Source organism: Triticum urartu, chromosome 4 (genome assembly GCF_003073215.2).
Source record: "Triticum urartu cultivar G1812 chromosome 4, Tu2.1, whole genome shotgun sequence".
In the NCBI taxonomy this organism is placed as follows: Eukaryota; Viridiplantae; Streptophyta; class Magnoliopsida; order Poales; family Poaceae; genus Triticum; species Triticum urartu.
In genome coordinates this window covers 493,908,751-493,980,839 of record NC_053025.1, presented here as the reverse complement: position 1 = coordinate 493,980,839, position 72,089 = coordinate 493,908,751, and the positions used below count along the sequence as shown (strand labels likewise).

The window sequence follows — 72,089 nt, the reverse complement described above, 5'->3', positions numbered from 1 at the left end:
GGCAAGCCACACAAGTGTGGCTGAGAAATTGGATGCCAAACTTTGGCAAAAGTTGGCAGAAAAATTGTCTCTATGACAAGTGGGCCATAGGGGCAGTAAAGTGTGGCAAGCCAAAGTGTGGCCAACTAAACTGTGGCTGCCAAATTTTGGCTTGGCAAACTGTGGCTGGGAAGCAAACAGCCCCATACATTTTGCTACAACTAAATTTAGATCAGATAAAGGTTGGATTCACACCGATTAACAAAATACATGCTGATGTAAAAATATAGTGATATACAACAGGTACTTACAACAGCATCGGAGCACAGAGAATTCCCGCAAGATACTTTTCTCGAATATGATCCCAATGCAGAAAGTCTTCTGTCAGTTAACCTTATTTTCTAAAAGAGAGATGGGTAAGAAACATGTACAAAATATGATTAGAATGCTATAAAATTTTATGATGCAAGGATACGCACACGCTTCTTAGAATGGAGCTGACATATTTTTGCTGGACTAGAGAGGACTAGTTCTTTGGCCACTGGAATCTGCTTATTATCAGTAGGAGTTGGGTTTCTCTGTGCTGGAGCAGTATCTATGAAAAATGGAGTTGGTTTACTATCTCCCGGCGTTTGGATCTTTTGCAAAGACCTGGTTTGTAACCCTTCAGATTCTAACATAGCAGTCTTCCCCTTGCATGCCTTATATAGAAGAATGGTGCTTCAATTAAAAACATGCTACAGCAGAGATGGAATAGGTACTGAAGAATAGAAAGGTATGACATATTGACATGTATTCCCTCCATCCGGAAATAAATGGATGGGTCTGGCATATTTCAGTTCTAGATACATCCATTTTTATCCATTTCTGCGACATGTAATCCGGACGGAGGGAGTATGATGTAAGAGCTAGGGACACGACAGGACAGCAGTGTAAAAAACACTACTTGAATGTAAAATTTTATTCTAGCGGAATACATACAGAAAAACACTAAGCCAGCATATGCGTTTATGATTGGGAAACTAACATGGCATTGCAACACACCACTAGAACAACACTTCAATGTAAAAAAAGGAACATGGTATGGTAGACAGATGAAATACATATTGATGAATAACAATGCATAAGATATTCAAAAGCATGATGTCCAAACTAAGAAGATGGCATTGCGATAGAGTAGAATGATAGTACTTGAATTTAAAACATGTTATCATGAATGGAATAGGTACTAAAAATATGAAGGCATGACATATTTACATCCATGATCAGCAAGCTAAGCACAAGGCATTGTAGCAGAGTAGATGCACTCCAGGACATTATATGCATGTTGTACCCATATCACGGGCCAAGTTAGAGCAAGGACCTTGTGGGGGTGAATAGGATTCATCATCTTTCTGCAAGTCTTCTGAAGAACTGCATTTACATGTTCCATCATATTGGGTATCATTGACGTCAAGTTTGTTGGCCATTACATTGCTCCGTGAGGTTCTTGTGGATAAATCAGTGTGTGCAATTATATCTGACATGCATGGAAGACAACTAGTAGTTAGATTTATGTAATGAGTGCCTGTAGGAGACGACATAAATAGTAGGATTGGGGTTAACTAGCAGCAATTGGTCTCAAAAACTAAAGGGGGAACATGGATGAAAGCAACAGAATATGTATCGTTTGTACTTGAGATTAACTAGATGGCACACAAAAGTATTAAAGAACAACATAGGTAATACTAGAAGTGGTATAATACTATAATCACCAGCCTGTGGGATAGCATTGGCTGATGGATGATAACTATGGAACAATGCTACCTAAAGAACAAGTCTCTTAGCTGAACTATGGAACAACGTTAACTCTTGAACAAGACCCGTAAGAGATCAGCATGAATATACAGTGAAATGTGATAATCTATTTTCCATGCTTACATGAATAACAAAGCCATAAATGTTGCACACAAGTAAGATGAGGGTACAACCTATCTGGCCGCCATCCATAGGAGTGAGCATCATGTGCTGACTTGTCGATGGCCCTGCAGTTGTTGTGGCTGTCCATGTCGGGCACGCGCATTTGATGCAGGGAACTGTTGAGTGGGGACTATAGCTCCATTCTGGTGTATGCTTCCCTTGTTGGAGCAGCTGTAGTGAGTGGGAAGAAGGTGTGGCTCAAGATGCAGAAAACGCATAATGTTAAGAACGACACATATCTCTGATCTGAAGAAATACCCTAAGAGATCAACAGCAAGGTACGAGAGTGGTCACACGTCTGTTGACTGAATACTAAATTGGGGTCACACGATTTTATTTTATTTTGGTACTGTCCGACCTACGCCGGATGGCTTGATGGCCGTCTTGTTCCTCCCGGCTGACACTGTTCGGAATCGTCCCCGAAGAGCCAGTGACCATAGGTAGAGCAGCCCGCCTCCGTCATCCGTGGCCGCGAGAGCTCCGACCAAAACCTCTCTCCCAGCCCCACCGCACTGCCGTGGTTGCGCCGCCCCCGGCCAATCCAGAAAGACTTGCCGTCATCCAGATCCAGCGGCGGCAGTACCTTCAACCCACGCAGCTCTAAGATAGCCATCTAAGCCCTGCTTCCGTGGCGAACTTGCACCCCCGCACCCTTACGTTAGACACTAGCCAACCAGGAGCCCAGGAGCTCCGCCGCCTCGAGGGGTGCTGCTTCCCATTGGGAATCGATTGGCCCCGAATAAAAATTCAGACAACTGACGCCTAAATAAAGTGATTTGAGATGCGGGTACGACCTATCTTACGGCCGGATGAAGTAGGTAGCTCCAGCTGCCGAGTCGGTGAGGCCGGCGTGGTTGCGATGGCTACTAGCAGTGGGGAAGCAGAGATGCCGCGATGCTCGACGGCTACGGGGAAGCAGCGCCGAGGCCCTGGACGGATCCGAAGTTGGAGCCGCTCCGGCACCATGCACAATGAAATGTCTCCAACGTATCTATAATTTTTGATTGCTCCATGCTATTATATTATCTGTTTTGGATGTTAATGGGCTTTATTTTACACTTTTATATCATTTTGGGACTAACCTATTTACCGGAGGCCCATCCCAAATTGCTATTTTTTTGCCTATTTTAGTGTTTCGCAGAAAAGGAATATCAAACGAAGTCCAAACGGAATGAAACCTTCGGGAACGTGATTTTCTCAACAAATGTGATCCAGGAGACTTGGAGTGGGCGTCAAGAAACAATCGAGGAGGCCATGAGGCAGGGGACGTGCCTACCCCCCTAGGCGCGCCCTCCACCCTCGTGGGCCCCTCATTGATCCACCGACCTACTTCTTCCTCCTATATAAGTCCACGTGCCCCGCAAACATCCAGGAGCACCATGAAAACCTAATTCCACCGCCACAACCTTCTGTACCCAAGAGATCCCATCTTGGGGCCTTTTCCGGAGCTCCGCCGGAGGGGGCATTGATCACGGAGGGCCTCTACATCAACTCCATGGCCTCTCCGATGATGTGTGAGTAGTTTACTTCTGACCTTCGGGTCCATAGCTAGTAACTAGATGGCTTCTTCTCTCTCTTTGGATCTCAATACAAAGTTCTCCTCGATTCTCTTAGAGATCTATTCGATGTAATCTTCTTTTACGGTGTGTTTTTCGAGATCCGATGGATTGTGGGTTTATGATCCAGATTATCTATGAACAATATTCGATTCTTCTCTGAATTCTTTTATGTATGATTGGTTTACCTTTGGAAGTCTCTTCGAATTATCAGTTTGGTTTGGCCTACTAGATTAATCTTTCTTCCAATGGGAGAAGTGCTTAGCTTTGGGTTCAATCTTGCGGTGCTTGATCCCAGTGACAGTAGAGGAAATGACACGTATTGTAGCCATCGAGGATAAAAAGATGAGGTTTATATCAAATTGCATGAGTTTATCCCTCTACATCATGCCATCTTGCTTAAGGCGTTACTGCGTTCTTATGAACTTAATACTCTAGATGCATGCTGGATAGCGGTCGATGTGTGGAGTAATAGTAGTAGATGCAGGTAGGAGTCGGTCTACTTGTCGCGGACGTGATGCCTATATACATGATCATGCCTAGATATTCTCATAATTATTCGCTTTTCTATTAATTGCTCGACAGTAATTTGTACACCCACAGTAATACTTATGCTATCTTGAGAGAAGCCACTAGTGAAACCTATGGTCCCCGGGTCTATTTTCCATTATACAAGTTTCCAATCTATTTTATTTTGCAATCTTTACATTCAATCTATATCATAAAAATACAAAAAATATTTATCTTATTATTATTATCTCTATCCGATCTCACTCTTGCAAGTGGCCGTGAAGGAATTGACAACCCCATTATCGCGTTGGTTGCGAGGTTCTTATTTGTTTGTGTAGGTACGAGGTGACTCGCGCATGCTCTCCTACTGGATTGATACCTTGGTTCTCAAAAACTGAGGGAAATACTTACGCTGCTTTACTGCATCACCCTTTCCTCTTCAAGGGAAAACCAATGTAGTGCTCAAGAGGTAGCAAGAAGGATTTCTGGCGCCGTTGCCGGGGAGATCTACGCCAAGTCAAGACATACCAAGTACACATCACAACTCTTATCCTCCGCATTACATTATTTGCCATTTGCCTCTCGTTTTCCTCTCTCCCACTTCACCCTTGCTGTTTCATTCGCCCTCTTGTCCGTTCCCCTTCTCTTTTTCTATTTGCCTTTTTGCCTGTTTCTTGTTTGCTTGTGTGTTGGATTGCTTGTTTGTCATGATGGCTCAAGATAATACTAAATTATGTGACTTTGCCAATACCAACAATAATGATTTTATTAGCACTCCGATTGCTCCTCTTACCGATGCTGAATCTTGTGAAATTAATACTAATTTGCTGAATCTTGTCATGAAAGATCCGTTCTCTGGCCTTCCTAGTGAAGATGCCGCTACCCCATGGTCAAAAAAAAAGATGCCGCTACCCATCTAAACAACTTTGTTGATTTGTGTGATATGCAAAAGAAGAAATATGTGGATAATGATATTGTTAAACTTAAGTTATTTCCGTTTTCGCTTAGAGATCGTGCTAAAGCTTGGTTTTCGTCTTTGCCTAAAAATAGTATTGATTCATGGAATAAGTGCAAAGATGCTTTTATCTCTAAGTATTTTCCTCCCGCTAAGATCATCTTGATTAGAAATGGTATTATGAATTTTAAGCAACTTGATCATGAACATGTTGCACAATCATGGGAGAGGATGAAATTAATGATACGTAATTTCCCTACACATGGTTTGAATTTATGGATGATTATACAGAATTTTTATGCCGAATTGAATTTTGCTTCTAGAAATCTTTTAGATTCGGCCGCAGGAGGCACTTTTATGGAAATCACTTTAGGAGAAGCTACCAAACTCCTAGATAATATTATGGTTAATTATTCTCAATGGCACACTGAAAGATCTACTAGTAAAAAAGTGCATGCAATTGAAGAGATTAATGTTTTGAGTGGAAAGATGGATGAACTTATGCAATTGTTTGCTAATAAGAGTGCTCCTACTGATCCTAATGATATTCCTTTGTCTACTTTGATTGAGAATAATAATGAATCTATGGATGTGAATTTTGTTGGTAGGAACAATTTTGGTAATAACGCGTATAGAGGTAATTTTAATCCTAGGCCGTTTCCCAGTAATTCCTCTAATAATTATGGTAATTCCCACAAAAATTCTTATGGAAATTATAATAAGATGCCCTCTGATTTTGAATCTAGTATTAAAGAATTTATTACTTGACAAAAGAGTTTCAATGCTTTGATTGAAGAAAAATTGCTTAAGATTGATGAGTTGGCTAGGAACGTGGATAGATTTTCTCTTGATGTTGATTCTTTGAAACTTAGATCTATTCCACCTAAGCATGATATCAATGAGTCTCTCAAATCCATGAGAATTTCCATTGATGAGTGCAAAGAAAGAACCGCTAGGATGCGTGCTAAGAAAGATTGCTTTGTGAAAGCGTGTTCTTCTAGTTTTGATGATAATAAGGATGAAGATCTAAAAGTTATTGATGTGTCCCCTATTAAATCTTTGTTTTGCAATATGAATCTTGATAATGATGGGACTGCAGATGAGTCAACTTTAGTTAGAAGGCGTCCCAAAAATTTGGAGTTTTTAGATCTTGATGCAAAAATTGTTTAAAGTGGGATTGAAGAGGTTAAAACATTAAATAGCAATGAACCCACTATCTTGGATTTCAAGGAATTTAATTATGATAATTTATCTTTGATATATTGTATTTCCTTGTTGCAATCTGTGCTAAATTCTCCTCATGCTCATAGTCAAAATAAAGCTTTTACTAAACATATCATTGATGCTTTGATGCAATCTTATGAAGAAAAACTTGAGTTGGAAGTTTCTATCCCTAGAAAACTTTATGATGAGTGGGAACCTACAATAAAAATTAAAATTAAAGATCATGAGTGTTATGCTTTGTGTGATTTGGGTGCTAGTGTCTCCACGATTCCAAAAACTTTGTGTGATTTGCTAGGTTTTCGTGATTTTGATGATTGTTCTTTAACATCTTGCGGATTCCACTATTAAGAAACCTATGGGAAGGATTAATGATGTTCTTATTGTTGCAAATAGGAGTTATGTGCCCGTATATTTCATTGTTCTTGATATAGATTGCAATCCTTCATGTCCTATTTTTCTTGGTAGACCTTTCCTTAGAACGATTGGTGCAATTATTGATATGAAGGAAGGGAATATTAAATTCCAATTTCCATTAAGGAAAGGCATGTAACACTTCCCTAGAAAGAAATTTAAATTACCATATGAATCTATTATGAGAGCCACTTATGGATTGCCTACCAAAGATGGCAATACCTAGATCTATCTTCGCTTTTATGCCTAGCTAGGGGCGTTAAATGATAGCGCTTGTTGGGAGGCAACCCAATTTTATTTTTATTCCTTGCTTTTTGCTCCTGTTTAGTAATAAATAATTTATCTAGACTCTGTTTTGGTTGTTATTTTTGTGTTTAATTAGTGTGTGTGCCAAGTAGAACATTGGGAAGACTTGGGGAAAGTCTTTTTGATCTTGCTGTAAAAAACAGAAACTTTAGCGCTCACGAGAATTGCTGCCATTTTTATTTGGAAGGTGCTATTAAGTTAATTAGTTTTGAAGATGATTAATAGATAAATTCCTCACGTCCAGCAATTTATTTTAGAATTTTTGGGGTTCCAGAAGTTTGTGTTAGCTACAGATTACTACAGACTGTTCTGTTTTTGACAGATTCTGTTTTTCTTGTGCTGTTTGCTTATTTTGATGAATCTATGGCTAGTAAAAGAGTTTATAAACCATAGAGAAGTTGGAATACAGTAGTTTTAACACCAATATAAATCAAGAATGAGTTCATTACAGTACCTTGAAGTGGTGTTTTGTTTTGTTTCGCTAACGGAGCTCACGAGATTTTCTATTTTGAGTTTTGTGTTGTGAAGTTTTCAAGTTTTGGGTAAAAATTTGATGGATTATGGAACAAGGAGTGGAAAGAGCCTAAGCTTGGGGATGCCCATGGCACCCCAAGGTAAAATTCAAGGACAGCCCATGGCACCCCAAGGTAAAATTCAAGGACACCAAAAAGCCTAAGCTTGGGGATGCCCCGGAAGGCATCCCCTCTTTTGTCTTCGTCTATCGGTAACTTTACTTGGAGCTATAATTTTATTCACCACATGATATGTGTTTTGCTTGGAGCGTCTTGTATGATTTGAGTCTTTGATTTTTAGTTTACCACAGTCATCCTTGCTGTACCCACCTTTTGAGAGAGACTCACATGATTTGAAATTTATTAGAATACTCTATGTGCTTCACTTATATCTTTTGAGCCATATAGTTTTTGCTCTAGTGCTTCACTTATATCTTTTAGAGCACGGCGGTGGTTTTATTTTATAGAAATAATTGATCTCTCATGCTTCACTTATATTATTTTGAGAGTCCTTTAGAACAACATGGAAATTTGCTTTTAGGAATAATATAAAAACTTTCATAGAAGTGCATTGAATACTATGAGAAGTTTGATACTTGATAATTGTTTTGAGATATGGAGATGGTGATATTAGAGTCAAGCTAGTTGAGTAGTTGTGAATTTGAGAAATACTTGTGTTGAAGTTTGTGATTCCCGTAGCATGCACGTATGGTGAACCGTTATGTGATGAAGTCGAAGCATGATTTATTTATTGATTGTCTTTCTTATGAGTGGCGGTCGGGGACGAGCAATGGTCTTTTCCTACCAGTCTGTCCCCCAAGGAGCATGCGCGTAATACTTTGTTTTGATAACTAATAGATTTTTGCAATAAGTATGTGAGTTCTTTATGACTAATGTTGAGTCAATGGATTATACGCACTCTCACCCTTCCACCATTGCTAGCCTCTCTAGTATCGCGCAACTTTCGCCGGTACCATAAACCCACCATACACCTTCCTCAAAATAGCCACCATACCTACCTATTATGGCATTTCCATAGCCATTCCATGATATATTGCCATGCAACTTTCCACCGTTCCGTTATTATGACATGCTTCATCATTGTCATATTGCTTGCATGATCATGTAGTTGACATCGTATTTGTGGCAAAGCCACCATTCATAATTTCATACATGTCACTCGTGCATCATTGCACATCCCGGTACACCGCCGGAGGTATTCACATAGAGTCATATTTTGTTCTAAGTATTGAGTTGTAATTCTTGAGTTGTAAGTAAATTAAAGTGTGATGATCATCATTATTAGAGCATTGTCCCAGTGAAGAAAGGATCATGGAGACTATGATTCCCCCACAAGTCGGGATGAGACTCCGGACGAAAAAATAAAAAAAGGAAAAAAAAGAAAAGAGGCCAAAAAGAAAAAAAGAGAGAGAAAGAAGGCCCAAATAAAAAAATAAAAAATAAAAATGAGAGAAAAAGAGAGAAGGAACAATGTTACTATCCTTTTTCCACACTTGTGCTTCAAAGTAGCACCATGATCTTCATGATAGAGAGTCTCCTATGTTATCACATTTATATACTAGTGGGAATTTTACATTATAGAACTTGTATTGTATATTCCAATGGTGGGATTCCTAAAAATTGCCCTAGGTCTTCATGAGCAAGCAAGTTGGATGCACACCCACTTAGTTCTTTTGTTGAGCTTTCATACACTTATAGCTCTAGTGCATCCGTTGCATGACAATTCCTACTCACTCACATTGATATCTATTGATGGGCGTCTCCATAGCCCGTCCATGCGCCTAGTTGATGTGAGACTATCTTCTCCTTTTTGTCTTCTCCACAACTACCATTCCATTCCACATATAGTGCTATATCCACGGCTCACGCTCATATATTGCGTGAAGATTGAAAAAATTTGAGAACATCAAAAGTATGAAACAATTGCTTGGCTTGTCATCGGGGTTGTGCATGATTTAAATATTTTGTGTGGTGAAGATAGAGCATAGCCAGACTATATGATTTTGTAGGGATAACTTTCTTTGGCCATGTTATTTTGAGAAGACATGACTGCTTAGTTAGTATACTTGAAGTATTATTATTTTTATGTCAATATTAAACCTTTATCTTGAATCTTTTGGATCTGAACATTCACGTCACAATAAATAAAAATTAATTGAGAAATATGTTAGAAAGCACTCCACATCAAAAATTCTTTTTTACCATTTACCTACTCGAGGACGAGCAGGAATTAAGCTTGGGGATGCTTGATACGTCTCCAACGTATCTATAATTTTTGAATGCTCCATGCTATTATATTATCTGTTTTGGATGTTAATGGGCTTTATTTTACACTTATATATCATTTTTGGGACTAACCTATTTACCGGAGGCCCAGCCCAAATTGCTGTTTTTTGCCTATTTCAGTGTTTCGCAGAAAAGGAATATCAAACGAAGTCCAAACGGAATGAAACCTTCGGGAACGTGATTTTCTCAACAAACGTGATCCAGGAGACTTGGAGTGGGCGTCAAGAAACAATCAAGGAGGCCATGAGGCAGGGGGGCGCCTACCCCCCTGAGCATGCCCTCCACCCTCGTGGGCCGCCCGTTGCTCCACCGACCTACTTCTTCCTCCTATGTAAGTCCACGTACCCCACAAACATCCAGGAGCACCATGAAAACCTAATTCCACCACCGCAACCTTCTGTACCCAAGAGATCCCATCATGGGGCCTTTTCCGGAGCTCCGCCGGAGGGGGCATTAATCACGGAGGGCCTCTACATCAACTCCATGGCCTCTCCGGTCATGTGTGAGTAGTTTACTACAGACCTTCGGGTCCATAGCTAGTAGCTAGATGGCTTCTTCTCTCTCTTTGGATCTCAATACAAAGTTCTCCTCGATTCTCTTGGAGATCTATTCAATGTAATCTTCTTTTGCGGTGTGTTTGTCGAGATCCGATGAATTGTGGGTTTATGATCCAGATTATCTATGAACAATAATTGATTCTTCTCTTAATTCTTTTATGTATGATTGGTTTATCTTTGCAAGTCTCTTCGAATTATCAGTTTGGTTTGGCCTACTAGATTGATCTTTCTTGCAATGGGAGAAGTGCTTAGCTTTGGGTTCAATCTTGCGATGCTCGATCCCAGTGATAGTAGGGGAAACGACATGTATTGTATTGTTGCCATCGAGGATAAAAAGATGGGGTTTATAACATATTGCATGAGTTTATTCCTCTACATCATGTCATCTTGCTTAAGGCGTTACTTTGTTCTTATGAACTTAATACTCTAGATGCATGCTGGATAGCGGTCGATGTGTGGAGTAATAGTAGTAGATGAAGAATCGTTTCGGTCTACTTGTCATGGACGTGATGCCTATATACATGATCATGCCTAGATATTCTCATAATTATTCGCTTTTCTATCAATTGCTCGACAGTAATTTGTTCACCCACCGTAATACTTATGCTATCTTGAGAGAAGCCACTAGTGAAACCTACGGCCCCTGGGTCTATTTTCCATTTTACAAGTTTCCAATCTATTTTATTTTGCAATCTTTACTTTCAATCTATATCATAAAAATACCAAAAATATTTATCTTATTATTATTATCTCTATCAGATCTCACTTTTGCAAGTGGCCGTGAAGGGATTGTCAACCCCTTTAACGCGTTGGTTGCGAGGTTCTTATTTGTTTGTGTAGGTACGAGGTGACTCGCGCGTGGTCTCCTACTGGATTGATACCTTGGTTCTCAAAAACTGAGGGAAATACTTACGCTGCTTTACTGCATCACCCTTTCCTCTTCAAGGGAAAACCAACGCAGTGCTCAAGAGGTAGCACACAATGGCGAGGGTGAATCGGCTTCGGTACGGTTCACGTGGCCGTCGTCGAGGAAGCTCCGGTAGCACGGAGTAAGAGGCACACGGCCGCTACCTCTTGAGCATTGTGTTAATTTTCCCTTGAAGAGGAAAGGGTGATGAAGTAAAGCAGCGTAAGTAATTCCCTTAGTTTTTGAGAACCAAGGTATCAATCCAGTAGGAGACCACGCGCGAGTGACCTCGTACCTACACACACAAATAAGAACCTTGCAACCAACGCGATAAAGGGGTTGTCAATCCCTTCACGGCCAGTTGCAAGAGTTAGATCTGATAGAGATAATAATAATAAGATAAATATTTTTGGTATTTTTATGATATAGATTGAAAGTAAAGATTGCAAAATAAAGTAGATGGGAAACTTGTATGATGGAGAATAGACCCGGGGGCCATAGGTTTCACTAGTGGCTTCTCTCAAGAAAGCATAAGTATTACGGTGGGTGAACAAATTACTGTCGAGCAATTGATAGAAAAGCGAATAATTATGAGAATATCTAGGCATGATCATGTATATAGGCATCACGTCCGTGACAAGTAGACCGAAACGATTCTTCATCTACTACTATTACTCCACACATCGACCGCTATCCAGCATGCATCTAGAGTATTAAGTTCATAAGAACAGAGTAACGCCTTAAGCAAGATGACATGATGTAGAGGGATAAACTCATGCAATATGATGTAAACGCCATCTTGTTATCCTCGATGGCAACAATACAATACGTGTCGTTTCCCTTTCTGTCACTGGGATCGAGCACCGCAAGATTGAACCCAAAGCTGAGCACTTCTCCCATTGCAAGAAAGATCAATCTAGTATGCCAAGCCAAACTGTTAATTCGAAGAGACTTGCAAAGATAAACCAATCATACATAAAATAATTCAGAGAAGATTCAAATGTTTTTCATAGATAAACTTGATCATAAACCCACAATTCATCGGATCTCGATAAACACACCGCAAAAGAAGATTACATCGAATAGATCTCTAAGAGAATCGAGGAGAACTTTGTATTGAGATCCAAAGAGAGAGAAGAAGCCATCTAGCTACTAGCTATGGACCCGAAGGTCCGAAGTAAACTACTCACACATGAATGGTGGCTTTGCCACAAATACGATGTCAACTACATGATCATGCAAAGCAATATGACAATGATGAAGCGTGTCATAACAACGGAACGGTGGAAAGTTGCATGGCAATATATCTCGGAATGGCTATGGAAATGCCATAATAGGTAGGTATGGTGGCTGTTTTGAGTAGGGTATATGGTGGGTTTATGGTACCGGCAAAAGTTGCACGGTACTAGAGAGGCTAGCAAATGTGGAAGGGTGAGGGTGTGTATAATCCATGGACTCAACATTAGTCATAAAGAACTCACATACTTATTGCAAAAATTTGTTAGTTATCGAAACAAAGTACTACATGCATGCTCCTAGGGGGATATATTGGTAGGAAAAGACCATCGCTCGTCCCCGACCACCACTCATAAGGAAGGCAATCAATAAATAAATCATGCTCCGACTTAATCACATAACGGTTCACCATATGTGCATGCTACGGGAATCACAAACTTAAACACAAGTATTTCTCAAATTCACAACTACTCAACTAGCATGACTCTAATATCACCATCTCCATATCTCAAAACAATCATCAAGTATCAAACTTCTCTTAGTATTCAATGCACTTATATGAAAGTTTTTATAATGCTTAAAAGCAAATTGCCATGTTGTTCTAAAGGACTCTCAAAATAATATAAGTGAAGCATGAGAGATCAATTATTTATATAAAATAGAAACACCGCCGTGCTCTAAAAGATATAAGTGAAGCACTAGAGCAAAAACTATATAGCTCAAAAGATATAAGTGAAGCACATAGAGTATTCTAATAAATTATAATTCATGTGTGTCTCTCTCAAAAGGTATGTACAGCAAGAATGACTGTGGTAAACTAAAAAGCAAAGACTCAAATCATACAAGACGCTCCAAGCAAAACACATATCATGTGGCGAATAAAAATATAACTCCAAGTAAAGTTACCGATGAACGAAGACAAAAGAGGGGATCCCTTCTGGGGCATCCCCAAGCTTAGGATTTTTGGTGACCTTGTATTTTACCTTGGGGTGCCATGTACATCCCCAATATTAGGCTCTTGCCACTCCTTGTTCCATAATTCATCGAATCCTTACCCAAAACTTGAAAACTTCACAACACAAAACTTAACAGAAAAATCTCGTGAGCTCCGTTAGCGAAAGAAAAGAAAAAACCACTTCAAGATACTGTAATGAACTCATTATTTATTTATATTGCTGTTAAATCTTCTTTATTCCAACTTCTCTATGGTTTATAAACTCTTTTACTAGCCATAGATTCATCAAAATAAGCAAACAACACACGAAAAACAGAATCTGTCAAAAACAGAACAGTCTGTAGTAATCTGTAACTAACACAAACTTATGGAACCCCAAAAATTCTAAAATAAAATTCTGGACGTGAGTAATTTATCTATTAATCATATGCAAAAAGAATTAACTGAATAGCACTCTCCAATAAAAAATGGAAGCAATTCTCGTGAGCGCTAAAGTTTCTGTTTTTTACAGCAAGATCAACAAGACTTTCCCCAAGTCTTCCCAACGGTCCTACTTGGCAAAAACACTAATTAAGCACAAAAACACAACCAAAACAGAGGCTAGATAAAATTTTTATTACTAAATAGGAGCAAAAAGCAAGGAATAAAAATAAAATTGGGTTGCCTCCCAACAAGCGCTATCGTTTAACGCCCCTAGCTAGGCATAAAAGCGAAGATAGATCTAGGTATTGCCATGATAATGATAAGGTAAATCACGAAAGCTCATCTCATACTCCCTACGTTCGGCAGCGAGCTTTCTTTGTGGCAAGAAAGAGTAATCAAAAGGGCTAAATTTAATGGGACAAAAGTCCCCAAGATCAAGCTCGGGAGGAGTTGGTTCCTCCTTTGGCCCTTCATATTGCACAATCAATTCATCATTATAAGCATTCTTTTGGCAAAAAGTCATGAGTCTTTGTTCAAGGGAAAAACCTAGCCCATTGTTCTGGATGGCAAACTTATCATTAAGTTCAGAGATCCTATTAACAAGAGCATCGGTAGGAACCTTTTTTCTAAGGTTTTCATTAAAAGCAACATGATCTAAAGATAGTAAACGCATAATGTCGTCTTCATAGAAAAGGATTGCTTCTATGGGAGGACGGCCAGCATCCACCCTATAATGCGCCAAAATTTCATTGGCTTCTTTTATTATAAATCTGAACTCATGAGCTAAAAAGATGGTAGCAGCTCGCTTAACAGAAGAATGCTCAATATTAGAAAATTCTAGGAAAATCCTTTGTATGGAAGGATGCATATGTAAAAATTGTCTTTCAAGTTCAACTATGAGCAAAGATATAGCATCTGCGAGACTACTAGTTTTATGAAGGATAGATCCACTCATGGTGGGCAAAGCACCAGCACAAGTAAAGAAATCTTGAATAACTCCCTTCCCAATAATATTACCGCTACCAATTTGAAACTTTTTAGTGTGTAAAATAGTAGGATTTTCAAGAGGATCATCAATAGCCTCAAAGTTTTCCATATTATTATCCTTATCAACGATAACCTCCCCAGTTTCAGGCATGAAGGCAACGGATTGCAAAAAGAATGAGCACACAGAAGGCAGGAGGAAAAAAAGCGAACGGAAAAGAGGGCGAATAAAACAGTAAGGGTGAAGTGGGGGAGAGGAAAATGAGAGGCAAATGGAAAATAATGTAATGCGAAGGATAAGAGTTGTGATGGGTACTTGGTATGTCTTGACTTGGCGTAGATCTCCCCGGCAACAGCGCCAGAAATCCTTCTTGCTACCTCTTGAGCACTGCGTTGGTTTTCCCTTGAAGAGGAAAGGGTGATGCAGTAAAGCAGCGTAAGTATTTTCCTCAGTTTTTGAGAACCAAGGTATCAATCCAGTAGGAGACCACGCGCGAGTCACCTCGTACCTACACACACAAATAAGAACCTCGCAACCAACGTGATAAAGGGGTTGTCAATCCCTTCATGACCACTTGCAAGAGTGAGATCTGATAGAGATAATAATAATAATAATAATAATAATAATAATAATAATAATAAGATAAATATTTTTGGTATTTTTATGATATAGATTGAAAGTAAAGATTGCAAAATAAAGTAGATGGGAAACTTGTATGATGGAGAATAGACTCGGGGGCCATAGGTTTCACTAGTGGCTTCTCTCAAGAAAGCATAAGTATTACGGTGGGTGAACAAATTACTGTCGAGCAATTGATAGAAAAGTGAATAATTATGAGAATATCTAGGCATGATCATGTATATAGGCATCACGTCCATGACAAGTAGACCGAAACGATTCTTCATCTACTACTATTACTCCACACATCGACCACTATCCAGCATGCATCTAGAGTATTAAGTTCATAAGAATAGAGTAACGCCTTAAGCAAGATGACATGATGTAGAGGGATAAACTCATGCAATATGATGTAAACCCCATATTGTTATCCTCGATGGCAACAATACAATACGTGTCGTTTCCCCTACTATCACTGGGATCGAGCATCGCAAGATTGAACCCAAAGCTAAGCACTTCTCCCATTGCAAGAAAGATCAATCTAGTAGGCCAAACCAAACTGATAATTCGAAGAGACTTGCAAAGATAAACCAATCATACATAAAAGAATTAAGAGAAGAATCAAATATTGTTCATAGATAATCTGGATCATAAACCCACAATTCATCGGATCTTGAAAAACACACCGCAAAAGAAGATTACATCGAATAGATCTCCAAGAGAATCGAGGAGAACTTTGTATTGAGATCCAAAGAGAGAGAAGAAGCCATCTAGCTACTAGCTATGGACCCAAAGGTCTGTAGTAAACTACTCACACATGACCGGAGAGGCCATGGAGTTGATGTAGAGGCCCTCCGTGATCAATGCCCCCTCCGCGGAGCTCCGAAAAAGGCCCCAAGATGGGATCTCTTGGGTACAGAAGGTTGCGGCGGTGGAATTAGGTTTTCGTGGTGCTCCTGGATGTTTGCAAGGTATATGGATATACATAGGAGGAAGAAGTACGTCGATGGAGCAACGAGGGGCCTATGAGGGTGGAGAGCGCCTAGGGGGGTGGGCGTGCCCCCTGCCTCGTGGCCTCCTCGATTGTTTCTTGACGTCCACTCCAAGTCTCCTGGATCACGTTTGTTCCAAAAATAACACTCCTGAAGGTTTCATTCCGTTTGATATTCCTTTTCGGGGAAACTCTAAAATAGGCAAAAAAACAGCAATTTGGGATGGGCCTCTGCTTAATAGGTTAGTCCCAAAAATATAATAAAGTGTAAAAATAAGCCCATTAACATCCAAAATAGATAATATAATAACATGGAGCAATCAAAAATTATAGATACGTTGGACACGTATCAACGGCCCAGTGCAGGACGGCAAACGGACAGCGTCTCCGACATTAGGGAGGAGGGCGGCAATGAATTTGGTGCGGTGGGGGCGCCATGGAGGACGGGTTGAGGTTTCGCGGCTGGGGAGAACAGAACTTCTGGGAGAAGGTGATTTGGCACCCATGATGTATGAAGGGGGAATTGGGAGGGGGAACCATGTCTTACGGACGCATTTGCCTGAAATGTGGGGGGAGTTACAGTTCTACCCCTGCCTTTAGGCTTCTCGGCTTGGGTCTGTGTACTGAGGGTCGGGGATAGTAGAGTAACTTTGCTTCTCCCAAATAGTGGGCGCGAGCGATTTCGGTCGAGGAGGGCATGTTTTGAAATAGTGGGCGCGAGCGATTTTAGGCGAGGAGGGCGTGTTTTGAAATAGTGGGCGCGAGCTATTTCAGGCGAGGAGGGCGTGCTTTGAAATAGTCGGCACGAGCGATTTCGGGCGAGGAGAGGGTGTTTTGCCGCCCATGGTTTATGAATTATTCGGCACATGTCATTTCGGCCGAAGAGAAGGCGCGCTTGGACGAAGTTACGAACCTACCCTCGATGTACAACGGGCCAATTGATGTGTGTCCCACGTAGGCCGGTAATTTTGCGTCTCCCATTTATTTGCTCGGGCGAATTCCACCGAGCAGAGGGTGTTTAACGGTTCATTCAAATTTTGGGATAACGAGCATCCACGTCTACCTTACCAAGTCGATTCGAATCAAATGTTGAAATATTAGCTTGCCAATTCCTTTTTAGATAGAGAGATGATGCTCGGGAGTAATGTGTTTTTACATGCTCGTTGCTAACGATTTACTATATGACAAATAGTTGACCCACTCAAAAACGGGAATCAACCCCAAAATGAAATATCTTGATTCAATGAAATAGCTCGTTCACGAGGTCAAAAAACTGAACTAAATCCAAAATCGAACACCTCAATCGAGTAGCATGTTGTATATACTCCATGAACATGTTGAAAGTCAAATTAATGAACTTTTTTGATAAGCATATCTCCGTTCATGTGTGGCTTGCAGACAACATGTTCTCCAATTTAAATATTTGAATGCAAGTTTATATAGAAACATGGTTTATATCAGTCTTTGATGCATAAAACGCGACCTCCCCCTCTCCCGGGCTCCTGCTCTCTCTCTGTCTCGACGACAATCTTCAATTCTATCGCACGCATCCAACACACAAACCTTGTTGGTCCCTCCCCCTCTCTCTCTATCTCTCTCTGTTTGTGTGTGTGTGGGGGGGGGTCTTTCTAATTCGCATGCATATATACTCCATGTATAGGTCTCTCTCTCACACTATGTTTGATTCTCTAATCCAAGCTAAATATATTGGGTGCACTCATCATACGCACACAAATTCCCTGGCTCGTTGCCCATAACTCTCTCGCATACCACTCTACCGTCTCGGAGCTCTTCCCTCTCTCTCAAACTCTCCATCTCTCTGGGTCACACATACACATGCATATCTCACTCGCACTCGATAGACCCATCTAAAACTCTATCTCTCTCCCTCGTTCTCTCTCCATCTCACACGCACACACACAATCTCATGCCTAGCCAAGTATGATGGTCTCTCACTCAACTGTAGGCACACGGAGTCCCCCCTATATGTATATGACTAGCCAATTCTTAGTCTCCATCACAAACATGCGCATGATCTATCTCAATTTCTCTAGAGGCGTCTTTCTATCGCACACACACCTCGTCCCTCGATCTCCCATCCATATAGTCCCCTCACGATCTCGAGGGGATCTCTCTATCACAAACACACCTCGTCTCCCTCCCCATGCATCCATCTCGACCATTGTTCCTTGTTGGCCAAACCTCTATTGGACCTGTGCTATAGGGGTGTCTCTCTCTGTTGCAAACAGCCATGCACTAGCTATCTTTGTGTATCTCCTCACCTCGCTTGTCTATCTCGAAAATGCATGCGTGATATGTTTGCATAAGAAACGAACACACACACTCTCTCTCTAATTTGTCGTTTGTTGTCCCTTTCTCTTTCACACACACATACTATTTTTGCACACTCACTCAATCTCCTTCACACGCACTTGATCTCTCTCAACTTAGGCACTCTCTTCGGTCCATAGCATATAGATTTATTGAAAAGTCAAACATCACAAAGTTTGACCATGTACGTGGAGAAAAACATTTACATCTAGAACGGCAAACATATATCATTAGATTCATCATGAGATTTAGTTTCGTATGATGTATCTTTGGTATTGTAGATATAAATAATATTTGCGTAAACCTGGTCAAAGTTTCCAAAGTTCGACTTCTAAAAAAATTATATGCACTGCATTATTGAGCAGATGGAATATCTCTTTCCCCCGCTCAGCTATCTGATGCACCACTCAGCCTTATCGGGGCTCCTCTATCTCTCTCAAACTTTATATCTCCCTGGTTCATACATACACATGTCTCGGTCGCGCTACATAGACCCATATAACACTCTCCGCCCTTGTTCTCTCTCTATGTGACACGCACCCCCCATAATCCCTCATTCCATCATAGGTGCACGCACTCCCCACTAAGTATGACTATGTCTCATTAGCCATCGGGAACACAAATATTGTCTCCTTCCATCCATACGTCTATCTCGATATCTCTTGGGGTATCTTCTATCGCGCACACACCTTGTCACTCGATCTCCCGTCCATGTAGTCCCATCACGATCTCTAGGGGATCTCTCTATGACAAACATACACTCTCTCCTCCCCATGTCTGCATTTTCTCCATACGTCTCTCTCGACCTCTCTCCCTTGTTTGCCAGACCCCTCTTGGGCACGTGCTGGGGGTCTTTCTCTCTCGGTTGCAAACAACCACACACTATCTCCTCACCTTGCTTCCGCTGTCGAAGATGCATGTGTGATATGTTTGCATAAGACACATACGCTTTTTCTCTACTTTTATCGTGTGTTGTCCATGTCTCTTTCACACACGCACACACACTTTTTTCAGCCACTCTTTCTATTTCACACACACATACTCTCTCTCTCTAGTTAGGTACTCTCTCACATCCATAAGCATATGGATGTTTTGAAAAGTCAAACCTCAGAAAAGTTTGACCAGGTATATGTGGAGAAAAATATTTACATCTGGAACGATCATTAGATTCATCACAACATGTACTTACTTCATACTATCATTTATCTTTGGTATTGTAGACATAAGTAATTTCTTTATAAACTTGGTCAAAGTTTCAAAAGTTTGACTTTAAAAAAAATGTAGGCACTAAATTATCGAACAGAGGGAGTAGCTCTTTCTCTCTCTCTCTACTATCTATCACGGGCCTCCCCTCTCACTCAAACTCTCTATACCGAGGGATTATACGATCGTTGTGTCAGCGTATAGCTCCGTATATTGTTTAATTGACCGGTCAACCAGTCCACATGCTGCGTTGTCAGCTCGTGTTCTCTATCTTCGTGTGCTGGCCCATGTGGCAGTGGGTGAATATAAGTAAACTAGAGGCCCATCTGACACGCGGTGAAGTAAACAAAGTTGAAACCACTCGGAGTAGCACCCCGCACGCTAGTAAATTGGGGGCACACTTCTTCCGTGTGAAGGACACACTCGCGCACACTTCACTACTGTGTGGCGGCATGCACAGAAGGACACACTTGCGCACACCCAGCACACAACACACACCAGCACACGTGTACACTGGCGCCGCCGCCGGCTGAGATGGACGGCGAGGCAAGCAACAAGCGAAGGCGCCTCAAGCCAAAACCGCATCCAGCGAGCCTGGACTTCATCAGCAGCCTCCCCGACGACATGCTGCTCGTCATCATTGGCCTCCTTCCCACCAAATCTGCCGTTCGGGCCACCCTTCTCTCACAGCGGTGGCACCCCCTCTGGCGCCGCGTCCCCCTCAACCTCACCATCGATAGCTGCCTCTGCGAAGGGGATTGCAAACGCATGGCCACAGTCTCCAAGATCCTTTCATCGCACCCTGGCCCAGCCAGACGCCTTGACATCCGCATGTTCAGTACCAACTGCAAGGTCCAAGCCAAGTTTGACGAGTGGTTCTTATCCCCGCCCTAGATCAGCTCGAGGAGCTCAGGTTTGAAGCTGGACAATGTCGCTCTCTTCCGCCGTCCGCGCTCTGCCTCACGCCAATGCTGCGCCGCGCTCAGCTCCTGCTATCTTCCCCATATTAATGTCGTGCCCGCCCTTCTTCTCCCTCAACTCAAGCAGGTCGACCTATTCGACGTTGGCATCTCAAAGAAGGCTATGGAGCACCTGCTCCGCAGTTTTACTGCTCTCGAGTACCTTCGTCTTCAGCAGATCCACGGGTTCATTAGCCTCCACATCACCTCGACGAATCTCCGATGGATTTATGTGTCTTGCTAGCCCCACAACAAGACATCAATTGGGAAGAGATCACTCCAGCTGTTCCACGTTATGGTCACTGAGAATGAGCCTTTCCTTGAGAGATTGCTTGTATCTGATCTAGAAGGTCCAACAAAAATCAGGGTCATTGACGCGCCGAAATTGACAGCATTGGTGTACTTGTCTACCACATTCTCCGATCTCTTTGTTGGATCTGTAATCGTTCAGGTACAACACTCATCTTCTTCTCCGTCTTCTTGAAATTCACATTTTTAAATTTCTTCTTGATGTATTTACGACTATCATCCATAAAATGATTCCCACAAGCTTGACCCAGTCTATGTGCACAGTGAAGAGCTTGGCAATAAAATCTATCGGCCCCCATCTGGATCAAGTTGTTGGATTCCTTACAGGCTTTCCGTGCATGGAGAAGCTACTCATTGAGGTGAAACTTCTTTCCTATTAGTAAACGGTAATCGCAACGGTAGCTCAATTTTTTTTGTAATTTTCCTAAATTATGATGACAAGTGTAGTGTTCAAAACTGCATCTACGCACTACACCGAAAGAAATGTTTTTAGTATTTTTTTCTCACGTGATCACATGCATCGTTTTGTTGTTGTACTACTATAGTAGCCTAGGCTAGTCATAGTGGCAAGTAACTTAGACTAGTAACTCTATGGTTACCCTAAGAGCAAGTACTACCTCCGTCCTGGTTTACTCTTCCTATTTTGTAGTATCAAAATTTGACCATAGATTTAACTGACAAAATGTTAATGCATGTCACTAAAAATTATATCGTTGGATTCGTATTTGAACATGATTTCAAATGGTATAATTTTTGGTGACATGCATTGGCATTTTCTTAGGTAAATCTATGGTCAAAATTGTACACTAAATACAAGGTAGTACAAAAGTGGGCTATAACGGCTCTTCACTATGTAGGCCAAAACACGTGCCAAATTCACTTGTGATGCATTTGGCATCGATGCCCCTCCATTTCTCAACTGGTGCCCCAATCTGGATCACCTACGTTGCTCCGGTGCCAAATTAACTCACGCAATGAAAAAACACTTGCGTGGGAGAGGGAGAGGACTGAGGCAATAAAAAATACTTGTTTGGGAGAGTGAGGGGCTGGTGTAGTTGGTTTGATTGATTTGTTTATACACGTGGGTCTGTGTGCATAGCGGTGCCAACTCTCTCACATCGCTAGAGCGGTGCCAAAATCTTTTGATTTGACATTGATGCGTATTATGTGGCATACTTTTGAGAAATATGGCATCGGCCACATAGAGGAAGGCAACAAATGCCCAAGCTCTTCATGTGCTCCTAGGTAAATGAGAGGAAAGGGAGAGAGAGAGTGAAAAAATATCACTAGCCAGCCAACCCTATCATATGAGCGAATGATATTGGTACCTCTTGATGACACGACAATCTTATACAACCAGCTGCTCTAATATGTTCTCTTCTTTTGCAGATAAAAAAGACCCGAAAGTGAAAAATGTGCAACACTATAACAATCTCATCGAATGCCTTGATCTCCATCTTACAGAAATTGATTTGATCGACTACCGAGGCAGCATATCTGAGATTAAATTGGCTAGGTTCTTTGTTCTGGAGGCAAGTGTGCTCAAGTTAATGAGGTTTGGCGTTCTCTGACGCAACAATGAATGGCGTGCTAATCACCGCAAGCATCTAAGCCTAAATGACAAAGTCTCCGTAGAAGTTGAATTTGTTTTTGAAACATGAAGTGGCCAGAGACTCGATTTTTTTGCCCATTAGTGACTTGTCAGGGCGGTGGATTTTAGTTTGTACGATAATGCTGCATCCACCTAAAGTAACGAAAGTTCTTACGTAAACTTACTAGTAATTACCTCTTTGTAGGTGCAACATTACTCCTAGCATTTGTAATATCAGTTTGAAACTTATAATATTGCCATGTCCTATTCCTGCATTTTCAAAATCCTGTGAATCAAAGAGGTCCTAAGTTGGTGATGATGTCGTGCCCGCCATCTTTCACCAATAGCCGTCGGATCTAGATCTGGCGCATACCACCTGGCCACAAGGCATTGTGAGTGTTTCTCCAGGTTTATCAACAGCTCCAACTATAGTTACGCTACGGTGGACACCACCAACGATCTAAAAGCGCTCAAGGTTTCAGGCTTGACCTGCCAGAATCTTGTCAACATCCGTGACCACTACAAGGTCTAAGGCAGCACCAACAACAAACAGAACTCCCTGGTTGACCTCTCCTCAGCCATCATCGACCCTTACTACATGAAGACGAAGGATGAGAGCAAGAAGGACAAGAATGCCTAGCACAGTGCCTGGCATCATATACCGGATGAAGAACACGTTAAGTACGTGTACACAAGCTACAAGATGTATAGGTGGATCGTTGACATGACGAAGTGTCTTCGTCCTGCCCCAGACAAGGGACCGAGCCACGGAGTAGTGGCGGGAGCGTCACAAGAAGTAGATGACTAGACGATCATTTCTCCTAGTTTAGAATGCATGCAATTGCTTATTGAGGTGTGTGTGAATGATCTGTATAGTCACTTATGTAACTGGATGTTTATTTCAGTTATATATATGTTGTTCTTCTGTAGACAGAGCAAATCACACAACTTATTAGCAACAATCATCTGTGTTATTATTGGTCTTCGCACACAGTTCGGATTACGGACATGTTTGCCGCGTATCACACATATCTTGTTCAATTGAACTATTTCTGTTGTTTTGGCTCATCACAAATAGTTCATCCGAGTGAACTGTATGTCGTCCATCGCACACACCTTGATCTAGCTGATCTTTTCTATTGTGGCTCCTAATCAAACACACCCTCATCTGGTGACCGTTTCTGTTCTTCTGGATCATCGCAAATAGTTTGCATGGATCACTACTGCAGGATGCTGCTAACGTGACACTACGATCAGAGACCCTTCAATGCAACTATGTGCAATGCAATAATTGCAAACGATGATGTAAAAAAACCATCAAAAAAGTGCAAAACGTTTGCAATGATGGACGCATCAAACACGGTTCAGATTTTAGTTGCGTGTGCGATGAAGGGCATATGGTTAAGTTCAATGAACTATTTGCGATGAGGAAGAAGAACATAAATGGGCAGCCAGATGAAGGTGTGTGCGATATACAGCATACGGTTCACTCGGATGAACTGTTTGTGATTAGGAAACACAAAAGAAACGGTTAGCCAGATCAAGGTGTGTGCAATATACGACATATGGTTCACTTGGATGAACTGTTTGCTTTGAGCCAAGAGAACAAAACGGTTCAATTTAACAGGATGTGTGCGATACGCGGCAAATAGGTATGCAAACAGAAATGTGTGCGAAGAGCGATAATAACATAGATGATTGCTTCTAATAAGACGTATGTGATATGCTCTGTCTACACAACATCTATTGGCCATTGGGCGACCGACGGTCATCCGGGTACGCCATAAGGATGCGAAGAGGCATCCTATATCATCAAGGACTAGCTGTTCCACCAATAGCTCATCTAAGAGAACTCTCAAGTTAACTGTGCTCAGGCTGGAGCAGCCATGAGATGGGTGACCGGATGAGAAGTTGTCAAAATTTCAAAACCCATTAATGGGATGGATCATAAATGTCCTTAATGGACCTTTAAGATACATCCCATCAATGGGTTTTGAAATTTTGACAACTTCCCATCTGTTCACCCATCTCTTAACACATGTTAAAGAAGGTCTACCGCATTACTTTTTGACAATGTGCGATACGTGGCATATAGTTGATCCATCCGACCTGTTTGTGATGGAATAAGTCGTGTGTGTTGTGGGCTGGAATTAACCTCAAGGTCCTTGTTTTGATTTTTTTTGTTTTTCTTAACACATGTGTATTTCTTCTTCTTCTTTTTCCCTTGGGTATTTCGGGCATTGCCGCATGTGGCTTTTTTAATTATCTTCCTAAATATGTAAGACAATTATTATCCACTGTCATCGTCCTTATATTCATCAGTCTTGCTATAAGTCGATGCTATATAGGTCTGCCGAATCTTACATCAAGATCCATGCAAAAATTTCTTTTCATATTTTCTTTTTTCTCTCTTAAATCTCAGTCGAGTGAGACATAGCCACGCCATGAAATAGGGGCTCGGGCGCCATTAATGGAGTCGCTGGGAGGGAGGTGGGCGACGGATAGAGGTCAAAGGGCTCTCCTCCCGATGAGCACGCGCAGGGGTTTGATCGCACGCCTCCCGTACTCAAATAGCTACCCCTCACGGCACCTCCTAGCCAATAAAAAGGGCACTCGTGGCTGCACGTAATTGGTAAGTAGAACGCCCATGGTTTCAATAATACTTGTGTTTCCGATTTGTAACGTGACATCACTTGTTCCAAAATGACTTCGTTGATTGTTAATGTGTGCACCTTCGCAAATCGGACAAAAAATTTACCACGGCATGTTTGTGCCATGTCATGACACCATGCCAAGTTTCATGATTTTCAGGCGAGTTTTGGATTTGCGGGAACTTAAAACAAAGTTTCTCGATGTTTCTGGCCGAGCCAAGACACCTAGATGTTTGAATTCCATTCTCATTTCTTCCATGGAACCTAAAAATTCGCCCAAGTACACATAAATGATTTTCCAACTAACTTTTGAGCACTGGAGCAGGCGCTTGTACTTCAAATTTGAATTATGTGCATTAAATGCATGGGAAATCAATTAATGTATAAAAAGGCCAAATGAACCCGGAATAATTCCAAAATTTAGCACCAAACTCCTATTTGGTCTAAACTGCCTGTGTAAAAAAATCAAGGCGGGAGAAGGCAGTGTATGTCGTTTCGCACATGGAGGTGACACGTTCCCTCTCGGAACCACGAGTCTTCTTGAGAGAAGCTCTGGTTTGCAAGAAGCTTATACCAAAGCTTGTCACAATTCGGCCAAAAAATTTACCACAACATGTTGGTGCCATGTCATGACACCATGCCAAGTTTCACGATTTTCAGGCGTGTTTTGGATTTACAGGAATTAAAAAACCAATTTTCTCAATATTTCTGGCTAAGCCACGACGCCCAGATGTTTGAATTCCATTCTCATTTCTTGCATGGGTCCTAGAAATTCATCCAAGGACACACATGTGATTTTTCAACCAACTTTGGTGCACTGAAGCATGTGCTTGTAGTTCAAATTTGAATTATGCGCATTAAATGCTCAAAAATTCAATTAATGTATAAAAAAGGCCAAATGAACCCGGAATAATTCCAAATTTTAGCAAGAAACTCCTATTTGGTCTAAGCTACCCGTGTAAAAAATTTAAGGCGGGAGAAGGCAGTGTATGTCGTTTCGCTCATGGAGGTGACACGTTCCCTCTTGAAACCACAAGCCTTCTTGAGAGAAGCTCCGGTTTACAAGAAGATTATACCAAATCTTGTCCCAATTCAGCCAAAAAAAATTACCACAGCATGTTGGTGCCATGTCATGACGCCATGCCAAGTTTCATGATTTCCAGACATGTTTTGGATTTACAGGAACTAAAAAACCAAGTTTCTCAATATTTCCGGCCGAGCCACGACACCCAGATATTTGAATTTCATTCCCATTTCTTGCATAGGACCTAGATATTCACCCAAGGACACACATGTGCTTTTTCAACCAACTTTGCTGCACTGGAGCATGTGCTTGTAGTTCAAATTTGAATTATGCACATTAAATGACCAAAAATTCAATTAATGTATAAAAAGGCCAAACGAACCCGGAATAATTCGAAATTTTAACACTTCACTCATATAGTTCTATGTTGCCTCTATAAAAAATCAAAGGGGGGAGGCAGTGTATATCGTTTCGCACACAAAGGTGACATGTCCCCCCTCGGGAACCATGAGTCTTCTCGAGAGAAGCTCCGGTTTGCAAGAAGCTTATACCAAAACTTGTCCAAATGCAGCCAATTTTTTACCACATCATGTTGGTGCCTTGAAATGACACCATGCCAAGTTTCATGATTTTCAAACGAGATTTGAATTTACAGGAATTTAAAAATCAAGTTTGTCAATATTCCCGGTCGAGCCACGACGCCCAGATGTTTGAATCTCATTCCCATTCTTCCATGGGACCTATAAATTCACCCAAAGACACACATGTGATTTTTCAACAAACTTTGGTGCACTGGAGCATGTACTTGTAGTTCAAATTTGCATTATCCACATTAAATGCCTAGAAACTCAATTACTGCATAAAAATGCCTAACGAACCTAGAATAATTCCAAATTTAAACACGACACTCATGTAGTTGCATGTTCACTTTACATAAATGTTCTAGCAATTCAAACACCGTCATTTCCCTCTGTAACACCATTTTGTCTTTCAAAACATAATGAAAAAATCAGGTATACCACAAATAGTTTACCAGCAAGAATCGTGTGGGATGCGATATAAAATATCTTGGCGCAACGTCTTGTCTGGCTTACGCAGGAAGCTTAATCGTCTACAGTCCACTGCCCGCGCTTGAACCACACTTGCGCGCCAGTTTCTCGCGGCACCGAGCGAAATTTTTCTGCCACTGCGGAAATATCTATCTCCCCGCCCCTTCCTTCCCACCAAAAGCCACATTTCCATAGTTCCTCCTTGCTTTCCAAGTTCAAACCTTCACTGCTGCTTACTAGTAGCTCAGCCTCCTCATCGGCGACCCTTCTTCTTGCAGCGCTGCCTCCTCGTCGCCGATCCTTCTTCTTGCTACGCGGCCTCCCCGCCGCCGACCCTTCTTCTTGCTGCGCGGCCTCGTCAATATGGTCAGGTAATCCACACCCCACCCACACCATCCTCCTCCTTCCCCATCCCACATGCCCCGACCGACGGCGCAATACCTTTAGCCGAAATCACTAGCCCCGTCCTCCAATTAAGCACCGCCCACAGCCATTTTGCATGCAGTATAACATGGAGCTCTGTAGCATCTGGCAACGGAGAAGCAAATCGCGGCCGCACGCGCGCATGAGGTCGCTATGGATGCCATGCATGTCGACCACCGGATATTGGAGGAGCACCTTGTCTTCAAGGCCACCATCGACACCACCACACGGTTGTCTACTTTAAAATACAGTTTGTGTTGTTTTCTTGAGGCCACTGCCAGTGCCTTCTAGTGATTTGTCCTCTGTAATGTTAATATGCAATCTGATGTTCAGTTAACAGTTTGGTCCTCTGAAATGTAATGTTCAGTTAACAGTTTGGTCCAACAATTGCTACATTTCGTAGTACTGTTCTCAAGCATTCTTTGTTTTGCTAACTGTCCTATCTTCTAGTACATGTTTCTATTCTGCAATGTCGTGCCCAGTTAACTATTTTGGTTTATTTTGTCTGCTGTCCATTTAACTGTTTGGTTCAATTCTGTAATTTGATTTTCATTTGTTGTGGGTACAATTTTTTATTGTTATGCATGTGAAATAAATCGAATTTGGCTGTACTCAATACATATTCTACTAATAGTATGGCAACTCTCAGTTAAACTGATCAAGATCTTCCTTATGTGTGTTGCAGGGAAACAATGGGAGACACTGCGGTTTACCATCGAGGTTTGCTCATGCATGGTCCATTCACTAATAGCACATTATTGTGCAGTTGCAGGAATCATTCTAATATTTCGGTTTCTTACAATTTAGTCTCGCACATGTAGGTCCTGCTATCAGAGTCTTAGACCCACTGTTCGACCCATTTTGCATATGGGGAAGTGAGATGTCCATGAATATCAGTCAAGTCAAGAAACTCGGGAAGATTGTTAGGATGAAGAAACTTGCGACGAATAACAACAAGATCTTTGTTTGCACAATGAAGAAGACATCAGTCAACTGCAGGATGGTACTAACTCTTTTACCTTGTTTTTACCCCTTGCTCCATTTCAAAATTTATAACAGCGATTTATGCATATCTTTGTTTTCAGTACTTTTCAAAGTTGTTCATCGATGATTACATCTCAAACCACCTGCATGGTCAAGAGGCGAGGAAGGTATTCATTCAACACCCACGGTACAATATTGAAGTCTTCCTAAAGAGGACGAAGGTTGGGCGGGCAATTATTCATAGCCATTGGCCTAAAGTTGCAAGGACATTCAACATCACTGAAGGCTCAATATTTGCCTTCCGCTTCTGTAGTTTCCTAGATGAGATTCATCTGTCTATTTATCGTGTATGATGCTACTTTCCAAAGGTTTTCGATGTTGCATGTGAAACTTGGTGATGTTGTGTAATGGCGTAACTGAGTGCTGAAGCTATCTGATGTAATTCGATTATGAAATCCTGGCTACCGTTATACAGATATGAAATATCTGGTGTGTTTTATAAGAAATGTCAATTTAATTACTACATGGATTATCAATAGGCTAATTACCCTACTTATTGGGGTTTTCTATTGTAGACGGTTACTCAGACAGCACCGTGGGCGACGAACTCAAACAACCCACACGGTTTCTAGAAAGTAGGCATGTTCGATCAACTAACAGTCACACACGGCTTCCGGCAGAGAACTGTTTGCATTAGGCCACCTTGCATAAATGTTTCCACACAAAAAACTATGTGTGATATATATACGTGAAGGAAATATGCCCTAGAGGCAATAATGAAGTTATTATTTATTTCCTTATTTCATGATAAATGTTTATTATTCATGCTAGAATTGTATTAACCGGAAACATAATACATGTGTGAATACATAGACAAACAAAGTGTCACTAGTATGCCTCTACTTGACTAGCTCGTTAATCAAAGATGGTTATGTTTCCTAACCATAGACAAAGAGTTGTTATTTGATTAACGGGATCACATCATTAGGAGAATGATGTAATTGACTTGACCCATTCCGTTAGCTTAGCACTCGATCATTTAGTATGTTGTTATTGCTTTCTTCATGACTTATGCATGTTCCTATGACTATGAGATTATGCAACTCCCGTTTACCGGAGGAACACTTTGTGTGCTGCCAAACGTCACAACGTAACTGGGTGATTATAAAGGAGCTCTACAGGTGTCTCCAAAGGTACATGTTGGGTTGGCGTATTTCGAGATTAGGATTTGTCACTCCGATTGTCGGAGAGGTATCTCTGGGCCCTCTTGGTAATGCACATCACATAAGCCTTGCAAGCATTGGAACTAATGAGTTAGTTGCGAGATGATGTATTACGGAACGAGTAAAGAGACTTGCCGGTAATGAGATTGAACTAGGTATTGAGATACCGACGATCAAATCTCGGGCAAGTAACATACCGATGACAAAGGGAACAACGTATGTTGTTATGCGGTCTGACCGATAAAGATCTTCATAGAATATGTAGGAACCAATATGAGCATCCAGGTTCCGCTATTGGTTATTGACCGGAGACGTGTATCGGTCATGTCTACATTGTTCTCGAACCCGTAGGGTCCGCACGCTTAAGGTTTCAATGACAGTTATATTATGATTTTATGAGTTTTGATGTACCGAAGGAGTTCGGAGTCCCAGATGAGATCGGGGACATGACGAGGAGTCTCGAAATGGTCGAGACGTAAAGATCGATATATTGGACGACTATATTCGGACATCGGAAAGGTTCCGAGTGGTTCGGGTATTTTTCGGAGTACCAGGGAGTTACGGGAATACGGGGGAAGAAGTATATGAACCTTATTGGGCTTTAGGGGAGAGGGAGAGGCAGGCCGCCCCCCCCCATTGACTAGTCCGAATTGGACTAGGGGGAGGGGCGGCACCCCCTCCTTCCTTCTCTTCCCTCTTCCCCTTCCTTGTCTCCTACTCCTACTACATGGAAGGACTCCTAGTTGGACTAGGAAAGGGGGAATCCTACTCCCGGTGGGAGTAGGACTCCCCTAGGGCGCGCCATAGAGAGGGCCGGCCCTCCCCTCCTCCACTCCTTTATATACAGGGGCAGGGGGCACCCCATAGACACACAAGTTGATCTTCGTGATCGTTCTCTTAGTCGTGTGCGGTGCCCCCCTCCACCATACTCCTCGATAATATTGTAGTGGTGCTTAGGCGAAGCCCTGCGACGGTAGAACATCAAGATTGTCACCATGCCGTCGTGCTGACGGAACTCTTCCCCGACACTTTGCTGGATAGGAGTCCGGGGATCGTCATTGAGCTGAACGTGTGCTAGAACTCAGAGGTGCCATAGTTTCGGTGCTTGATCGGTCGGGCCGTGAAGACGTACGACTACATCAACCGCGTTGTTATAACGCTTCCGCTTTCGGTCTACAAGGGTACGTGGACAACACTCTCCCCTCTCGTTGCTATGCATCACCATGATCTTGCGTGTGCGTAGGAAATTTTTGAAATTACTACGTTCCCCAACAATACAGACGGAAATGTTTTTTCTGGGATTCACCGTGTGCGATGTACATACGAGCGGAAATGATTGGGTTTCGATGCCTCGCCCGATCGCACACAAGCTCATTTTGCCCCCGCCTGTGTGCCAGGAGGGCCTATCCCCGACGGTTTCTGGGTCATGTGGGAAGGACCCCCCTATCGCAGTCACTCACTTGGCGACGATTCAAAATGCCGTCCCGGAAAGGGGTTAAAAACCATTTGCATAGCACTTCTCTGCACCAGTGATAGCTATGTGAATTTTTCTGGGATTTTTTATGATTTATTTTACTGTATTTTTATGCCCTAAAATGTTTCTTTAAAAACAAAAAAACATTTTATAAAAAAGAAACCGCACTCGGACAGGCCAGGCGACAAGCCAGCCGGCCCAGCTTGCTCTCGCAGCCCAGCCAGCCTGCACTCCCACGATGAGGCCACGACCCATCCCGCGCCGAACCGCCACCGCGTCCCTCTCTCTTGCCCGCCTCGCAGCCACCGACAGGTGGGACCCACCTATTGGGTTCTTCCTCTCCAAGCCGACCAAAGTCCGCCTCGACTACGCCCTCGTCGGCCAATGCCGAGTTCGCCCGGGACTCTCTCCTCTCGCCTTGCCCCTTCCCCACGACGCTCTCTTTATATAACCCTCGACCCCGGCATTGTTTTCCCTCAAATCCGCAATGCCCGAAACCCCTCGCAGCCGTCGCCCGCACTCACCGGAGTTACGCTGCAGCCGCAGATCCGTCGCCTTGCGACCGCGCTTCACCGCCGCCCTCGACCGCCGCTACCACCACCATCGGATTCACCTCATCGCACCGCACCTCCCCATCTACTCCGGCGTCGCCGCCGACCCCGAAGCAGTTGTCGCCCTCGACGCCCGACGCCCTGTCGCCTTCTTCTCCGACGGCGACGCCATCCACCGCCGCAGTACGCCACCAGAGCAACCACCACCGTCTGATCTCCCTTCTACGGTTAGGATTAGACCAGTTTTGTTTTTTATTTATTTTCGAACCGGTATGTTCTAGTTAGCGAGCGTTCGCTGGTTTAGATCTATAGTGAACGCTTTTCAGCCAACAGCAGCTTGACACGTGGCCAGGGACCTGCATATAGTTTTCTTCTTTTTAGTTTAGTCCCTAATTTTCAAACCCTCATAACTTTTCAACCGTCTGTCCAAATTTAATGAAACCGATGCCAAATTCTTCATCATGATCTCATCTATCCAGAGAACCAAACTAAAAATATTTTTGAAAGTTTGATCAGATCTAAATCCAAACTTTATTAGGCCATAACTTGAGTTTCGTAACTCCGTTTTGAGTGATTCTTTTTGCAAATCGAAGCTCGTGACTTGTACTTTCTGCTAAAACCAAAATTATATATTTTTACTATTATTAAAATTATGTTCTGTTCAGAAGCTTTATTTGGTTGTTTTTGGAGTTTTTCGAAGTCTTTTTTCGTTTTCTTTTGATTTTTTGCTTGATTGCTTATGTGTGTCATGTTTGCTTCGTTAGATCATCCAGAGTGCGAAGCTTGCTACTATGAATCCCTAGAGTTTAATGCACGTCAACAAGGCAAGTTACACCTTGATCATACTTTTATATACCCCATTTTTACTATGCATTAGTTCACCCTTACAAAATTGCATGAGTAGGATTGGGAAATTGGGGCTTTGCTATGTAGTTCATGAGGTAGGAACATATGATCCTTGAAACACCACGGGAGTATTCGTTATGTCATATATTGCTTAGCCATGCTCCTAGACATGGATTGGTATGTGAGATTCATGCAAGTTATGAGAGAAATAATTATTAAGGGTAACTTTAAGGTAGCCACATTAACACCACTCTGGGTGGAACGGTAGGGGCGCCTGGAGAATCCAGTGTTCGCCCTAGGGGATCTCGGAGGACCCGTGTGATCACCCTACGGAATGCCATCCAGGCTCAAAGGGATCATACGATATTTCATGCCTAGAAACTTTCGTGTGCAGCCACAAGCCAATATGGGCTCTTGCATAGTTGAGTAAGTTTGTGTGATCCTTTCCGGGTAGGCTAGAAGATGTAGGGGAAAGTAGGTGTACCGGCTTATCTAGGGTTAAGGGGACACATTCAGAAAGACTATGTCTCGATCTTCCGATCATGGAGGTGGTCGAGTCTTGTGGGGAAAAGTGTGCAAACCTCTACAGAGTGTACAAACTAATCATGATTAGCCGCGTCCCCGGTGATGGACAAATTTGAGTATCTGGAAGTGACTTATTGGTTGATCTCATCACTCTATTTAATTAACATATTGAGTTACTGATAATTTGGGGATTTTGGGATTGAGTTGGAGGAACCTTCTCAATAATGGCATAAACTTGGTAGTAAAATAAAAATTTATTCCTTTGTTGTAGGGAAAAATTAGTTTTATGCAAAATTAAACTTAGAGCCTCCACCAGCCTAATTTGCATATAGAGATAGTCTTTTTCATCATTATTCTATAGTGTGAGTTTGCCAGCATATTCCATGTGCTGATCTACACGGCTGCAACGTCTCATGTTGCAGAGTTTTCTGACAATGATTAAGGTGCGATAGGTCGTTGTTCTCTACTCAGTTTTGCCGTGGAGTTGGATGGACTCATTTATCTTCGAAGCTTCCGCAGTTATTTTATTTAGATGGCCTTCAGCCATATTTATGTAATAAATACTCTTTATGAAGACCTCGATGTAATAAAGTGTGTGATTGAACTCTGTTATAATTCCTCGAATACTGTGTGTGTCAGCATATCGATTCAGGGATGACACTTAAGCATAGAGACTCCGGTCCATTGGGATTGGGTCGCTACAGCAGCGGATCTGAGTCCTTCACCTCCAAATCCATCGACCCTGAGCTCATCCCGCGCGGCCCCGAGGAGGAGATGGTCGTCCAGCTTGCGCTCCGTCGCGCCCGGGACGAGGTCCGTGCAAGGCTGTGCTCGGACTCCATCTGTCGAGAATGCATTGCGTCCGCCCAAATGGGGCATGGATCCGGTGCTAGGCTGGGCATAGTTGCCTCGTCAGACACCGTGCGGTCCGTCTGGCGTCCGAACACGTTGGCGGAGGCACAACCCCTCCGGTGGCACGCCGAGCATCGTGACGCACCATGGGCCTCGTCCGGTGAGGCCATGGCACGGTGTGCCCGCTATGCAAGGCCGACCGGACATGGCCAGGGCGGCGCGGGCGAGCGAGGAGCGGAACCGGACGAGCTCCGCGTAGATTAGATTTCACGCTGCATGTAATAATACGGATTTGAGGTTTCTAATTTGAGGCATCCGGATGTGAAATGCATTTTAAGGGGTGAACGGTCACTTTCCGCGGACGCATTCGGGCACGTCTGCGGGCGTTTGAGGGGTCGGATTTGCTAAGTCCGACTGTAGATGCTTTGACACACGTGTGCCAAACATCGGGGTCTCAGGGCCGGATTGCTTTGTGCCACACGGATTGCTTTGGTGTTAATTCCTAAGTACTTCCAAAGATCATCTCGGCAGAGCAGTCGGCCTTTGTTCCTGGCCGGTTGATTACAGACAACATTATTGTGGCGTATGAATGCTTGCATTTTATGAAGAGGAACAGGCGATAAAAAACCATCACTATGCTCTTAAATTGGACATGATGAAAGCATATGATAGGGGCGAATGGGATTATTTGAGAGCCATAATGCTGAAGTTGGGGTTCTCTCAGAGGTGGGTAAACATTGTCATGGGCTTGGTCAGCTCAGTCTCATATTCAATTCTTTTCAATGGGAAGAAGTTGGAGGAGCTTAAACCTAGTAGAGGTATCCGTCAGGGAGATCTGATCTCCCCTTACCTATTTTTATTGGCAGCGGAGGGTCTTTCAGGCCTATTGAAAAATTTAAGTGAGTCATCTCAACTTGGGGGGATACAAATGGCGTCATCGGCACCACATGTCAATCACCTTTTATTCGCAGATGATAGCCTGTCGTTCTTCAAAGCAAATGGTGAAGAGCGACTGAGTTGTCAAACCTGTTGGATGTATATTGTCAAGCTTCAGGTCAGAGGATTAATCCTTCTAAATCAACGATACATTTCAGCATAGGATTCCCAACTAATATCAAAGATGAGATCAAAGGAATCCTAGATGTGCCAAACGAGGCTTTAAATGACAAGTACCTTGGTATGCCTTCGGACATAGGTACTTCAAAAGTTGGTGCATTCAAATATCTCAAGGATAGATTGTGGAGCAAGATGAAGGGATGGATTGAGAAAACATTATCTTCGGCGGGTAAGGAGGTCCTGGTTAAATCTGTTTCACAAGCAGTCCCGGTTTTCTCTATGTCTTGCTTCAAATTGCCAAGGGATCTGTGCGAACACCTAAATAAACTAATCAGGCAGTTTTGGTGGGGGAGTAAACAAGGAAAACGGAAACCGGCATGGGTAGCATGGAAGACCATGACTCAACCAAAATTTATGGGAGGGCTAGGATTCCGAGATTTTGAATTGTTTAACCTTGCCCTTCTTGCACGACAGTCACGGAGGTTACTACAACAGCCGAGCTCTTTTGTGTGCGCGTATGCTGAAGGCGATATACTAGCCGAGGGGAACGATATTTTCAGCTGAGCAAGGCAAACAACCCTCGCAGGTGTGGCGTGCTATCATGGAAGGGAGGGAGGTCATGTGCCAAGGATTGATAAGGAGAATAGGTGATGGAACAACAACAAAAATCTGGGTTGATAACTGATTACCACGGAATGCAACAATGAGACCTATTGCTTGTTTGTCTGCTAACCCACCCATGATGGTAAGTGAACTCATAGATAATACAAGTGCTACTTTGAGGAGGGAGGTCATTGACCAAACCTTTCTGGCGGCGGACAAGAGTACGATCCTGAGTATCCCTATTTGCACTCGGCGGATGGACGATTTCTGGGCGTGGAATTTTGAGAAGAATGGTATATTCACGGTGAGATCAGCTTATCGCATGTTAGTAGACACAGAGAAAGAGAGAAGATTGGCTAGAAGGTACTGCGAGAAGTTCGGATTATGAAGCACAAGCGAATAGTTGGACATCTTTATGGTCGGTTAAGGTACCAGGGAAGATCCGTAATTTTCTTTGGAGACTTGCCAAACATTCAATCCCTACAGAGGATGTTAGACACAGTAGGAACATGGCTGAGGAGGATAAGTGTCAGTTATGTGGGATGCCAGACTCTTGGCGTCATTCATTATTCGATTGCTCAACATCACGGTGCGTGTGGGCACTAGTATATGAGGATGTGCCTGAGTATGTCCAGAGGAACCAAATGCTAAGTTGTGGTTATTTTCACTTATAGATGATCTATCGCATGCTACTTTCATCAAGCTGGTTGTCACCCTTTGGGCAATCTGGGCAGCTCGACGTAAAGTTATAACGAGGGGGTTTTGCAAAGTCCGTATGCGACACATGCTTTTGTGATGAACTATATAGCAGAGCTAGATGCAATTGTGGAACCTAATAACTCTGGTGTGCAAGTTGCACCACCGGGTGCAAGGCAAAGCACAAGTCATTGGAGAGCACCGCACATGGGAGTGGCCAAGATCCAAGTTGATGGTGGGATAGCTAGAAACGGAAAGAGCGGGGCAGCTGCAGCGGTGTGTCGTGATCATTCAGGATTTTATTTGGGATTCTTCTAATATGGTCTTCAGGGACATAGCAAAACCAGCGGCGTTGGAGGCACTGGCCTGCCGCGAAGCATTGGCATTAGCACTCGACCTATCACTTCACCGCATCGTTATTGCATGTGACTGCAAAGGAGTTGTAGCAGAGATAAAGAATGGATTGGAGGGAAGGCACGGTGCTATCATCAAGGAAATTTGTGCTCCAGCGAGAGACTTTATTAGCTGCGATTTTATTTGTGAAGGATGCAGTATGAACTTTGATTCTCATAATTTAGCGAGTAAGTTTTCTTCTTCTTTAGATGTGGATCGGTACTTGTGGCTGGGATCTCCCCACGACCCGTTTGTAATTCCTGTAATTCGTACTCCAAACATTGAATAAAGTGTGGTTTACCCCTAAAAAAATCTGAAAAATATATAACCCATAGAATTGGGCTCGTCCGGCCGTCCGTCAATTAATCCGCAACTGGCTTGGCCCGGCGAAAACCAGGTCCGTATACAATAGCTGCACGCGCCGGACGGGTCACGAGAGAGAACCACACGACACGGTACAAGGCACAGACACAGGAGGGGCGATGTGAAGGGCCGCAATAATGGGGGATGGGTGGCGCGGGACAGGTAGTAGGGGTAGGAGTAGATAGAAGTCGCCGTCCCGCGCCGGGCGCCGTGCCTGCAGCAGGCGCTTGCTGACCTCACCCACCCTCACACGCCTCGCGCCCCCGCACTGCCGCGACAAAATCGCCCGGCCCCCCACCCCACCCCACCCCGGCCGTCCGCCCCCGCCTTCCCCCGCGCTTTACCCCTCCCCCGTTCCTACCACCTCAAGATCCGATCCATCTCCAGTGTGATCCCCCGGCTCCTCCTCGTGACCCCCGACGACGACGACAACGGAGGCCAGCTCAGTGGCTCGCTCGCTCGCTCGCTTTCTCTCCCCCAAATCACAGCTTTCTACCATTACCGGCCAGACCGAGCCGCAGGGCACTGCTACGAGTAGAACCGTAGAAGTAGAAACTCACCACCGGCCACCCACCTACTACTAACCGATAGATATAGATAGGCAGAGGCGGGGTATAGGAAACGGGAGAGAGCAGCAGCAGCGTAGTAGTAGTACTACTGCGACCACCACCACCACTACCGCCGTGCTGCAGGTCTCTATCTACCCAGTGTCCACCTGCGGCTCTCCTTCGCCCCGCTCCCTCCCTCCCCGCGCTCCACTCTCTCTCGACTCGTCGTCGCTCCCTTTCTCGCCAGGTGAGGTGAGGCACCTTCCGCTTCTCTCATGGCGCAGTGGCGGCCGGCGGCTCTTTGTTGCTTGGGTTGAGCCGTACTGATCTGCGTTCTTCTCTGTTGCTGCAGGCAGCCGCAGATCTGCTGCTGTTGATCCCCGGCTCGGATCTTGATGATTTGGGGGCTCTTCTTCAAGTGATTGCTGTCACTTCTCTGGCCTACCTCTACCTGGTACGTCTGTCAATTACTCCAGCTGTGTATGTTTTGTTTTCTTTTGCTTTTTGGGTAATGTGTGTTTACTCGATTCTTTGGGATTAGTGAGAGTGAAGAGTGGAGTAGTACTACACTGGGTTTCTGTTCAGGTTTTAATGCTGTATCCCACATTGTATAGTAGATAGATTCTTCATTAATCAGCCCCCCCTCCCTATCGTGGGTGATGCAATCTGTGGGCTGGTCCGCAAACAAGGAAAACTTTATTTTATATTTTAATCTACTTCATGCTAAAGTCGAGTCGAATTTCTTGTCCATCTTCGTTATTCAGAAGAGTCCGGCACGGCGGATGACCCAGCAATCAATCATCTAGTAGTATTTTTTCTTCTTTTGTTATTATCTTGTATACGAGTACAGTTGTACAAATTTTTTCCTTCTGGCTGGTAGTCAGGCTTCCACGGAACCGGATCCTCTAACATTAAGAAGGAATGTCACGGTGCTACAGTGTTAGACTAGTGTAAAACGAAGAAGCAAAGTTAGAGACTGTTAGTAGATAGTTAATAGGTTGTTTACTACTGGTATTACTGTAGATATAGATAATTTAAACTTTATTTTATTTCACCATCAATTTATTTGTATGTAATTACTATAAATGTACACCGTAGATCATCAATTTGCAAATTAATTTAAGTCGTTTTAGACATAATCATATGAATTGAAAGAAGGAAAGTTAGGGTACTGTAGCTTCTCTAACATTGCTTCTCAATGTTAGAGGATCCGCTTCCGGCTTCCACGTTCACACAGGCTCACAGGAATTTGTCTTGTTTTTTCTCTTGTTCTCCCCCAAAAATCAACCCAAATGGACAAACAGGTTCCGTTTTCTTGAGGGAAACGGGGAAAGACGGTCCGATGTTGATTTAATACTGGACTAGTACCTTGACTGAATTATTGAAGGCTGGCTAGACCCCGTGCGTTGTACTTGTGCATTACTATTTTTTAATACAGGCTACCGCACGGTCTGCACTAATACTATATGAATAGCTTCACCCCAACCTCCCAACTTTGCTATTCCCTCTTCCTTTTATTGTATCTAAGATTGTTAACATATCCAAATTAGAACATTATCATGTCGAAAATTGTCTGTGTGCAAGTCCCCCGACCAGCTGAGGGCATGGGGACACATCATAAATCATAAGTCCAGGATCCCAGGGAGACAACATGATGTGATCATCCACCGACAGATTCATGGCTCTAAATTAAGATAACCCAACACAATATTAAATGTGTACAGCGGTACTGCGTGCTAGTATTGCTGATCACTAATCCCGGTTAATTTGTATTCTGTCTGGCCGAAATGCAAAAGTTACATATGTGTTAGCTTTTCCTGGTTTGACTGAATATGAGCCCCAGGATTTAAGAGATTGTAGTTTCCTGAATCTTTTTCTGTTGAACCTTTCAGGATATTGGATTCAATCAGGTGGTAATTTCTCCTGTTGCTCATACACGAGACTGAAAAGGCGTGCATGTTATGTTAAACCGTCACAAAGATGGCGACAAAAGGACAGCTTGTTAGAGAAAGGAATGTGAAGATCACATCAAGCCGTGAAGGTCGTCAGAGGGGTAATTCACAGTCAGAACAATTAGTGCAAGTTCCAAAGCAAAAGGACTCGGCAGCCAGTGGAAACATTGATGGAAAATTTGAAGATAGAATCAGAGTTGTGAAGAATGACAAGATTCGTAGGCAGCGAGAACCTCGAAATGCAGAAGGGAAGAGCTCAAAACCATGGCCTGCACGAAAAGCAACTACTGTTGATGAACTTGTCAAGCATATGTCCAAAGTTCCTTCGTATTTACAGCGCAAAGAGATGGCTGACCATCTTCAGGACAAGGCGCTGAATGTTGGGGTTCTTGAGTGGGGCCTTCTCGCAAGGTGGTCTCACGAACAAAAACATGAGCCCTATAGCAGCCATGGAGCCTCTTCATCTGATACCAGCAGATCTGTTCTATTCTCTTCTCCATCTCATTCTTCTGCAAGCCCCAGCAGCAAGTCTCTTGATAGCAATCAATCTCCACTGAATGACCAGCAGCACTGTTTTATGAAGTCTCAGCAAAGCAGTCCTGTGGACAAACACCATGAGAAGGCCAATCCACCTAGCCCAAATTCTGCAGTGTTGAGCTTGTTGCCAGGGCATGGCAAGTGTATTCGTGCAGAGAACAATGGTGGCTTAAATCTCAGCGAGTTTTCTCCCCCAGCAGACTCTCTGATTGCTGCCTCTGGGAGTTGCACGCCGCATGATATGGTTGATGATGAAGATGCTACAAGGAAGCTAGAGGAGGCTGTTCATCACTGTTCGCGCAGGCTTTTTACAGATGATGATAACACCAGGAGAAGTTTCTTCACACCCAATGACGATGATTCCATGTGTGTCAACCCTCTGCAGAGCAATGGCATCAGTGGTCTAGTACCTAGTGCTGTGATGGAAGCAGAAAGAAATGGCAGTAGGTCACCTGTCGGTTTCTTGGAGGATATTGGCCAATCCCCTGAACTTACTCGTATTCCATACTCATGTCCACTCCCCCTCATGGATTCCACTGAAGAGCTTGGCGCCAGTAGCTCTGCAACTAGAGATGCTTTTGTTAGTGCAGCTGTAACAAGAGGTGAACATGGTAACAGACACAAATCTCCTGTTAGTGTCTGCAAGAAACCTCTCCTGATTAGCTCAAAGTTCACTGATATGGATGTGCTGCCTGATCGTCATCTTGTTTCTGGGCTGAATGGAATGGGCAGATGCTCTAGCCTGAAGGAAGCACCATCTCCCCGACAACCTGACACCTCTGTGGATAAGATTAATGAGGACAAGCGATCAAACAGCAGAGGTAGACGCAGCCCATTGAGGAGGATGTTAGATCCTCTATTAAAGCCTAGGCAACCATCCACTTCTGTTGCACCAATTCAAGCTTCATTTGTTCCAAAGTGTCATCTGTCAAGCAGTATTAATAAGCAATCGATTAACTTGGAAGGCTCTGGATCACAAAATGTGCAGCGTAGGTCAGTTGATGCAGTAGTCAATTCAAATAACCATGCTGAAGCAAACATAAATCAGCCTCCTCGTGTGCTGTTGAACAGTGAGAGGTACCTCAACCAAGAAAGGGATTCAACAAGAACAAGGCAAGCGCTTCTGCAGCTAGCATGGAAAAACGGCTTACCTTTATTCATGCTTTCTTACGGTGATTCTGATATCCTGGCGGCCACTGTGAGAAGGAAAGGAACCTCTGATAAGGATGATCTGGAAAGTGCATATACTTTATTCACTGTTGAAGAGCCCAAGAAAAAAAGTGGAGCTTGGATCACAGCAGGTAATAAGAACAAGAAGCATCAACTGGTATCCAGTATTGTTGGGGAAATGAGGATCTCACGACGAAAATCAAGATGCTGCCACGCAAACGATTTTCATGTGCACAGGGAATTTGTGCTGGTTGGTTCTGAACTGCTACCAACACCTGAGGAACCTGGCGATTCACACATTAGCAGAGAAATTGGGGCTTTTATCAGCGCAGTTCCTCAAACAGCAGAAACTCCTCATCAATCATCTTCACAGAATTCTGGCCGAGGTAGTTCAGCACCAATTGGCTGCTCTTGCCCTCCTCTGGGAAACATCTACGGTAACATGACAAATGCTAGTTCAGCTCCAGCCAGTGTTATTGCCATACTACCGAACGGCTTCCACGGCGCATCAACTTCTGGACAGCCTTTACCTCTGATGGAGAGGTGGAGAGCCAGAGGATCATGTGACTGTGGTGGGTGGGATGAAGGTTGCACGCTGAGTGTCCTCACCGACAACACCCAAGGAAACCAAGGATGCAAGTCTAATCAGGTGAACCAAACGCAGGATGGCAGTCATCGATTCGACTTGCTCTCTCAGGTGTGCCTTTGTGCTTCCCTACTCTTGCTTGCTTCAATCAATGATTTAATATCAGTATCCATGACATAACAAATCAACTGACGCTTGATGTAACCTTGCCTGTATTTATTTGCAGGGTCGATCACGGGAGGATCGGCATGCCTTCAGCATGGTTTCGTTTAAAGAAGGGTTATACGCAGTCGAATTCAGATCATCCATTGCTCTACTTCAGGCCTTCGCAATGTGTATAGTGATGCTTCACGGGAGGAGCCCTGTGAGGACGCAGGCCGATTTGCCAGCCTCGCAAGACGATGCAGTCTTTGCCGATCATAAGCTGAAGGCTATGGCAGCAGCCGGCCAAGGTAGAGCTCCGGCCAGCTATGTGCCGCGTCAGCCACCTCTATCTCCCGTAGGGCGAGCCTAGCCAACAAGCTTGCCGCCATAAAAATGATGTGTTCCTTTTCATTTTTCTCTTGTAATTTGAGCAGTGCTGCTGGACCAATATATGATGGTCCTTGTGCGATTCTCACACATGGCAAGTGATGAATCTTATGGAACTGGCTTTAGGCATAAGCTATAGCTAGCTGTACATGTAAATGTGACTGTGATGCTGCTGCAAGGCTCATCTCAGTGCTTATTTACCCCTTTCATGTGCTCTCTTCTGAGTGACTGACAGTCAATCCCATGCAGTAATGGTATGCTTATTTACTACTAATAGTGATCTAAGAGCAACTCCAACGGGCCGACCCAAACGGACGGTGTTTTTGTTCGTTCGGATCAGCCTGCCGCCTGCTCTCTTTTAGATTTGGATTGGCAGTGCGCCCAACGGGCCGACCCATTTCATGACCGCGCGCGCTTTACATCATGCCAGCGGCCATGCCGTCGCCCTGGCTTTGGCGCTCCAGCGCGCGGGAAAGGTTCGTGCGCGCGGGTTTTGGCGCTTCAGCCCGCGGAAAAGGTTCGCGCGGGGGAAAAGCGGCCTAGCACATGCTGGTTTTGCAAACGCCGCGGGGGAAAAGCGGCCTAGCACATGCTGGTTTTGCGAACGCCGCGGCCGACGCTCGTTATGAGAAGGCGCTCCCTTCATACTCTGTCCATCGCCCACTCGTCTCGCCCTCTCCTCACTAGCCTCGCCACCTCTGCGCCACCATGTCGATGCGCCGCCTGGGCACTTCGGATTTTCGCGGAGTCCGCGAGCGCCCTCCGGCGCCTTCTCCTCCGAGATCTGGTTTGAAAGAAACGCCTCATCCTCGTCACCTTCGACACCGCAGAGAAGGCGGCCCGCGCGCACAACGCGGCGGCGTGGCGCCTCCTAAGGCCTCGTCGGGATATGAATTTTCCCGACGTGTCGAGCCAGCGGGCGCAGGACCTCGCGCCTCTCCCGCGGCTTTTTACCGACAAGGATCATCGTGTCCATCGGAGGCGGCAGCGTCGCCTCGCCATCGCCGAGATGGACATGGAAGCCATGGTGGTGTGGCGCGAACGCTCCCGCAGGACATCGTCGATGAGCGCCAGTTCTACAAGTATAGGAGGACGGAGCGAGCCACCTCTCAGGAGGACAAGCGTGCGCGGAAGCAAGCCGCTCAATTGAAACTGAAGCTACGAGAAACGTCGGGTTGGGACTTGGAAGACGAGCAGCATGCTAACGCCTACATTCAGACGTCGGAGGAGGACATTACCGAGTCGAAGTCGGAAAGCCACGAGTAGTCGGTCTTTTCTTTTATCTATGTACGCTAGAACTATCTATGTATCCTTTTTTTTATCGAAATAATGGCCGGCGGCGTCAACGACGAAGCAGGCGGGCGAGGGTGTGATGTTTGATGTGGAAAGGCCAATGTGTCACCGACCAGCGGGCTCGAAGAAGAAAGAGGGCGAGCGCGCGCGTCCGTCTTGTGTCCGCGCCGATGCAAATCCGGCTCAAAAATAGGCCAGGAATGGGTCGGCAGGCGGATGAAAACGGACGCGTGTTCGTTAGGGTCGGCGTGTTGGGCCGATCTTTTTGTCCGCGCCGACCCAAACGGATGGCGGCGGACGAAATGGTCGCCCCATTGGAGAGTTGCTCTAAAAGGTTTTATATTACTCCCTCGGTAACTAAATTTAAGGCCTCCTTTGGTTTAGAGGAATCTTGTAGGAATTTCATAGGATAGGATTTCTATAGGAAAAATTCCTTTAGAGCCCTTTGGTTTGTAGGAATGGAATCCTATTCCTGTGAAGGAATTCTTCCTATCCTCCACATTTCATAGGAAAATAAACATTAGTCTAGACTCAATGGAAAAAATCCTATGATGTGAATCATATAACATCTTCTTTTTTATTCCTACTCATAGGATTTGAGATACATGTCATCTCATTTCCTATGACTTTTCTATTCCTATAATTTTTCTATTCTATGAACCAAAAGAAGCCTAAGACTTCTATTTAGTTAGATGTAGTACATTCTTATTCAGAGGTAGTAGTTCCTAGTGCTCCAGGAAGCCGTCCCTGTGGCGTCATCCATTTTCTTCAGAAAAAGGCATGCTTTATCTCGTCATACATTTTCTTCAGACAAAGGCAGGCTTTGAAGACAAGTTAATGTCCATTATGTGACCAAGCAGAAGTGGGAGATTCTTTTAGATTTACATTGACGGAGCTTCGTTGAGCTCATTACAACACATCTTCTATAATTAGAGTATACACCTAGCCCGAATCACTCACTACTACTGTACGTAGCTCACTCCCAATTCTAGCTTAGGCTTTATCCACACCTCATCAATCAAAAAGGAAAAAAAGAAAAGAAAAGTCTCACCTGAAACGTATTTACAGATGTTGTAGATATTTGCGACGAGTGTCACGTACACACATACAGCTCTATCTTACTACTACTACGTGTTGTGTGTGGTGTTGGTATTGGAATGCCATCATCATCATCTGGCGAGCAGCGACTCCGTTTCGTCCAGGTTGACGGCGGCCACCTGCGACGGCCCCACGCGGACGACGGCCACGGCCGGTATCCTGAGCGGCGGCGGGCGCGCGGGCTTGACGACGGCGAGCTCCTGCTGCTGCGATTCCTTGGCGTCCCTGAGGTCGCTGGGCGGGAGGAAGCAGTCCATGGAGAGGCCCCAGATGTTGAAGTCGACCTCCTCGATGTCCCAGTGCTCCTCCATGCGCGTCCGGGTGTTGCCGCCGTCGTGGGTGTCCCCGAAGCGGACGAGCGAGACGGCGGTGCGGCCCGAGTGGGCGATGTTGACGCCGTCGACGGCGCGGTAGTCGCGGAGGCGCGACTCCATGGTGGTCTCCCAGAAGACGGAGCCGCCGCCGGCCGGGCCGCCGGACTTGATCTGCAGCAGGTGCGAGTCCTCCAGCTGCACCAGCAGCCCCGTCCGCTGGCTGAAGTAGCCCCACACGGTGTGGCGGATGATCTCCACGCTGCTGCTGTTGCGGGCCCGCAGGCTGGACGCCTCCGCCTCCACCTTGAGCACGAAGCAGTCCTCGCCGTCGATGCTCCGCTCCCCGATGCACACCGAGTCCTCCGCGAACAGGCTCGCCGTCAGCATCGGGTCCAGCCCCTGCACGTCCATTCGCAGAGAACACACACGTCAGCTCCACGTCACCACCCACGTGTCCACCCCAAATCATCAGCCGTGCAGGTGCGAAAACTAGAGGGTTGACTCCATGGTCAAATTAACAACGGGGAGGTCGATGGATTGGAGCACGCGGCGAGACTAGACTAGTTTTTTTTGCGCGATTACCGGGAAGAGTCGGGCCGGGTGGGCGATCACCAACCGATTTTGATGACGGAGGGGGTGATGAGTGATGAGGCCCATGTCCATGTGGGTGTGTCCGGCCGGCCGCACATGCCCGCACGTTGGCCCCCTCCCCCTAATCACGCCGCGCCCTCCGCGCTAACCATGGGTATGTCGAGCCCCCCTCCGTCGTCATTGCGGCACTAATTACCTTCCCAAGCACGAGCGACAGGATACTGGCAATGATGACGACTCCTCCGCCCCATACCTACGTAACGTATCGGCGAGATACCTGGGTCTCCAGCGCGACCCGACCCGATCTTATCCCCGACATTGCTCTGGGCCTTGACCACCAACGATCAAAAGGCGTAATCATGTCCGCGGCCCGTGCGCGAAATTAACATCCCTTCTCCTCTGCTCTGCCCCGCCCCGCCGACAGCGTGCGTCCCAGGGGAGATGCACGCACGCACGTACGTACGTACGTACACGACGCCCCTGATCATTTGGCATGCACGCGGTACAGTCGACGCCGCGCGCACCGACATAGCGATGGTAATGGCGTTGTACCCGGCGTACGGCCTGCCCCAGATATTACCCTGCCTGCTCGTAAGTATCTGGGCATCGAATTGTTTGCGTAGAGAGCGTCTAGGTTCATGTCCATGCTTTTTTCCCGGAGAAGTTCGTGTCCATGTTAGCATATACGGCAATACCAACAAGGCAACCACTAATTAAGAGCCATTGATCGATGACAACAATGGGCGCGCCCCCTACGTCCGACCAACTAGCAACTTCAGGCTCGTATCACCAGTCCAGGCGTAAGCTGTCTACCTAATGATTTTCTTCGTCTTTCATCAATCAAAATCTTATGCTCGTCTGGTTGTTGCGTGAAGCTTAACCACTGCCCTAGCTAAGTCAAGCTACGTGAGAGTTCATTGCGTTCAGTAGCATGCATAGTGGCTAGTAAAAGTCTTAGGATACGGTATACGTGTACGGGGTGTACCGGAAAACACGTCCACGGTACAGGGCAGCAAACGGTAACGTGTACGTGTGGTCGTAGGATACGCACCTGGAGCGATCTGCGGAGGGGGCGCGGCGGGCCGCGGGAGGCGTGGGACTGGTGCCACGGCGTCTGCCGCCAGGCCACCTTGCCGTCGCTGCCGGCGCTGATCTTGCAGCCGGACACCACCAGCTCCAGGCACCACAGCTCCGGCTTCTTCTGCCACAGCACGAACCCGCCGATCTCGCCGCCCTTGCCGCCGCCGCCTTTCTTCCCGCCGCGGTGGGCGCCGCCATTGTTGCTGCCGCCGCCGTCCGCGTCGCTGCTGTTGAGCTCCGCGGCCGTCATCCGCACCTTGCCCATCGCGTACATGCTCGTCACTTTGTTCAGCGCCCACTCGCCGCCCGACGCCGCGATGTACTGCTGCACGATGTACTTGGCCGACGACGATTCCTGCCATGCCAATTCAGTCACGACTATCGTCAGAAACCAATCTTCTTCTTGTGTCAGAAGCAAGAAAAGAGCTGGACGTACAATGGGGTCGCCCTTGAGCTGCTCGCAGAGCACGGAGGAGGGCGACTGCTTGGCGTGGCTGACGGGGAGCGGGATGAGCGGCGCGCCGATGACGCCGAGCATGAGCTGCAGCTCGCCGCGGCTCATGGAGCAGGGCTCGCCGGCGCCGGAGCGGTCGGCGGCGTGCGAGCGCATCCAGGCCTTGACGCCGGTGCAGCCGAACCTGGAGCCGCCGCGGGAGCTGCCGCCGCCGCCGGAGAACATCTCCTCGGGGATGGGCACCTCCAGGACCGTGTCCAGCGCGTCGTCGCGCTCCAGGTTGGGGCACAGTTTCCTCATGGGGCGCGCGTCGTCGCTCTCCCACAGCTCAATCTCCTCCTCCTCCGCTTGGCCCTCGACGCCGCTGGCTCCGTGGACGCGATGCGATGCGCAGCTCTGTTTCTGTCTGTATGGCCAAGTGTTGGAGAGAGCTCGCCCTCCTTTTTGTTGGGGTTATTGCGCCTCCGCCCTCGTCCTGCTCTCGGTGGTCTTGTACCGGTTTCTCATGGGCCGTGCGGGCGGCTGGCAGCTGGGCCCCGGGGATTGGCCCTTTCCTTTCGTTATCTTTCCCGGAGTGTGAGTCTGGTCGTGGCCGCACGCACGCTCTGCCCTATCTTGTTTAACAATTTTGTTTTTCTAGGTTTTCTCGGCGCGTCAGCGCGTCAATGAAATTACACATTTCCCTTGTGGAGTTTCAACCCCCTCCTTTTCTGCTGGGCTATGGCGTTCCCACGCACACGCTTCCTTTAGTGGAGTGCATGTGGTTTTCCGTGGACTTTCCGGTTTGAATCGGTTCTTGTGAAATCAAATTTTTGGCCTAATACGACCTATGTTTTACTCGCCCACTACGGCCAGAAAGGAAAACATTCCTGCATGTGTGAGGCCGTCAAGAGCATGACACTTGTTCAGAAGCAGACTGAACTGCGAATCAACCTGTGGTTGAGTTGGTTAGGTGGACAGTGGTATCTCCAACCCATCAGGGTTCAAATCCTGGTGCTCGCATTATTTCTGGATTTATTTCAGGATTTCCGGCGATGCGCTTTCAGTGGGAGGAGACGTTCCCGTCGACGACGAGGCGCCTACGGTGACTTCGTAAATCTCAAGATGATATGCCGGCCCAATCTCTCGGAGGTGCTCATAGGGGTAGGGTGTGCGTGTGTGCGTTCATAGGGGTGAGTGTATGCGCGTGTATATGAGCGCTTGTGTCTGTACTGAAGCTCAAAAAAAAAAAGCAGACTGAACTTGGAAGTGTCACCAACAAAACATCGATCCTTGGCAAGCAATTCGACTTGGAAACTTGCGTGTTGCTCTTGTGAGTCCAGGCCGATGAACAGCGAGCTCTACCATCACATCGTTCAATGCCCAAGATTCAGGATGACACAAGCAAGCAAGCAATCCCTAACGGTTTCTTCTGCCCGACCCCGGCGGTTCGCCATCGCGCGCACTGTGCTCGCAGCAGTCAGGACCTCTGAACTGCACACAAGAAGATGATGGATGTTCCTTCCCGGTTTCACTCACCCACCGCGACGTACGGCCACGCAATCAGGCTGGCTGTCCCCGGGGGTCCCTTTCCGTGACTGGTAGCCATGCCTGCCTACGTGAGTACGTGACCAGTACCGGCTTGGAAAAGGGCTTGGAGGAGCTAGCGGCAGTAGCTGCAGCACGACCGGGATTAGGACTCTGTTGACGCTCGCGCCTCCCCAATCGTCTCCGGGACCCGGCCGGTAGGTCGCCGCAATGATCGTCGCTTGATTGTGCCGCGCGTGGCCCGAGATCGCAAGGACGGCCGACGGGACGCAGTTTCCACCGGGAAAGGAAAGGAAACCGCGCGTGGCCCGAGATCGCAAGGACGGCCGACGGGACGCAGTTTCCACCGGGAAAGGAAAGGAAAAGGGGCCGTCGCATCCCGGTGGTTGGGCCGGCCGCGCGAGCCATTCGCGGCGCGGGGGGATCGGATCCCGGCTCGATTCCAACCTGTTTTGATCGCGCTGTGGCTGTACGCTTGCGCCGTCCATGCGCGCTGCCTGCCAGTACTATATTGGTCGTAGGAGTATCTCTATCGGGGGTATGGGTATGGGTATTGTATTGGCGTTCGTGTGGGCTGGAGATCTTGTCTCTTCCCCCTCCCCCCGACGTGCCAACCAGGTTGCTGTTGCCGCCAACGCCAACGGCCATGGCCAGCACCACTCTCTCTGTCTCCAGGCTCCGGCTCGACAGGGGAAGATCCATGGATCAATCAGGCTCTGCCAGTATTTACACAACGTGTGATTCGGTCTGATCCGGCCGCACGCCTCGTATGCGCGTTTTCTAATCGGATCGCCGGATCGTCACAATCATTGCCAGGGAAAACCAATGATCGGCACGATCTAGATGATCGCGCATCTGCTCCACTACGTGGTGTACGTAGCGGATAAGGGATGCGCAAGGCAGGCAGATGAGTAATATGATTACCGGAAGTAATTGTTGGATCTTACGCACGCACGCACGCCGCGGATCGGAGTGAGTGAGTGCGGAGCCACGTTTGCCGCCTGGCTAATGACGTGCCGGCGTCGTGAATTATGGTGCCGCCGCCGGCCGCTTTCACGACTGGTGATTTGCTGGTGGCATCGGTTGCTGCTATAGGGACGGCGATGGTATTTGTCCGGCGGGATACCCCCAACAACCTGACACTGCTCTCTGAATCCGGCGAGCAGCCTCAGCCTTTCGCGTTATAGACTATAACTCAAGTTGTAATCAATTAGGGCACTGTGCGCTAATTTGGCGCCAGGGCCCGACACCGCTACGCTTGCCAGACGCTGACGGCCCTCGTCTGGTTTCGTCGCCGGTAATGACCACGTAATTAGAGGTTCTTATTACTACTGGTGCTCGCCATGCCGTGCCCACACTAGACTAGATGGTGTGGTGGTGGTTCGGGCGATCACGTCTGGCCTTGGAAATTTTGGCCTCTTTGCACGTTACCGACAATTGGACCCTTTGGTTCGAACATATCAATGATGGTAATATATAACCGAAGATGCTCGAGTACTGATATGACTCGGGGGATTTTTATTTCTCATTCGGACGTGGGGAAAGTCAAGAGGAGTTGTTTTGGACCAAGGACTAGCTGGAGTTTGGCCGGTCGCAGAGGCTGCTGCTAGATCCATGGCATCAGAAGCTGTAAAAGGTCAATGAGAAACGGGAAAAGAAGTCCAATTCCAGGAATAAACTTTGTGTGCTAAACAAAAGGGGGCCGGATTGAGTTGGAGTCTAGGCAAGCGGCCAAGAACAATCGAGTGTCGAAGCCCTTTCGAAGGTCAATACTAGCTGGATCTGGTCGGCGACGGCGATTCCAATTTGGCATGTTAGAGCATCTAAAAGCCGGGCGTCTCAAACCCGTATTATACGTCCGGGCGGGCTGCCAGGTCAGTGTCCGGTCACAAAATTTTGACCTAGACGGATGGCTCAAACGCCTGGGCTGATCCGCACCTCTTATATCTAGCCCAAATATAGAACGCTCGGACATGCGCGTTATGTCAGACCCGGTCTACGATGGCCCACCTGACCAACATATATTCCTCTCCGCTTGCCGGACCAAATCCTAGCCATTTCACCGCACTTCCCTCTGTCACCCAAACTCGTCCCCAGTGCAGTCCGGCAATCTCCGACATGGCGAGCAGTGTATCCGAGTCCTTTACCTCCAGATCCAACGACTCATCCCACGCGGCCACGAAGAGGAGATGGCCGTCCGGCTTGCACTCCGCCGCTTCCTAGAGGAGGCCCGTGCATGGCAGCGCTCGGACTTCTTCCATCAGGAATTCATTGCATCCGCCCAAATGACGCATGGATCCGGCACTAGGGCAGCCGTCGCTGCCTCACCGGAGGCGATGCGGTCCATCCGGCGTTCGAACGCGGTAGTGGACATGCAACCCCTCCGTTGGCGCGCCGAGGCCATGGACGCACTGTGGGCGTCATCCGACGCAAACATGGCGTGTCGTGCTCGCCGTGCGTGGCAACGGGGGCGGGACGCGACGGTAACGCTCGCAACGGTGGACGTCGGCGAGGCGGAGTCGCATTCTCGGTGCCCCGTACGGTGCACCAGTCCGGACGCCGCAACCGCGTCATGGTGGATGTCGCCGACTCGTCCCAGATTTACCTGACATCCACAGGCATACAAACGGGTTCCGGACTCCGACGAGAAAGAGTAGGGCATGAGAAACGACGGCGCCTTGAGTCCTGTGGCCAACTCGTGTCCCATGCCCTATTCTACCTTGCCGGTGACCGGACCAACACTCTAAGGGGCGCAGCCGGCCACCGGATATGGTCACGACGGAGCCGGATGAGCGGAGCGGAACCGGACCAAGCTCCGCTCAAACATCGTTGCGTTGCATGTAATAATATGAATTTGAGGTATCTAGTTTGAGGTATCCGGATGTAGAATGCATTTTTTGAGACGTAACTGGTCACTATATGCGAACACGACGTGTCCGTGGACGTTTGAGGGGCGAGATTTGATCATGACGGGTGTAGATGCTCTTACGCATCGATCGCAAGCTTGCAGTGCAACAGTAAGTTGGCCGGCATGCACCTCGTAGTGGTAGCAGTCCTAGTACCTAACGGCGCATACACACACAGAGAGAAGACGGCCATGGAAGGAAGGGAATGGATCGGATTGGAGGCAGTCCACGTCAGTTGCCGGAGAGACGTCGGGAAGGAGGAGGCCCCCGATTTCGCCGCACTGTCCTCCCTGTTCCTGGTGCGCGCCCCCGACCGGCCTCCCTCCCAATCATCTCGCACTCGCGCCTTAGTCTTGCCCGGTTGGTGCAGGCCGGCGGCAGCAATGGAGACCGGCCGATGAGGCGTGCCGATCCAGCCCCGCCTTTTTGAGTTGTAAAGCGCCATCTGCTTCACCTTCACCGCTAATGCGCGACCTCCACCGCGAGACTGCGACCTTGTTTTGCTTCCACTCAGCAGCAAGCAGCGAATGCAACATGCCACATGCAGTGAGACGCAGCAAGTGGCCTAGGCAAAAGGGTGCTGCTACGTAGCTAGCTAGGCGAATTCACGACATGGAGATGGTTCAGATTGTGCTACGATCGGCTGCGCCACGATCTACGCCGACGATTCAGTCCGGAGAGAAAGTGACGCCCCGCCGAAAAATAAGTGTAGAACATGCCGAAACTGCGACTTGGGTCGGTGTCTCTGACTCGGATGAAATTATTGTCAACAGTGCGGGGGCGGTGGTGCGATGCCTTTCAGTGTGATCCTCCCTACGTTATGGTAACCTGCCGTGTGGAAGTACCGTTCGTTCCCGCGCGCGAAAGGGGTAACGTGTAGTACGTTCATATGCGTGGCCTTGCTTGTCGGGGGAAAGGCTCTCCCGTTCTTCTCCATAGAATCATGGTGGTAATTTTGGACTTCTGGTGACTTGCTAGTGAGCAGTAGGGTCTAGCTGCCGGACGTCGGAATTTGCATGACCAAAGTAGCTTGTCCCGCGGAGTCTTTTTCCATTGGTCTGTTTGTAAATTGGAACACTTTAATCATGATGATGGGCCATAGCATATTAGTCTGGGATTTTCGGGATGTGGCACGATCTTCAGGCGGAGGCTTTTATTAACGGTGACATTTTTGTTTGGAATTCAAGGAACGAAGTGAAATGATGGAAGTGGTTGAATCCATTTCCAATCCGTAGAGTATGGTCGAATCAAACATGCTTTGACCGGAGATTGCATGTACAGCGTACCGAAAGGTCAAACGCATAGATATACTATAAGTCGTGTATATAGTTTAGTGGAAGGTCAGATCAATTGAATTTCGCAGGACTTTTGTGAAAAACAATTTGTTGTCGCAAGTCTACTGTAGGAAGGATATTGTTCATCGAGGAACAAGACAACGTGCAAAGACCTATGGCAATATTTTCTGGTTGGTTGACATCCCAGAAGAACAGGCTTTTGCGGATTGACGAGTTCCGCATCAATATTTTCTCCCCACCACCGACGGAAATGTGACTTTGGCTGCACAGGTCAGGCCACGTACTGGATCATGTCACGGTTTCGTAGTATTGACCTATAATGACATGGCGTTAGTACTTAAGATGACACAAATATACTGCTAAAATTGTTGGGTTAATCAGAACATCCTGTTAGCTTGCCGGTGATACCGTGATGCCTTGAAGATTCCGCTGCTGGCGACGAGAGCGGACAAGGAGTACTACAGAGTTTCGACAAGTGTAGTATTTCTTTTGCTTTTTCTTATTATACATTGCGACCCTGTTGCCGTGTCTCCGGTGAGGTGTCCGTGCCTCCCCATTGGCACTAGACAGAGGAATAATGCCACGAGTTTGGCACAGAGCAGAGGAGGACACCGGACACGTCCGTCAGGCCTTGTCGATGTAAAGCGTGGCACGTCGACGTGCGGGTATCGCGGACGGTTTAGTTTCCTTGGATTGTCCAGTTTTTGCCATAGGTGTTGCCTTCTGGTTGGCTGCTTGGGTTCTTGTTTTGCAATGACCTGGGAGAATGGAGTTTGCTGAACTCAAAACTGGTAAAGGACAAGATGAGACGGGGCTTGGCCGAACAAGGTGCTCCGTTCTTGTTCGAACTGTTGGTGTTAGGCGAGAATGGGTTTCAGTTGTTGTTGGTAACGCCCGGCGTGAGGAGAAGGGTTCAATTCCGGACGGAGACAGACACGAGAGTCAGCTGTGAGGACGGGGTAAAGTCAGCTGGTCGTCGGGTCTTAGGTAGCTCTGCTATCTTGCTCTGAATCTTGTCCTGGATCTTGTCTTTCTTCAGTGGTTCTGTATGTTTTTGTATTGTTTGTTTGTATGTATGTATGTATATACACCCCAACGGATCGTGGTCCGGTGTTCTTGTGGCGGCAGAAATCAGCTGTTTTGTCGACGGAAAAGAAGTCCAGGTGGAGAAGAAGGAGATGTTTAGTCGACACTCTGGTAGTCGCTCACATGTCATGTTCATTGTATTTGTACCAAAAATGGGTGCAGTTTTTTTTTTGTGTGTAAAAGTTGTCATAAAATTCCTTATCAGAAAAAGCAATGTAAACATACATGCCACTAGATTGGCTCCCCACATGAATGATATTGTTTAAATTGCGCAAAGTACTTTCATCAAAAAGAGGAGCATTCACGACAATTTCATGTATGTGCGGAATCTAGCCAGAAGATTTCACCGCACAAAAAAGCCTATGCTCCTCTTCAAGCTTGACATCAAGAAAGTATTTGACTCTGTTAGATGGGATTACCTATTGGAGATGTTGAATCACCATGGCTTTCCTGCCCGCTTCCGGAACTGGATCTCGGCACTACTATCCTCGGCGTCCTCAAGAGTTTTGCTCAACGGTATTGCAGGTAACCCAATCAAGCATGGACATGGACTTAGGCAGGGGGACCCGCTATCACCATTGCTATTTGTGCTTGCCATCGACTCACTACACCATATCCTCAACAAAGCCACCACCCAAGGCAAGCTTCATCCCCTCCCTGGGAGGCACATGGGGATTCGTGCCTCTCTTTATGCCGATGATGCCGCAGTTTTCTATGCCCCCATCAAGGAGGACGTACAATTCCTTGCAGCCATGCTTACTTCCTTCGGTGAATCCACCGGCCTCTCCACAAACTGCACAAAGAGTATTGTAGCCCCTATCAGATGTGCCAACGTGGACCTAGATGACATTCTCCAATCCTTCCCGGCATGCCGCTCCTCCTTCCCCATTCGCTACCTTGGCCTCCCACTCGCAATCAAAAGATTAAGGAGGATACATCTCCAAATGCTGGAAGACAAGGTTGCAGGCAAATTGGCGCCTTGGAAAGTCAAGCTGTTGGGGAACGTTGCAGAAAACAAAAAATTTCCTACGGTTTCACCAAGATCCATCTATGAGTTCATCTAGCAACGAGTGATCGGATTGCATCTACATACCTTTGTAGATCACGCGCGGAAGCGTTCAAAGAACGGGGATGAGGAAGTCGTACTCGACGTGATCCAAATCACCGGAGATCCTAGCGCCGAACGGACGGCACCTCCGCGTTCAACACACGTACGGTCAGCGTGACGTCTCCTCCTTCTTGATCCAGCAAGGGGGAGGAGAGGTTGATGAAGATCCAGCAGCACGACGGCGTGGTGGTGGATGCAGGGGTCACCGCAGCAGGGCTTCGCTGTTCTACTGCGTGAGGGAGAGGTGTAGCAGGGGAGAGGGAGGCGCCAAGACTCAAGGGTGCGGCTGCCCCTCCCTCCCCCCATTTATATAGGCCCCCTAGGGGGTGCGCCGGCCCTAGGAGATGGGATCTCCTAGGAGGGCGGCGGCCAAGGGGTGGAGTGCCCCCCAAGCCAGGTGGGGCGCCCCCCCACCCTAGGGTTCCCAACCCTAGGCGCATGGGGTGGGCCAAGGGGGGCGCACCAGCCCACTATGGGCTGGTTCCCCTCCCCACTTTAGCCCATGGGGCCCTCCGGGATGGGTGGCCCCACCCGGTGGACCCCCGGGACCCTTCCAGTGGTCCCGGTACAATACCGGTGACCCCCGAAACTCTCCCGATGGCCGAAACTGCACTTCCTATATATAATTCTTCACCTCCGGACCATTCCGGAACTCCTCGTGACGTCCGGGATCTCATCCGGGACTCTGAACAAATTTCGGGTTACTGCATATTATATCTCTACAACCCTAGCGTCACCGAACCTTAAGTGTGTAGACCCTACGGGTTCGGGAGGCATGTAGACATGACCAAGATGGCTCTCCGGTCAATAACCAACAGCGGGATCTGGATACCCATGTTGGCTCCCACATGCTCCTCGATGATCTCATCGGATGAACCACGATGTCGAGGATTCAAGCAACCCCGTATACAATTCCCTTTGTCAATCGGTACGTTACTTGCCCGAGATTCGATCGTCGGTATCCCAATACCTCGTTCAATCTCGTTACCGGCAAGTCACTTTACTCGTACCGTAATGCATGATCCCGTGACCAGACACTTGGTCACTTTGAGCTCATTATGATGATGCATTACCGAGTGGGCCCAGAGATACCTCTCCGTTATACGGAGTGACAAATCCCAGTCTTGATCCGTGTCAACCCAACAGACACTTTCGGAGATACCCGTAGTATACCTTTATAGTCACCCAGTTACGTTGTGACGTTTGGTACACCCAAAGCACTCCTACGGCATCCGGGAGTTACACGATCTCATGGTCTAAGGAAAAGATACTTGACATTGGAAAACTCTAGCAAACGAACTATACGATCTTGTGCTATGTTTAGGATTGGGTCTTGTCCATCACATCATTCTCCTAATGATGTGATCTCGTTATCAATGACATCCAATGTCCATAGTCAGGAAACCATGACTATCTGTTGATCAACGAGCTAGTCAACTAGAGGCTTACTAGGGACATGTTGGTGTCTATGTATTCACACATGTATTACGATTTCCGGATAACACAATTATAGCATGAATAAAGACAATTATCATGAACAAGGAAATACAATAATAATCCTTTTATTATTGCCTCTAGGGCATATTTCCAACAGTCTCCCACTTGCACTAGAGTCAATAATCTAGTTACATTGTGATGAATCGAACACCCATGGAATTCTGGTGTTGATCATGTTTTGCTCTAGGGAGAGGTTTAGTCAACGGATCTGCTACATTCAGGTCCGTATGTACTTTACAAATATCTATGTCTCCATCTTGAACATTTTCACGAATGGAGTTGAAGCGACGCTTGATGTGCCTGTCTTCTTGTGAAACCTGGGCTCCTTGGCAAGTGCAATAGCTCCAGTGTTGTCACAGAAGAGTTTGATCGGCCCCGACGCATTGGGTATGACTCCTAGGTCGGTGATGAACTCCTTCACCCAAATTGCTTCATGCGCTGCCTCCGAGGCTGCCATGTACTCCGCTTCACATGTAGATCCCGCCACGACGCTCTGCTTGCAACTGCACCAGCTTACTGCCCCACCATTCAAAATATACACGTATCTGGTTTGTGACTTAGAGTCATCCAGATCTGTGTCGAAGCTAGCGTCGACGTAACCCTTTACGACGAGCTCTTCGTCACCTCCATAAACGAGAAACATTTCCTTAGTCCTTTTCAGGTACTTCAGGATATTCTTGACCGCTGTCCAGTGTTCCTTGCCGGGATTACTTTGGTACCTACCTACCAAACTTACGGCAAGGTTTACATCAGGTCTGGTACACAGCATGGCATACATAATAGAACCTATGGCTGAGGCATAGGGGATGACACTCATCTCTTCTATATCTTCTGCCGTGGTCGGACATTGAGCTGAGCTCAATTTCACACCTTGCAACACAGGCAAGAACCCCTTCTTAGACTGATCCATATTGAACTTCTTCAATATCTTATCAAGGTATGTGCTTTGTGAAAGACCTATGAGGCGTCTTGATCTATCTCTATAGATCTTGATGCCTAATATATAAGCAGCTTCTCCAAGGTCCTTCATTGAAAAACTCTTATTCAAGTAGGCCTTTATGCTGTCCAAGAGTTCTATATCATTTCCCATCAAAAGTATGTCATCTACATATAATATGAGAAATGCTACAGAGCTCCCACTCACTTTCTTGTAAACGCAGGCTTCTCCATAAGTCTGCGTAAACCCAAACGCTTTGATCATCTCATCAAAGCGAATGTTCCAACTCCGAGATGCTTGCACCAGCCCATAAATCGAGCGTTGGAGCTTGCACACCTTGTCAGCATTCTTAGGATCGACAAAACCTTCCGGCTGCATCATATACAATTCTTCCTTAAGGAAACCATTAAGGAATGCCGTTTTGACGTCCATTTGCCATATCTCATAATCATAGAATGCGGCAATTGCTAACATGATTCAGGACGGACTTCAGCTTCGCTACGGTGAGAAAGTCTCATCGTAGTCAACCCCTTGAACTTGTCGATAACCCTTAGCGACAAGCCGAGCTTTATAGATGGTCACATTACCATCCGCGTCTGTCTTCTTCTTAAAGATCCATTTATTTTCTATGGCTCGCCGCTCAACGGGCAAGTCAGTCAAAGTCCATACTTCATTTTCATACATGGATCCTATCTCGGATTTCATGGCTTCCAGCCATTTGTCGGAATCCGGGCCCGCCATCGCTTCTTCATAGTTCGAAGGTTCACCGTTGTCTAACAACATGATTTCCAAGACAGGGTTGCCGTACCACTCTGGTGCGGAACGTGTCCTTGTGGACCTTCGAATTTCAGTAGGAGCTTGATCAGAAGTATCTTGATCATCATCATTAACTTCCTCTCTAATTGGTGCAGGCACCACAGGAACATTTTCCTGAGTTGCGCCACTTTCTGGTTCAAGAGGTAATACTTCATCAAGTTCTACTTTCCTCCCACTTACTTCTTTCGAGAGAAACTCCTTCTCTAGAAAGGATCCATTCTTGGCAACAAAGATCTTGCCTTCGGATCTGAGGTAGAAGGTATACCCAATAGTTTCTTTAGGGTATCCTATGAAGACGCATTTTTCCGACTTGGGTTCGAGCTTTTCAGGTTGAAGTTTCTTGACATAAGCATCGCATCCCCAAACTTTTAGAAACGACAGCTTAGGTTTCTTCCCAAACCATAATTCATACGGTGTCGTCTCAACGGATTTCGACGGAGCCCTATTTAAAGTGAATGCGGCAGTCTCTAAAGCATAGCCCCAAAAAGATAGCGGTAAATCGGTAAGAGACATCATAGATCGCACCATATCTAATAGAGTGCGATTACGACGTTCGGACACACCATTACGCTGAGGTGTTCCAGGCGGCGTGAGTTGTGAAACTATTCCACATTTTCTTAAGTGTGTGCCAAATTCGTGACTCAAGTATTCTCCTCCACGATCTGATCGCAGGAACTTGATTTTCCTGTCACGTTGATTCTCAACCTCACTCTGAAATTCCTTGAACCTTTCAAAGGTCTCAGACTTGTGTTTCATTAAGTAGACATACCCATATCTACTCAAGTCATCAGTGAGGGTGAGAACATAACGATAACCACCGCGAGCCTCAACACTCATTGGACCGCACACATCAGTATGTATGATTTCCAATAAGTTGGTTGCTCGCTCCATTGTTCCTGAGAACGGAGTCTTGGTCATTTTACCCATGAGGCATGGTTCGCACTGTGTCAAATGATTCATAATCAAGAGACTCTAAAAGTCCATCTGCATGGAGCTTCTTCATGCGTTTGACACCTATGTGACCAAGGCGGCAGTGCCACAAGTATGTGGGACTATCATTATCAACCTTACATCTTTTGGTACTCACACTATGAATATGTGTAGCATTACGCTCGAGATTCATTAAGAATAAACCATTCACCATCGGAGCATGACCATAAAACATATCTCTCATATAAATAGAACAACCATTATTCTCGGATTTAAATGAGTAGCCATCTCGTATTAAACGAGATCCTGATACAATGTTCATGCTCAAACTTGGCACTAAATAACAATTATTGAGGTTCAAAACTAATCCCGTAGGTAAATGTAGAGGTAGCGTGCCGACGGCGATCACATCGACCTTGGAACCATTCCCGACGCGCATCGTCACCTCGTCCTTCGCCAGTCTCCGCTTATTCCGCAGCTCCTGCTTTGAGTTACAAATGTGAGCAACTGCACCGGTATCAAATACCCAGGAGCTACTACGAGTACTGGTAAGGTACACATCAATTACATGTATATCACATATACCTTTCGTTTTGCCGGCCTTCTTGTCCGCTAAGTATTTGGGGCAGTTCCGCTTCCAGTGACCACTTTCCTTGCAATAAAAGCACTCAGTCTCGGGCTTGGGTCCATTCTTTGGCTTCTTCCCGGCAGCTTGCTTGCCGGGCGCGGCAACTCCCTTGCCGTCCTTCTTGAAGTTTCTTACCCTTGCCTTTCTTGAACTTAGTGGTTTTATTCACCATCAACACTTGATGTTCCTTTTTGACTTCTACCTCTGCTGATTTCAGCATTGCAAATACTTCAGGAATGGTCTTTTCCATCCCCTGCATATTGAAGTTCATCACAAAGCTCTTGTAGCTCGGTGGAAGCGACTGAAGGATTCTGTCAATGACCGCGTCATCCGGGAGATTAACTCCCAGCTGAGTCAAGCGGTTATGTAACCCAGACATAGTGAGTATGTGCTCACTGACAGAACTGTTTTCCTCCATCTTACAGCTGAAGAACTTGTCGGAGACTTCATATCTCTCGACCCGGGCATGAGCTTGAAAAACCATTTTCAGCTCTTCGAACATCTCATATGCTCCGTGTCTCTCAAAACGCTTTTGGAGCCCCGGCTCTAAGCTGTAAAGCATGCCGCACTGAACGAGGGAGTAATCATCGGTACGTGTCTGCCAAGCGTTCATAACGTCTTGTTCTGCAGGGAGAGCAGGTGCTTCACCTAGCGGTGCTTGTAGGACATAATCTTTCTTGGCAGCTATGAGGATGATCCTCAGGTTCCGGACCCAGTCCGTATAGTTGCTGCCATCGTCTTTCAGCTTGGTTTTCTCTAGGAACGCGTTGAAGTTGAGGACAACGTTGGCCATTTGATCTACAATACATGTTGTAAAGATTTTAGACTAAGTTCATGATAATTAAGTTCATCTAAATCAAATTATTCAATGAACTCCCACTCAGATAGACATCCCTCCAGTCATCTAAGTATAACATGATCCGAGTTAACTAGGCCGTGTCCGATCATCACGTGAGACGGACTAGTCAACATCGGTGAACATCTTCATGTTGATCGTATCTTCTATACGACTCATGCTCGACCTTTCGGTCTTCTGTGTTCCGAGGCCATGTCTGTACATGCTAGGCTCGTCAAGTCAACCTAAGTGTTTGCATGTGTAAATCTGTCTTACACCCGTTGTATGTGAACGTTGGAATCTATCACACCCGATCATCACGTGGTGCTTCGAAACAACGAACTGTCGCAACGGTGCACAGTTAGGGGGAACACTTTCTTGAAATTATTATGAGGGATCATCTTATTTACTACCGTCGTTCTAAGTAAACAAGATGCAAAAACATGATAAACATCACATGCAATCAAATAATAATAGTGACATGATATGGCCAATATCACATAGCTCCTTTGATCTCCATCTTGGGGCTCCATGATCATCTTGTCACCGGCATGACACCATGATCTCCATCATCATGATCTCCATCATCGTGTCTCCATGAAGTTGCTCGCCAACTATTACTTCTACTACTATGGCTAACACGTTTAGCAATAAAGTAAAGTAATTTACATGGCGTTTCTCAATGACACGCAGGTCATACAAAAAATAAAGACAACTCCTATGGCTCCTGCCGGTTGTCATACTCATCGACATGCAAGTCGTGATTCCTATTACAATAGCATGAACATCTCATACATCACATATATATCATTCATCATTCATCACAACTTTGGCCATATCACATCACAAAACACTTGCTGCAAAAACAAGTTAGACGTCCTCTAATTGTTGTTGCAAGTTTTACGTGGCTGCAATAGGGTTCTAGCAAGAACGTTTTCTTACCTACGTGAAAGCCACAACGTGATTTGTCAACTTCTATTTACCCTTCATAAGGACCCTTTTCATCGAATCCGCTCCAACTAAAGTGGGAGAGACAGACACCCGCCAGCCACCTTATGCAACTAGTGCATGTTAGTCGGTGGAACCGGTCTCACGTAAGCGTACGTGTAAGGTTGGTCCGGGCCGCTTCATCCCACAATAGCTGAAGAAAAATAAGACTAGTAGCGGCAAGAAAGTTGACAACATCTACGCCCACAACAAATTGTGTTCTACTCATGCAAAGAGAACTACGCATAGACCTAGCTCATGATGCCACTGTTGGGGAACGTTGCAGAAAACAAAAAATTTTCCTACGGTTTCACCAAGATCCATCTATGAGTTCATCTAGCAACGAGTGATCGGATTGCATCTACATACCTTTGTAGATCACGCGCGGAAGCGTTCAAAGAACGGGGATGAGGAAGTCGTACTCGACGTGATCCAAATCACCGGAGATCCTAGCGCCGAACGGACGGCACCTCGCGTTCAACACACGTACGGTCAGCGTGACGTCTCCTCCTTCTTGATCCAGCAAGGGGGAGGAGAGGTTGATGAAGATCCAGCAGCACGACGGCGTGGTGGTGGATGCAGGGGTCACCGCAGCAGGGCTTCGCCGTTCTACTGCAGAGGGAGAGGTGTAGCAGGGGAGAGGGAGGCGCCAAGACTCAAGGGTGCGGCTGCCCCTCCCTCCCCCCCTTTATATAGGCCCCCTAGGGGGTGCGCCGGCCCTAGGAGATGGGATCTCCTAGGGGGGCGGCGGCCAAGGGGTGGAGTGCCCCCCAAGCCAGTGGGGCGCCCCCCCCCACCCTAGGGTTCCCAACCCTAGGCGCATGGGGTGGGCCAAGGGGGGTGCACCAGCCCACTATGGGCTGGTTCCCCTCCCCACTTTAGCCCATGGGGCCCTCCGGGATGGGTGGCCCCACCCGGTGGACCCCCGGGACCCTTCCGGTGGTCCCGGTACAATACCGGTGACCCCCGAAACTCTCCGATGGCCGAAACTGCACTTCCTATATATAATTCTTCACCTCAGGACCATTCCGGAACTCCTCGTGACGTCCGGGATCTCATCCGGGACTCCGACCAACTTTCGGGTTACTGCATATTCATATCTCTATAACCCTAGCGTCAATGAACCTTAAGTGTGTAGACCCTATGGGTTCGGGAGACATGTAGACATGACCGAGATGGCTCTCCGGTCAATAACCAACAGCGGGATCTGGATACCCATGTTGGCTCCCACATACTCCTCGATGATCTCATCGGATGAACCACGATGTCGAGGATTCAAGCAACCCCGTATTCAATTCCCTTTGTCAATCGGTACGTTACTTGCCCGAGATTTGATCGTCGGTATCCCAATACCTCGTTCAATCTCGTTACCGGCAAGTCACTTTACTCGTACCGTAATGCATGATCCCGTGACCAGACACTTGGTCACTTTGAGCTCATTATGATGATGCATTACCGAGTGGGCCCAAAGATACCTCTCCGTCATACGAAGTGACAAATCCCAGTCTTGATCCGTGTCAACCCAACAGACACTTTCGGAGATACCCGTAGTATACCTTTATAGTCACCCAGTTACGTTGTGACGTTTGGTACACCCAAAGCACTCCTAGGGTATCCTGGAGTTACACGATCTCATGGTCTAAGGAAAAGATACTTGATATTGGAAAAACTCTAGCAAGAGGTTTTGATAACATATGACCAAACACATAACGCATTTTCTATTGCTGTCTATTGTATTTCAAGACCCTGCGTCCTTTTGTCCTGATCACATTTCGATCTCCCTAAGGATGATTGGTTTCTGTGATCTTGTTATTTCAATGACATCTTCCCAGATAGATGCTGCCATAGTCGTTAGCGTTAAAGCCTCCGATAGAGTGCACTTATCTGTTGGCATTCATACGATGCTCGTTCAACTCATCCAAGTCTTATCCTCAACATGTGGGGCAGGTGTCTTATGTTTATGGCACACATCCATGTACTTACGATTTTTACACCAGCCCAAGATAACATCCTTATTCGATACAGTATAGCAATGGAATAAAAGGATCAATTAGTATTACGAATCTGCACTGAGCTTATGAACAGGAAGTACAGTATAAACTCTATCCTTTGAGTTATTGTCCTCTAGGGCATATTTCAACACAAGCATGTGGCTATATCGGGGATTGCCAGTATGACATACCTCTGGTCAAGGCTACGGTGCCTTTACTCTGGGCCTGCGTAAGTGGCTCATTCTATTTCACTTTCTCCGCCCCTGACCTTCTCACGGTGGACCGTTCATCAGTGTGCGCGAATCCGAATAGGTGTGACTCGGGCCGGAGTGGCGCCTAGCTTTTGGAGCGCCAGACCGGAACGACAATGCCGAGCTAGACGGAGTGGACATGTGCAAAAGAATATAACTGAGGTAGCTCCGCTGGTGCAGGCCAGAAGAATTATGGCACTGGCCTTTGGCATTTTGCTCACAACCCTTGGTAGATTTGCCGCTGCCCTCCGTTGCGATGCTTTGGCTACGAACGTGGCGGACGACCCCACACGATGCGTATGGGACCTGCGTCGAGGTGAGGTAGTAGGAGGTCCAAGCCCAGTATGGACAAGCCGTTGCCCTGGCCCGGTTCATTTCGATGTTGTTGACTTTGTGACCGTTAGATGGAACTACGTGGGTTCTTGCTTGTGACGGTCAAACTGTGAACCTAAGCTGTCTTATTGGTCATGTGGTAAGTGGCAGTTGGTTGCCTTCCGTGACTATCGTGACAGTGTGTAGCGTTTCACTTGTATGTGAAGTCGTTGGCGTAGGGACCGGTTCCATGCGCATAAAAGAGCATTTGCTCTCAATAAAGAGGATTTGATTGTAATTCACTTCTATGTAAAAGGTGCGATCATGTAGTGCGCATGCTCGGAGCCTTGAGGGATGGGCACTGGCATAAACCAAATGACTACCATAACGGCCTCGACGGGCTTGACACCTCCAACAATTCTTGCATTATGGGGAGAAGCTTTCTGGAAATGTCATCATTCTGAGTTAATAGTTCCTGTGAGCTCCCTGCCTTTGTCCGGTACATGTGCGTGTCTATGATAGGATCAACTGACCGATGTCCAGGATACAATCTTTGGAAAGTTAACCAACGTATGGCCAGTACTCAGCTAGGTTGACGGTTATATTGCGGAGTTTGCTGGCCTTACTCGCTTTTCACACCAGCATGTGCATGCCATGGTGACTGAAAAGCGGTTGCACCCCCTAAGTGTAAATCTCTCTTTGGTGGCATCGGTCTCAAATAGCGAGCCAATTTGGATGTCCGATCACGGCGAGGTCCAAGTCTCAGAGTGATGGTCCTAATTGCGATTCGCGGAGTGTCCACTCGTTTAATCAGGTACAAAGAATCTTGTCAGTGATCTCACCTCCTCTTCATAGTGAGCTTCGTCGCCTACTGAGTATGTTTGGAATGTGAGCGCTGCTTTCCCGTTGGGTTCTGGGATCATAAAAAGTATACCTCACGACTCCTTGGCGTGTCCAGTTCCTAACTCGTCGTCTATGCAATCTTAAGTGGGTATTAGCGGCCATTTCCAGGCTCAGCTAACATACGCTACAATCCCCACGAAGAAGCATTCTTCGTGCTGCCTTCTAGCCTGTCTTGGTCGCTACATGGAGATATCTTTGGAGAGGAAAGGGATCAAGTGGCCTTGCGGCTTCGTGGATAGGCATAGAACCGGCCCCGATGGCACGGTCAACACCGCTGTCTCGCGACTCAATCATGTGAGTGCATTTCAAAATAGAAGTGTCCATTTGGGCCATTGCGAGCGCCAAACATTTGCATAACGTGAACTTCCGCAAAAGTGAGTGTAGTATGATTGGTGTCTCTTTGAGCCGCCTTTGCCGTATGGTCCACCTGTCTGTAACCCGAAACCTCTTCTTAATTAATGAAAATGGAAAATCTTTTGCCTTGTTTCAAAAAAAAGCAATATGATTTCGTAAAAGATGCTACTGGAGGTAATGTTTGGAGAGACACGAGCTACATATTTTGTTCTCTTTCGAAAAACTGAGCTCCAAATGGTAACTAATCCAAGATGCGTTTTTCTTATAATGCCCAGATTTTTTTTCGATAATTCAGAGTACCCAGATTCTGTTTTTGAGGAAATTTGGCCGGGCTCCTATTGGATTCAGCAAAAAATGGATAACTTGGGTGATGGTGTGTGTAAAATCTGTGAGGTACTCGGTCAAGTTCAACGGAGAAACCCTGGATAGTTTTGAGCCGTCGCGAGGGTTGAGGCAGGGCAACCCACCGAGCCCCTATTTGTTCCTGTTCATAGCTGAGGGACTAAGTCGTATCTTGCAGAAAAAGGAAGCGGAGGGTATCATCACGCCGATCAAGGTAGCTCGGGGAAGTCCGGGTATTTCAAGTCTGACGTTTGCGGATGACAGTCTATTGTTCTCGAGATTCATTACGCCTCATCTGGTATCACAGCAGAAGAGATAACAACGAACTCCACATCTTTTAGAAAGTACAGCGGGGCAACTAAAACATATTGAGCACAGATAAATGTTTGGTGCTCTTTTCGGAAGCTTGCCGCCAGAGACACAAACTTGAAATTCAAACATATCTAGAGGTGGAGACATTTCTACTTTGAAAAATAAGTTACCTTGGCTGCACACCTGAGGCGGCAGAATGAAGTATGACCATGTTCCATCCTATTATGGAATAGGTTATTGAAAATATCAACACTTCATCAGGAAGGACACATATCTTATGCTGCAAAGAAGTGATACCGTTAGATCGATGCCAAGCACTTACCTATCTTCACCATGGGTTGTTTGTATTCGAAGCTCGTCGAATATGGAGCTTCATGACGATTAGTGCATGAAGAGCTTAATTAGAGAATTTACTGAATGAGGGAGATGAGGAGGTCGTAGGATAAGTATCACTGAATGTGATGGCATGGGACAAGGATAGATAAACCAGAAATGTTGGTGTATGTGGCATTGGATGGTTTAGGTACATGCACGCGTTCAACCAAGCACTGTTTGGATCTATAAGCAGATGTTGGAGGACTGGTATTCAGAGACCGGACAACCTGTGTTGCAAAGGTGAGCTCAATCCAATACTACCCTAGAGGGAATTGTTGGACCACTGTCTTTTGCTACGCTGGCCATCGCGGCCAAGTTCGTGGAGAGGAATAAGAGTTTCGATGGTGGCTCGAAACTCTCTCAAGAAGAGGAACTCATTTGCGTGTGGAAACGGGTCAGGAAACATCCATCCACGATCCCATAGGGATCAATGGATACCAAGAGGGAGGGACTCAAAGCAGCCAGCTTCACTTAGTTAGGACAAGGATTAGATGGGGTAAACCAAACTCATTGAGCCCACATCCAAACCTGGAAGCATGACCTAATCAACCAGATTTCAAACCGGTGTTGTAATGCTTTCGGAGATGGTTTCATATTTAATAAATACACAGCGCGAGGGTGGAGGACGGTGTGCATTGGCCACATACGATAAACAACGGAGAGCCCTTTATCTGTGCGTTACGCGACCAGTGACTACAAGGACTGGAGCATAGCGCTGGAAAGGGAACCGACCCCCAATCATCCATGTTTCCTCTGCCAAGGTGTGGATAAATTAGAAGCATTTGGGATTGTTATATGGAAACGCTAAGGTACCCACAGAAGGGTGAAATCTTTTGTGGGAGGGTAGCTACCAAACCCTGGCAACCAAGGAAACAAGTGTGAACGCACTTAGCTACGTATAGAACACTGTGTAATCTAGATTTGTGACTCTAGTGCAAGTGGGAACTGAAGGAAATATGCCCTAGAGGCAATAATAAAGTTATTATTTATTTCCTTATAATCATGATAAATGTTTATTATTCATGCTAGAATTGTATTAACCGGAAACATAATACATGTGTGAATACATAGACAAACAAAGTGTCACTAGTATGCCTCTACTTGACTAGCTCGTTAATCAAAGATGGTTATGTTTCCTGACCATAAACAATGAGTTGTTATTTGATTAACGAGGTCACATCATTAGTTGAATGATCTGATTGACATGACCCATTCCATTAGCTTAGCACCCGATCGTTTAGTATGTTGCTATTGCTTTCTTCATGACTTATACATGTTCCTATAACTATGAGATTATGCAACTCCCGTTTGCCAGAGGAACACTTTGGGTGCTACCAAACGTCACAACGTAACTGGGTGATTATAAAGGAGCATTACAGGTGTCTCCAAAGGTAGATGTTGGGTTGGCGTATTTCGAGATTAGGATTTGTCACTCCGATTGTCGGAGAGGGTATCTCTGGGCCCTCTCGGTAATGCACATCACATAAGCCTTGCAAGCATTGCAACTAATGAGTTAGTTGCGGGATGATGTGTTACAGAACGAGTAAAGAGACTTGCCAGTAACGAGATTGAACTAGGTATTGGATACCGACGATCGAATCTCGGGCAAGTAAACATACCGATGACAAAGGGAACAACATATGTTGTTATGCGGTCTGACCGATAAAGATCTTCGTAGAATATGTAGGAGCCAATATGGGCATCCAGGTCCCGCTATTGGTTATTGACCGGAGACGTGTCTCGGTCATGTCTACATTGTTCTCGAACCTGTAGGGTCCGCACGCTTAAGGTTACGATGACAGTTATATTATGAGTTTATGCATTTTGATGTACCGAAGGTTGTTCGGAGTCCCGGATGTGATCACGGACATGACGAGGAGTCTCGAAATGGTCGAGACATAAAGATTGATATATTGGAAGCCTATGTTTGGATATTGAAAGTGTTCCGGGTGAAATCGGGATTTTACCGGAGTACCGGGAGGTTACCGGAACCCCCCGGGAACCATATGGGCCTCAGTGGGCTTTAGTGGAAAGGAGAAAGGGGCAGCACAAGGTGGGCTGCGCGCCTCCCCCCTCCCCTAGTCCTATTAGGACTAGGAGAGGTGGCCGACCCCCTCTCTCTTCCCCCCCCCCGAGGAATCCTATTCCAACTAGGATTGGGGGGGGGGAATCCTACTCCCGGAGGGAGTAGGACTCTCCTGGCGCACCCCTTGTGGCCGGCCAGCCTCCCCCCTTTGGTCCTTTATATACTGAGGTAGAGGCACCCTAGAACACACAAGTTGATCCACGTGATCTATTCCTTAGCTGTGTGCGGTGTCCCCAGCCACCATATTCCTCGATAATACTGTAGCGGAGTTTAGGCGAAGCCCTGCTGCTGTAGTTCATCAAGATCGTCACCACGCCGTCGTGCTGACGGAACTCTTCCCCGACACTTTGCTGGATCGGAGTCCGGGGATCATCATCGAACTGAACGTGTGCTCAAACTCGGAGGTGCCGTAGTTTCGGTGCTTGATCGGTTGGATCGTGAAGACGTACGACTACTTCTTCTACGTTGCGTCAACGCTTCCGCAGTCGGTCTGCGTGGGTACGTAGACCACACTCTCCCCTCTCGTTGCTATGCATCACATGATCTTGCGTGTGCGTAGGAATTTTTTTGAAATTACTACGAAACCCAACATGAATACCATGCAGTTGTCTCGTGTACAAAGAGCAGAGCCCTCCGGTATGAGATGCGGGCGCACTGGAAGTTACCGAAGGAGAGGGCTTTCTGGTACACTGGCAAGGATTGGATCCAGAACTTACTAGGTGCATGCAATGAGGATATGCGCTGTAAAATCCTGCTACTACTGTGGAGATCGTGGTTTCTTCGGGATAATATAATGCATGGGAATGGTATAGAATCTGTCTCGAGATCGGTGGGTTTCTTAATCAAGTATGAGCAGGAAATTAAAGCAGCAGGCGAAAAGACCATCACTGTCGGCGACATCTGCTGTCAGAGCCTTTTTGAGAGACAACCTCAATCAGCATCGGAGCCTATTGTTCATAAATGGCTACCGCCGCTGGTCGGGGTGGCAAAGCTGAACACCGACGCGGGTTTTGATGCGTCCTCGGGATTGAGCACCGGAGGGGCCATTGCCAGGAATGACAAGGGATTGGTCTTTCTCTCGATAGGACGCAATCTGGGAATGTGTGCATCTGCAGAAGAAGCAGAAAGCATAGCGCTCCTGCATGGCATACATGAATTGGCCAGATACTATAATGGCACGGTCCAAATTGAGACGGACAACAAATCGCTGGCCACACTGCTCTCCCCGGGGTCCACTAACAGATCTCGCCTGTTCCCAATTATTGCCGACATCAATGTGGTTTTGAAAAGCTTCAGTTCATATAGCTTGAGGTGGGTCAAACGGGAACAAAACAGGATGACAGACTGCCTTGCCGCCAGAGCTAGAAACAATGGCGACTTTCTCCTGCTGGGCACGGTCCCGGACGACGTGAAAGACAACTTGGCAAGAGATTGTAGTGGGACAACCTAACCCTCTTGGGTTATTCTCGAAAAAAAAAGAAATTCGGCCGGGATTTATTAATCAGACAAAATGTTTACATAACTAACCCAACCAAACATGTCTCCTAGGTGTGTTTCGTTAGTTAACCCAATTTTTTTTTGGCGGAATGAGATTTTGGGCCAAGCAGCCTCAAACTAATGAAACCATCCTCCCAGCCCGCTCGATCTGCAATACTTGTTTTCCATCTCCATCCTATCCTAATTGCATCTAGGTATGCAAGCGGGCATCCCGCGTAAGCCCGCAAAAACAGGAATTTAGTTCAAACTGAACTAAAGCTGAAACGGGAGGATTATAACTAACTTGATCTACTTTGACTACAAAGCGCGACGGATCGGGCCGCTCTGCATCCCTAATTGCATCAATATGTCGACGCTTCACACAGAGTTGGCGAGCGAGGGATCTAGCTGGGCCAGCCTGTTAAGGCGTTCCGCTGACCCCGGGTCTAGGAACGACCCGGTTTTACTGGTTTTTCGAATCGTCTAAGCGGTTCCCGAACTGGTTATTTTGGTTTTCTTCCTGATTTTTTTAGTTTTTTCTTTTGTATTTCTGTTAATTTTTTATAAAATAATAAGAAATCAACCAATGTTCGTTATGTTAAAAGTTGTTCAAAATTTCGAAATTGTTTGCTTTTTAGAAAATGGCAGTGAATAAAAAATGTTCAAAATTTCCAAGAAAAAATATTCTCATTTTTCAAAACTGTTTGGAGTTTTCAAAAACTATTAGTGTTTCAAAAAATGGATTTAGAAAATTCTTAAAAATTAATAAAAACAATAAAATTTTGCATTCGTTAAAAGTACCCAGGTGTGTTGCCTTAATAATTAATCAAAACAAGATGGTGAATGCGAGACTTGGACAGGCAAACGGGAAATTAATGAAATCATCCTCCCAACCCATTGGCCCTGCAATACCTGTCTTCGGTCTCCACCACAACCTCTCTCTATCGGGACACGTGTGTGTGACTACTAACCAGCGTGAATATTAAGAAGTAGAGGTGAGATCTAAAACTTTTTGCACTTTTTCTAACATTTTCAAACACTTTTTTTACAAAAGCAAAAATTATGTTTAAAAAACATTTTGAATTTCAAATTTTCTGAAAAAAAAATCAAATAATACTTTGAAAAATATCCACATTTTTCGAAGTTGTGGACATTTTTAGAAATTCTAAACAATTTTTAAATCTGTGATTATTTTTTTATTTGTGAACAAAAATTCAAAATCGGAACCTATTTTTGAAATTTTGTAAAAAACAAAACACGCAAATGTTTTGGAAATGCAAACAATTTTGGAATATGTAAATAAAAAATTGAAAAAGATATCATTTTCTAAATTTTAAATAAAAATTTGAAACATGACATTTTTTGAAATAGTAAACAAAATTGGAAAATGAGAACATTTTATGAAATTCTGACAATATTTGAAATTTTTGAACAAGTTTGAAAATAGAAACTTGAAAAAGAAAAAAAGAAAAATGATTTAAAAA

At 45.9% G+C, this 72,089-nt stretch overlaps 2 protein-coding genes across 5 annotated transcripts; one reads left to right on the top strand and one right to left on the bottom strand.

Moving 5' to 3' along the window:
• Positions 1-37,791: 37,791 nt before the first annotated feature.
• On the top strand, positions 37,792-45,126 carry LOC125552240. 4 transcript variants are annotated; one of them, XM_048715730.1, is made up of 4 exons: positions 37,792-38,292; positions 38,408-38,499; positions 39,938-42,401; positions 42,517-45,126. In XM_048715730.1, exons 3-4 carry the CDS (start codon positions 40,026-40,028, stop codon positions 42,802-42,804), a joined length of 2,664 nt encoding a protein of 887 aa, XP_048571687.1. In that variant the 5' UTR covers positions 37,792-38,292; positions 38,408-38,499; positions 39,938-40,025; the 3' UTR covers positions 42,805-45,126. The 4 variants fall into 4 exon arrangements, with proteins under 4 accessions (XP_048571687.1, XP_048571685.1, XP_048571686.1 ...); XM_048715728.1 differs by having other exon boundaries at positions 38,398-38,499; XM_048715729.1 differs by having other exon boundaries at positions 37,792-38,297.
• Positions 44,959-48,123, bottom strand: LOC125552241. Its single transcript, XM_048715731.1, has 3 exons — positions 47,634-48,123; positions 47,169-47,552; positions 44,959-45,925 (listed from the first exon to the last, which is right to left on the bottom strand). The coding sequence occupies exons 1-3, from the start codon at positions 47,949-47,951 to the stop codon at positions 45,284-45,286; spliced, it is 1,344 nt and encodes a 447-aa protein (XP_048571688.1). The 5' UTR covers positions 47,952-48,123; the 3' UTR covers positions 44,959-45,283.
• Positions 48,124-72,089: the final 23,966 nt, after the last annotated feature.

Coding starts and splice junctions, on each gene's coding strand:
- LOC125552240 (XM_048715730.1), top strand. CDS start 40,026: ATGGCGACAAAAGGACAGCTTGTTAGAGAAAGGAATGTGAAGATCACA. Junction 42,402..42,516: donor GATTCGACTTGCTCTCTCAG/GTGTGCCTTTGT, acceptor ATTTATTTGCAG/GGTCGATCACGGGAGGATCG.
- LOC125552241 (XM_048715731.1), bottom strand. CDS start 47,951: ATGAGGAAACTGTGCCCCAACCTGGAGCGCGACGACGCGCTGGACACG. Junction 47,553..47,633: donor AGCTCAAGGGCGACCCCATT/GTACGTCCAGCT, acceptor TTGGCATGGCAG/GAATCGTCGTCGGCCAAGTA. Junction 45,926..47,168: donor CCCTCCGCAGATCGCTCCAG/GTGCGTATCCTA, acceptor ATGGACGTGCAG/GGGCTGGACCCGATGCTGAC.